The sequence below is a fragment of the Sebastes fasciatus genome, chromosome 5, assembly GCF_043250625.1.
Source record: "Sebastes fasciatus isolate fSebFas1 chromosome 5, fSebFas1.pri, whole genome shotgun sequence".
In the NCBI taxonomy this organism is placed as follows: domain Eukaryota; kingdom Metazoa; phylum Chordata; class Actinopteri; order Perciformes; family Sebastidae; genus Sebastes; species Sebastes fasciatus.
This window is the reverse complement of record NC_133799.1, coordinates 25,907,837-25,979,925: the sequence shown is the minus strand read 5'-3', so window position 1 is coordinate 25,979,925 and position 72,089 is coordinate 25,907,837. Positions and strand designations below refer to the sequence as shown.

General features: G+C 40.8%; 2 protein-coding genes across 2 annotated transcripts; both read left to right on the top strand.

The window, feature by feature from the left end:
• Nucleotides 1–33,806: 33,806 nt before the first annotated feature.
• On the top strand, nucleotides 33,807–36,577 carry gsx2 (GS homeobox 2). Its single transcript, XM_074637007.1, has 2 exons — nucleotides 33,807–34,335; nucleotides 35,849–36,577. The coding sequence occupies exons 1-2, from the start codon at nucleotides 33,975–33,977 to the stop codon at nucleotides 36,187–36,189; spliced, it is 702 nt and encodes a 233-aa protein (XP_074493108.1). The 5' UTR covers nucleotides 33,807–33,974; the 3' UTR covers nucleotides 36,190–36,577.
• An 8,412-nt stretch (nucleotides 36,578–44,989) lies between these two features.
• On the top strand, nucleotides 44,990–71,453 carry pdgfra (platelet-derived growth factor receptor, alpha polypeptide). Its single transcript, XM_074636119.1, has 30 exons — nucleotides 44,990–45,198; nucleotides 48,487–48,562; nucleotides 49,977–50,267; nucleotides 52,002–52,262; nucleotides 52,672–52,811; nucleotides 53,923–54,085; nucleotides 54,434–54,626; nucleotides 55,506–55,621; nucleotides 55,714–56,010; nucleotides 56,095–56,361; nucleotides 56,493–56,623; nucleotides 57,285–57,453; nucleotides 57,953–58,142; nucleotides 58,280–58,395; nucleotides 58,511–58,637; nucleotides 58,730–58,926; nucleotides 59,429–59,523; nucleotides 60,566–60,698; nucleotides 60,964–61,068; nucleotides 61,321–61,431; nucleotides 61,764–61,917; nucleotides 63,512–63,663; nucleotides 63,925–64,040; nucleotides 65,266–65,388; nucleotides 65,495–65,606; nucleotides 66,244–66,343; nucleotides 66,508–66,613; nucleotides 67,656–67,891; nucleotides 68,615–69,968; nucleotides 70,220–71,453. Exons 2-29 carry the CDS (start codon nucleotides 48,505–48,507, stop codon nucleotides 68,760–68,762), a joined length of 4,407 nt encoding a protein of 1,468 aa, XP_074492220.1. The 5' UTR covers nucleotides 44,990–45,198; nucleotides 48,487–48,504; the 3' UTR covers nucleotides 68,763–69,968; nucleotides 70,220–71,453.
• The last annotated feature ends 636 nt before the right edge of the window (nucleotides 71,454–72,089 follow it).

Below are 72,089 nucleotides of genomic sequence, written 5' to 3'. Positions count from 1 at the left end.
GGGTGTTCAGTGTGTGGTAGTTGTCTTCTTACAGCTGGATGTGTGTCTTTAAGGATTTCACACAGCTAACTGTATTATTATTGTATTAAAACTCCTATTATCAAGAAAACTGTGCATGTTTGCTTTTCTTCTGGGACTCGTCAGAAGTTAAAGGTTAACGATGTATTGATGTTTCGGAAGTAAAATGTCGCAATCTTATGTTGGATTTCCAAATTAAATTTGAAACAGATTTTAAACAGAAATCTGAAACCAATATATTATGAGGCTTCTGAGTGTTGGTGTCAAATCAAATGGGAATCTTCCAAATTCACGCTTTTTTTGTAAGAAATCCCCTCTTTGTGTTTCCCAGAGGAAGTTAGTAAGAAAAACAGGAATTTTGGATAATAGCTTAAACTTTTGAATATATTTTTGCACAGACAGGACTGTGTATTAAGTCTCCCATCACTTATTGAAAGAGCATTAGGAAGGAATCTTTAACTTATAAACCCTTTCAATGTTCATACTGTAGGGCCACCTCACTATTGTTTTAAGACAATTTTCTGAACTTCACTAAAACCTCACTATTTAAACAACTCAGTCGCCAGAATAACATGTAACCAGGGACACGTTGAATCTCGACGTTTCTGAACCAAAAATACGTTTCATATCAACATTTCTACGTACGTGTATATCAACGTTGTTGTGTTTTAACCGCTCGAGGCGCATTTGCCGTTTCGAAACTGCATTCTTAATTAGGTTTAGGTTTAGGCAACAAAACTACTTGGTTAGGTTTAGTAAACGATCATGGTTTGTGTTCAAATAAGTACGTTAATTTTGGTTTCACACAGGACACGGACAGCGGTCTCCCTGGTGAAACTTCCAGTTTTGACCCATCAACTCACCACAACCCCAACCTCGACCCCCTCAATACGCAGACTTGTGCGGCCTTTGATTAAAAGTATTTATGATACATCAGATTCAAACATAATCCAGGAGAAAAAAACATTCCTTCGAAACGTAATTGACATTTCGTTGTATGGCAACGTCATTTTTAGGAGAACAGGACGATTTTAAAACACTTCCGCATAAACAGTACTCGCACGAACGAGTAGTGCGCCTCTGCAAACGTGAGACTGTTCACGCGGAAGTCTTTTAAATAGTAAGGTAAGAGTTTGTAAACGTATGTTTTGATATAGTTTTACTGTTGTTAAACGCTTCCCCATTTACTTCAATCGATCAAGACCTTTCTCTGATTTTTGGATTCTCCATTCCCTGTGGAGGCATGAGAAAAGTATTCTTCAAGAATTAAAGGTAACACGGGGCGAGTAATTGATCTACAAATGGTCATTTCGGAGGTGAAGTATTCCTTTAAGCACAAAAAACAAGATGATATTCAATCTGGAACAATGTGGTAAGGTAATAAATAAAGTGATATGAATGCCATTACTCTGCTTAAAACATCATTGAATGATTATGTATAATTAATACTTCAATTCACACTTAATACTGCTTCTAGGAAGTTTGCCAGCAGCATCAACAGAGAAAAAGCTGTAACTTTTACTATGAGGGCCTTCTTCTTTTGTGTTGTTTGTTTTGTTGTTTTAAACTTGAGGCAACATAGTCATTATATCCTGGATCTAATCCCATTTGCCTCGTGGACATGTCTGTTTTGTTTCCAGAACAACTTACTGAAAAATGTTTGTTTTGCTTAGAAAAACCTCACTAATAAAACGGAGAGTGTGAGAAAGCAATGCATTGCTGACGTGCAGATCAGGCTGACAGCGTCACAATGGCTGTTTTCTTAGTGGGACTCGCTGAATGAAAAGGCCCCAGAGGTACAACACACACACCCCTCAGGTTAAAACAAAGAGACATCTCGTTGTCATTGGACTGGTTAATGAAATTCTATTGGTTCCCTCCGAGAAACAATTTATCGATTCACCGACCACACTCCTCACTGAGTCAACAAAAGCAACGTAGCTTATAAGTCTCACGGCCATAAACAAGCGAGGGAAATGACACGCAAAACTCTATTACTACAAAAATATAATATCATCCAAGGACGAATGCATAATTGCAGACCATGGGTGACGGTTGGGGTATTCATCACATTGTTTCTGAATGGTGAATCATATTCCTGTGTTTCCATGTGACGGAGATAGAGGGCAGTGTTTGTCTTTTCAAGTTGAGTTGGTATCACAGGAAGCACAGAGCAGAGATGAGCCTCTCATAGATAAACAGGGATCAGGGAGATGGAAGATGATCAATTATCTGTTTTTACAGCATTAGATGAATAAAAGAAACATTCAAAACGTGTTCACACAAGTTTTGTAAATATACAAAAAAGTGTCATGCAAAGGTTAATTAAATCCTACAACAACATAACTATAATATCATCTCTTCTATCTCCTGCACAATGCTGGGTGGAGCATCAATCTATTTTCTTATTGTGGTTTGTATCTCTACAGTACTTTGTTGATCCTGAGAATGATTACTAAGTGTAATTGGTGCTCTTAAACTTTTGTCTCCCTTGAAGAGACGCATTGAGAGCCTCATAAGAATAGTCTCCAGTGCATCTGGTTGACTAAAGAGTTAGTTCAAAGTTAGCTAAAAGTAATGGGTAAATGGTTGAAATAGTTAACTAAAGGTGATGGATAAACGGTTGAAATAGTAGCTAAAGGTTTCCATCCATGTTCTTATTGTGGTTTGCATCTCTACAGTACTTTGTTGATCCTGAGAATGATGACTAAGCGTAATTGGTGCTCTTAAACTTTTGTGTCCCTTGAAGAGACGCATTGAGAGCGTCTTAAGAATAGTCTCGAGTGCATCTGTCTCTCTCTCTCTTTCGAGGAGTTAAGAGTGGTGTGGTTTTTGTAAATGGCCTCATTTACCCTGAGAGAGTGCGTCTCCAGAAACCTCTCTGCTTGTGCTTCAACCCATCAAGAACAATAGTCGACTCTCTGGACTTTGATCCAGAACTAACAGAGGTTTGACTGAGAGAAACGATTGTTCCACTTCTTCAAATGTTGGTGAGAATGTCACTGTTGACATGTTCAGCTCTGGAGCCGGATCAGACGTGGCTTTGACTCGTTTAAACTGCTGTTTTTTATTTATTTATTTAAGTTGGACCTTTCTTCAAACAGTAACACTGATCGATGACATCATGTTTTTTTTCCGTCATTTATTTGTGAGCTACAGCGGCTGTTTTTTTTTTAGAGTTTTAAACTCAGCTTCCAAGTTCAATAAAGTGTCTCAGCTCAGTGTTGGGTCGGGCAACACACGATGGGTTTCACCTCCGAGTGACCTTAACTGACAACCAAATCCCCTTTACTGCATCCCCGCGGACAGATTAGCAATCAAATCCCCCTCTGTGGGCCACCTCGCCTCTTTCTGACAAGACAAATGTGTGACCATGACAGCCAGTGTGACATAATAGGGTTTTACATGTCTCTGAGCTCCAGTCTATGAAGTCACTGTGTGTTTCTGTAGGTGTCTTGATTGGATAGAGTTGCTGGTCTTTTGATGTGTCGGCCTGGGGCAAGTTGCATAAAAATACTCTTTGTTTTAAATATAACTTTAGGTCAGACTTGTTATAAACACTTAAATGTAACTGTTGCATAAAGCTTCCGGATGAGTGACTAATGTAAGACTGATTTAGACTGCCTGTTGCACAATGCATTATGGGTCAAATAAGACACTTTGCAGAAGAGGAAAAAATGGATAAACAGTTGAAATAGTTAGCTGAAATTAATGGGTAAATGGTTGAAACTTTTAGCTAGAAGTTAACGTTAGCAAAAAGTAATGGATAAACAGTCAAAAGCTAAAAGTTAGACAAAAATAGGCTGATGGGTAAATGGTCGAAGAGTTAGTTAAAAGTTAACGTTAGCAAAAAGTAATGGAGAAACAGGTTAAAACACACACACACACACACACACACACACCGCCTCCCTGCAGAGAGACAGGACGCTGGCCAGCCCTGTGTTGTCGGACGGTGCAGACTAAACAGTAAACAGACACCTCACTGGGCAGAGTCAAAAAGTTTACACAACTTCCCATCTGAGTTGCTTAAGACTGGAACCAAACAAACAAAATCTCACATATTTCTTCCACATGATCATCATTCATTCATATTCAAAGAAAAAAAAGAAGGGGAAATACTGCGTATTGTGAATGTAAAATGTATTCCCATTGTTATTTATAAACGCGAGTGTCTGTAATTACAGAGAAATGTGTCACACAAGGGTGATGTCGTAAAACGAATGGCACAATGACAGAATCTATAAGCTCCCATGTGTAACTGTGTTCGGTGTAATTCTGGTGTGTGATGTCTGTCAGCGGAGTCTTTGTGGTGTGGGCTGTATAATAGGAGGATCTGGCTTTATAATGGGACCCTCTCTATGGGCCCTGGCCCACTGCCAGCAACCCCAAATGCCTCTTACTGGCTGTTGGTTTAGCCGTTGATCCCTGGAAGTGGCGGTGGAGGGATCGAGGCCGTATTGGTGCTCATATAAATCACAGGATATGGTTGGTTTTTACTGTGGTTGATTTTAACATCTCTACAATGGGCTGAGGCTCTCTAACAAAGCTGAGATTGCTTTTTACCCATGCTTTAAATAGTCGTCTGTCTTCAGACGGGCACTGTAAGCCAGCAGGCCACAACACAGATCGACATCTTTAATGTTTTCTCTCGCCGCTTTAATGTTCGTTATTCTCAGGCGAGCATATAACAGTCGCCCCCAAAACAAAGTCCCCTTCAGGATCCCTCTTATCCATTCATACACTAACCTCCTACACAGTCACAGACAGGCAGACAGAGGAGCTGAGATTATAGCTGCTGGGGCTCTCGCTCTCTAATCAGAAGCACAAGTGAAGATGTTAGTTGCAGCCGAGGAAAGCTTACTGTACGTGACACTGGCTGGTACACAGAACATGGAAAATGTTTGGTGTTCATAGACTGCTTCCTTTTAGTTGAGGAGAATTTGTAGGCCTGCCACTCGCAAGTTTTGTTATTTTCGAAGTTCAAAGCTGCAGTTTTGAAGCCTTGAGTTCAGCATTTTGGCCGCTGCCATCTTGTTTTTTTGCAACCAGAAGTGACGCGAGGGGCTGGAGTACAACCGAACGCTGAATAAGACATTTTTAAGCAACCAAAAATGTGACAATTAACTTTGATGAAGTGAAAACACACTGTGAAAGGGTTAAAGTTCTAAGACGAAAACACGGACAACTCCCAGACCGGACAACGCCGTGGTAGCGACCTGTCAATCACAAGGTAGCCATGCCCTAAAGCATCCCCTGCTTTATGGTCTATTTGACTCTTAATGGAACCATAATTTACTAAATGAACATCATGCTGTATTGAAGAAGACTTGAAACTAGCGATTGAGACCATAAACTCATGTTTACAATGTTTACTGAGGTAATAAATCAAGTGAGAAGTAGGCTCATTTTCTCATAGACTTCTATACAATCAGACTTCTTTTTGCAACCAGAGGAGTCGTACCTGCTGGCTGTTAGAGAGAATGCAGGATTAAGACACTTCGGCATTGGCTTCACTTTTCAGACCCGGAGGTTGCCCACTGGCATTGATATATTGCCATTTAACAGCTAAGGAAATAACACCAGAGTTTGGTTTGACCTCTGACCTTTGACTCTTTTAAACAGTAAATGTTTAAACATCTTTGTTAAAAACAACCACGCTAGCAGCTCTGTGAGGCTGTCCTTATTATAGTCGTGTACTGGAATGATCCAACACATTCTCATCCCACCTCGTCACATACTGAGGCTTTGTCAGACCCCCTGGCGTCACAGTAAACACATGCTTTACGTTGTGAATTCAACAAAAACACTTAGTTAGGTTTAAGAAAAGACAACATGTTTGTGCCTAAAATGACTGCCTTTGTTAAGTGAAAATGAAACTGAACGTTGGGAACACGGGACACGAACGAACAGCTTATTGTAAAGTGAAATTGAAACTTATCGCACGCGACACAAACAGCGGTCTCCTGTATGAAAGCCCCGATGCCCGCCCTGGGAATGAGAACGGGCTGAATGATCGGATGAGATGAAGCTGACAAATGAGAAGAGCCTCCTGTGTGTAACCTCTTGACTTTAGTCGTTTGCTTGCTTTCATTACCTTTTCCTGCACCGATTCGTTTAAGCTGAACGGCCAATTAGAGCGATGTCTCTCAACGACGGGCTCTGCCGCCATTTCAACATGCTCAATCAGAAGAAAAGCCGCTGACATGGTGCCAACGGTGCGGGACACACCGCAAAAACTAGGCCGACAGACGCTCACCAACGGCTCGACATTGGCCGGTCGGCCGTGTCAGGGCCTGTAGACTAATACCCAATGTGAGGCATCCTTGTTAAAAAAAAAACCTATACCACTTTTTTTAAGACAAGATATTTGCGTACTCGCCGATAAGGAGTACCGATACGAGTACTTCTCTGTGCCAAAAGACCTCGTTAACAGCCATCTGTAGGGTGTGAGCGACACCCGGCAGGCTGGGGAGTCCCGCATACGAGGCGGTGCGCCGCGACCGGATCCAGGTCGGCTTTAAAGGCTCGGGGCGGAGGTGCTTCCCGGGGCCGTGGCCAAAGTGTCACCGGGCGGACTGTCCTCAGTGCGCCCCAGCCGCATCGTGCCCCCAGGGCGGGGCTCGGCCCACATAAAAGGCGCCAAGGGTCTGCGGCGATGTCTGCAATCCACCCGACCCGTCTTGAAACACGGACCAAGGAGTCTAACGCACGCGCGAGTCAGAGGGTGCAAGCAAAACCCCGTGGCGCAATGAAATTGAGGGCCAGCGCGCGCCGGCTGAGGTGGGATCCCGGCCCCGCGGGGTCGGGTGCACCGTCGGGGAGGTGGAGCGTGAGTGCGTGCGATAGGACCCGAAAGGTGGTGACAAAAGGGTAACGTCACGCTGCCGTAAAGTGGTATCGGTGCTGTTGTATCGGAGCTGTTTTGCGAGTACGAGTACAAGTATATCGTATTGTATCGGACCCGATACCCGATACTGGTATCGGTATCGGTGCATCCCTAGTTTATATCTATATATTTCTATCTGTATAGTTTAGAAAAACTTCCAAATCCACTGTATGTGGTCCACATCACATGAGCCCAAAGACAAACTTCATTTACATACTCTTAAACCTCAAACGGTCAATGGTGAAAAGTGTTTGACAGATAAAATGGGAGATTTTATCCCATCTCCTCTCATCAGGCCCACGGAGGCTTATCCCGCTGTGTGAGGGCGGCGGGTACGCCACCCTCAGCCCCATCCTCGCTGTAATGAAAAGTGTTATGAATGTATGTGCCTTAATTCTCTCCTACTAATGTCTGTGGGTGGCAAAATTAGGGTGGGCTGTGCTGGGGCCCACTTAAATAGAAAACCGTGTCCAGTTTAACCGAGCTGCTCTAAGCCGATTTTTTAAGGTCACATTGGCACCAATGGGGGATTAGTTTGGTTCAGATCAATGTCTGATTGGGATCTTTCTCTCTGCCATTGCCTCCCTCTGTCCTGAAAGAATGCAGCCAAAGTCTTGCGATTTGTACTTGGGGAGAAGAAAGGCTCTCCCCTCCCATGGAGGACAAAGACACACATTAGCTCAGTTTTGCTGTTTTTTCCTCCTGCGGGAGTAAATCTCCCGGCCAAAAGGATCAAACGTATGAAGACATGACCGGTGATGGCACCCCACTGCAGCTGCTGGAGCTACTGTTGCGCTGGATGTGTGTGTCCAATACGTGTGTGTTATGTAAAGGAAAAGAAGAAAACAGGTGGCTTTAGCAGCCAGTGCATGTTGTGAATATAAAGCTGTAAACATTTTGGTGCTCATGAATTTTGTCTCTGAACGAGTGGCGTCCACATTAGAGGAATGTTTGTCATGTTTCGCACAAAGTTTCTACAAGGAACTTTCATTTAGTGTTGATTTTAGCGGTACAAAAACGGTAGTGTTTCGGAGCACCAGACACCCTTTAGAAAACCTCTCATTTGACTGCAGCAGGGTCTGACAGTCTGCCCCGCTCAGTCCTGGTTCTGGTTCTCCCGTGCCTCCCTTCCCTCCAGCAGGCCCAGCAATACGGCCTGGGCCTCCAGCAGCGTGGTGTCGCTGTCGGCTCCCAGGGGGGACCAGCGGAGCAGCGAGGCGAAGCTCTGCTCCTGGCCTCAGGAGTGCAGAAATCTCTGCCTCCCGCCGGAGCTCCGATACCAGAGGCCCTGCTGGAGCTTCTGGTGAACCTGCATGATATTGTCTGATTTTGCGCAGAATCCAACCCGGTGGCACTGAGGACAAGCATTAAGAATCACTATATAAAAATAGCCAGTCTCCTCACTAATGGTCTTGTTTACTTATGTAGGTCATATAGAGGCATCAGGATTAAATTGAGACTGTTTCGTAACCAGTTAAACGTTACGTAACAGTAAATTTAAGATAACTTTGCATTGAATTTAAGCTTCACTACGATCAACGCCATCCCACCCATTGAAAACCTGCTTTGCTTTATACAGCTAATGATGTTAAACTAATCCAGAACATTGGGAGTAATTATTGTCTTTTGAGAAACAGATACTGCAGGATTGTGCAGTTGGCTCAAGTCAGAGGTCATTTTTTAAATCTATAGCATGGCATATATTTTCAGAAGGTAATGAAATCTTTACCAAAAAGAAGGCAATTAAAAGTATTTATGTGGTGGTACAACCACAGTCAGAGGTAGGTAGAGTAGCCAAAAAGTGTACTCAAGTAAAGGCACGAGCGCGAGCAGCCGGACTTAGGTGTGTTTTTTCCCGTGAACCAGACTGTATTTCCGATGTTTCTGACTGTGAGTAGCCGCGACTGTGTGTGTGTGTGACGCAACTATGTCAGCAGGTGTCAAGGAAGCATGTTTTGCACGGGTACTGCACTAGAATACTTGTGATTTGGCAAGTAGATCAACAAGCTAAACATTTCCTGGAACAAAAATAACATGTCAAAAGAAGTGACTGAAAATAATGTGGATAAATTATAGATAAAAAGTAAAATGTAAAAGAAACAAAGCATTTTTCTCCAACAAGTACAACTTACTCAAAGGAGTTACTTCAGTCCATGTAACATTTCTTAATTCTAATTTAAAGCTGCTTCCATAAAGACCCTTAATAGAGATTACGAGAACACAAAGGGGAATATCAGAGCTCCTTTAAGCTGTTACTGGCATCGTTTTGATCCAACAAAAGGGTCTTCCAATACTTCCAATACTTGGATGTGCACACAGCTACTCCATCCTATGAAGAGATTACGTCACACTGAACATGTTGACACTCATAACTTCACATCCGAGCGATCATCAGAGTGTTTTTCTGAGCCCCGTGTTTGTTCAGAGAAAAGGTTCATCAGCGGGCCATAAAGCACGGAGTGATAATTACTGGTGTACACGGAGAGAGAAATGTTTCTTTGTTCATCAGTATCTCTCGTTACAGCTCAGCGTATCATTATCCAATCAAAGAGGAGACCAACTAAACAAACAAGGGCAGACCATAATTGAAGCTGCACAGTAATCTGTAATTCCACTCTGTTTTCCCACCGAAACCGGCGTCGTTATTTAAATAAAAGAGCAAATCAGAAAATGTGTCAGGTGATTTGTCTTTTTTTCTTTTCTCTGTTCACACATTATGTGATTTATGCTGGCACATGAATAAACTGGTTTACACAGAGAGGTTCCCAGCAGAGACCGAAAATAAACACAGAAGGAAGAGCAAACACCACGACTGAATATGTTATTGTTTTTCTGGAAACTGAATACATTTAATTGTATTCTTCTTTACATCAAAATTATGCTCAAATGACGGCTAAATACCAATCCCGAGTTTCATTATTTTCACTTAAAAAACATTGTGAGGGTGCATTGTTGGTGAATTATTGTTATCTGCTGACACAACAGTCTCAAGTGACTTCCTACGAGTGTCCTACAAGAATCTTGAGCCTACTCCGACTGCCGCTACAGAAAAGGACTCTCCTCCCCTTCAGTTGAAGGCCATTGAGAGCCTCAGCAGCTGGGAGTGTTTGTCTCCTTGTAGTACACTGGTGAGGGTTAGTTAAATGAGGGTCACAGGTCAGAGGTCAATCCTGGCCCCGCTGGTAGAATAGCTTTAATTGACATAGAACCAACCTCCTCAGGCGGTCACCTGTGTGACACTGTGGAGCCCAGCGTACGGTAATGATGAGAGTACAAGTCTGGAGAAAACTACTTTAAATGTTCAGATATTGTTTCCCGCCAAATCCAAAGCTAACAGAGATACCATTACATGATGGTTGTTCCAAAACAGACCAGAATGACTGAGAGCTTCTGGCCAGATCAACAAGAAAAATAGTTTTTGTGCCTCAAACTGCACAAATTACAAAAGTAATGGGTGGAAATTAGGGCTGTCAAAGTTAACGTGATAATAACGCATTACCACAAATACTGTATGTTTTAACATGAGAAGATGCTGGCATCATATGAAACTAGAAAACCTAAGAAATCTATTGGAACCAACAATGTCATACTAGGTTGAAGGAGATACATTTTGTCCAAGGAAAAACTGTCATGACCATTTTCAAAGGGGTCTCTTGACCTCTGACCTCCAGATATGTGAATGAAAATGGGTTCTATGGGTACCCACGAGTCTCCCCTTTACAGACATGCCCACTTTATGATAATCACATGCAGTTTAGGGCAAGTCATAGTCAAGTCAGCACACTGACACACTGACAGCTGTTGTTGCCTGTTGGGCTGCAGTTTGCCATGTTATGATTTGAGCATATTTTTTATGCTAAATGCAGTACCTGTGATTTTTTTGAAAACTTTGACAATTACGGACGCAAAAATAGGGACTTGGTGTGCAAAGGCCTTCAGACAGGTGTGTGGTAAAGAGTTTCCAGCAAGATGGAAAGCAGATAAAAGTCAATATCATGACATTTAGGCGACGTGTTTTCTACCCCCTGCTGGTCGTGCATCCTGGATTGTTTGTACTGTAAATGGTAAATTTACACATCCAGCAGACACCGAGCAACATGAGCTTTGTGTTTGTCTTCACCTGGCAAATGTACGTCCAACTTTCACACTCCTTTTTACTCTGTTTTTGGTCTGCAGAATGATTTTTTAGCTGCCAAATGCTGCACAGTGTTTACTAGCTAGTGGCTAACTTTGTCTGTCTGCCAACTGGTGCTGGGTTGGTAACGCCCAGTTACACCCGATTTATCATAACTTTTTTTTACTGAGAACAGCTGCATGCTCCGGCCAAAGAAAAAGAAACCCTACGAGTGTGAACCAAAACAGTAAAGTTGCAGTTGCAGACCAGAAAACCAAAACAAGAGTTAAAAGATGCTATAAATCTCTGTATAGGCATCAGAGTGGTACATAAACTGTGTCTGAACAAACTAGACAGTTGATGTCAGTTATCATTATGTGTCACTTCCTTTTTTAACTGGATAAAGACAACAGACGCTGCAAACCTTCAGCAGCCCTCTATGGTTTCAGGTAACGGAGAAAGCCCACGAGGAGGGCGTATGATTGGGGTTAAGTGTTTCCTCTGGTAACTCTGTGTTTGCTTCTGTAATGTTGCCACTGAGCCTCACTAAAAGGCAACCCAAATAATATACACAGCTGTTCCTCGGAACAGCAGCCTCTGCTGGAGGCCAATCTCTGATTGCCTAATTAAGTTAAGCGCCGCCGTAGATGAAATGGTCGGAGAGGTCATTACTGGTGCTCACACAGCTACGGGGCAGGGACAGATGTGTTTGTGCTTCTGTCGGGTGGAAGTGAGAGAAAGTTACAGAGAGGGGGAGATGAGGCGGAGTAAACTAATTATAAGTGCGGTATAATGGACTGAAACTAAAAGGGAAGTTCAAATGAAAGACTGAAAACCCAAAGGTATGGTGCTGTACACAAGAGGTATTACACCCTGTCGTAGCATTCATTCAACCTGACCCGCCAGATGGTTTCACAGAACCATCTGAGAAACCGTCATTGGAAACTGTTTGAAAAAGGGCAGGCACTTTAAAAAAATACTTGGCTGGTGATTGGATGAACCATCTATCAATCAAACTCTTGCCGAAGCCAGTCGGGAGAAGAGAGAAAACATCTTTTACATCTAGAAAAGTCTTCAGTGCCGTTCTTTGTTCTTCTTTAAATGAAGAAATACTCTCCGGTTCTGATAGAACTGATGCTATTGCAGCATCTATGTTAACCCCTCTCACACCTTAGCCACGCCGATAGCTGCCAGTAACTCCTCACAAGACACCGATTGGTCTGTGGCAAGATGGATTTTCGTGTCATATGTGACATCTCATGAAATGTAAAAAATCCAGCTTCAATGAAAGGTTAGGAAAGAGTAAGAAAAAGAGTGTTTTTTTAAGTAAACTATGACGATCATCCCATATGGATATAATTCAGGGAACACAGTGTTGGGGTGGGAAAATGGCCCATGAATACTTGCCTTTACACTTAAATGAAATAAATAAATAAATGTAATTATTTAATTTTATTTACTTATTTATGTTTTTTTATTTTCCATTATTATTATTATTATTATTATTATTATTAATAATAATAATAATAATAATAAAGTATTTATTTGTATTATTATTATTTGCCTTGTTCTGCATTTGATGTACTGACTTTGACATGTCTGCAGAAAACTCACTAAAAAGATTTGGAAAAAATAATAAATGTTATCATTTCATTTATTTACTTATTTATGTTTTTTATTTATTTTTCATTATTATCTTTTATTAATTAATTAATTAATTAATTAATTTTATTTTATTTTAATTTATTTTTCTTGCGAGACCAAGACCAACAAGGGGTGGAAGGAGGGCGGGTGGTTCTTTTTCTTAGTTGTTTTTTTTCTGTGACAGAACCCTTGCCATGTTCTGCATTTGATGTACTGACTTGTCTGCAGAAAACTCAATAAAGATATTTGGAAAAAAATAAATAAATAAATGAATGTAAACTTTGGTTGTGACGCTGCATCAAAAATATACTAAACTGTGACGCCAAAATTTAGCATTTTGTTACACACCTAAAGGCTGCTGGACACAATTTTTCCCATTTTATTATTGAGGAAAATAAATGTTTGTTTTACTCATGGGTTGGTTTTTGGGTATGAAAAGCAAAGATTGACAGCGCACCTGTGGGCAGCCAATGAAGGAGTGACCCTGAAAAGGAGAGGGAGGGAAGAGGAGGAGGAGGAGGAGGAGGAGGAGGAGGAGAGGTTCCTCAGCTCTGCAAACCACTTCAGTTCTCACTTGAGTGCCTCTCTTTGGGCCTGAACCCACACGGACCCCCACCCAACCGCTTCAGATTGAAATTCCTCCACTCTGTGCTCCCCTCCTCCCCCAGCGCTCGGCACACACCGAGGGGCATTCAAAACGCATTAACACCAAATCAATGGGAAACGGTGAAAAAAGCAAAAAGAGTAAAATCTCCTTAGCAACATAATCTAGACGGCCTGACGGGAGGAGGAGGAGTGAAAAGAAAAGAAAAAGAGAGGGGCGGTGGAGCCGTTTAGGGAGGGAGGAAGAATCGGACACAAAGCCCGGGCACACAGACAGAAACAAAATTGAAAATTAACACAGAAGAAACTGTTCCTTTTTTCACGGGAGCACAATCAGCGACATTAAACCCGAGCCAGGCCCCTCCTCCTCGCCTGGCCTTCCCTCCCTGTGGACAGAAGCTCCGAAGGGACTTTGGCCTGTTTCAGAGAGCTGAGGAAGGTCCTAACCGAAGACTAATGATGGTCTCCATCAAACAGGGTTTAAATTTATCCTGATAAAACATGTTTGAAAGAGGAGAAGCTGCATTTTGTTTGTTTTTTGACATATTTATCCATCTATACCATCTTATGTGGTTTCTTCAGGGTTCCTACAGCTTAAAGCAAGTTAGATTTAAGACTTTTTAAAAACTATTTTTAACGCCACTCGGACTGAAATGTATGACCAATTTTACAATAAACAAAATTAAAGGGAAAAACATGAAGCAACATCAGTCACTTAGTGTTTGGGACAGTTTTGCCCAAATACCTATTGTAACATAAAACACTATTTTTTTATTTTTACTTTTTTTGTATCGTGGGAGAACTGGGAAATATGTGACGTTTGTTGGTGAGCTTTATTTTTTTTGCGATCAGATTTATTGGTTTTAAATATATGCATTGGAAATTAAAACATGAATTGAAAAAATAATAAATAAAATAAAAATAATAAAATGATTACTAGTAATTATAATAACCCCCCTCACCCCCTCAAATAAATGAATAAATAATAAATAATAATGGCGACTCCCACCCCTCAAACAGATCTCCATGTAACACACTAAGGTTATGATACAGTGAAGTTACATATATTATTGTATTTTACTTAAGGCTCTTATCCAGGATAAGATAGTTTTCTCTTTAGCACCATGTATCCTATAGCTACTGAGAGTTCTATACTACAACATCAACATAAATAGAAAACCACTGGGATTTTGTGAGAGTATGTGGAGGACTCCACCGCACCGTTAGGTCGGCTAGTAAGATATGTTTTTGATGTTGTGATAGATTTAGCAAGGACAAATCATTGGAGAGTTTTCTTGTCGAGTTTGTGTTTCTCACTCTGCATGTGGGATTCCACAGCCTCGATTCCCATCATGCAGAGTGTGAAAAACCTTTTTGCATGAAATACCCCCGAGCCTCGTATGCATCACCTTGTATCTGGTTTCAGCAATGCCGCGAAATCTTGGTAAAATAGCCCATTTTTGTTGAATTTGCACTTCCCCATGTCGTCCAGAGAACGGTGACAACTAGCAGACAGCGGATCCTCTGAGCATCCCGGGCGGAAACAAAATGTTGGTTCTGCTCTCCTGATCTGCGTGACGTTCATTTGAGAAGCATTGAGTAAATTATTTTTTAAAAAGTAGATTCTACCCATAGTGCTGTCACAATATCAGATTTTCACTACACGATTATCGTAGCCAAAAGAATTCACAAGAACGATATTATCTTGATTTCTATTTTTTTTTAAAAACGTATTTAAATAATAATGCTATCAGTCAAATTCATCTTTAACTTTGTTTATTGTGAGTTTTGTCTCTTTTTTGGCAAATTAATTACACTCAAAATACGAGTGTATGGAGTCTGTAACTATAACTGTATATATAAAATGACTTAAGAGGTGCTGGATTATATACCCGTATGTATTATTGACAGGATATCGATATTTCATTTTTAAATATCACAGTTATCGTCAACACCGGTATATCGCGACACCCCTATTACCAATTATTTTGAGATTTTAAATTGCGATGCCAGAAAACAAAACAATTCATAAAATCCTACCTCCCATGTCTTAACATTTCTAAGACTTTTGAAAGATTGATTTAAGACATTTAACACCAATTAAGACCTTATTTTAATTAATAAATGAATTCAATGCTTTTTAAGACTTTTTAAGGATCAGTGTTCTTAAATATGGCTGCAATTCTATTCCAAAAATTACTGCAAAAAACTATTTTTAAAACATTTCAAAGATGACAATCTTCATGTGGATGCTTTAGATGGTGTGTGTTTGCAGAGCTTATCTGTGAGTCCACAAACACTCGGGGGATTTAAGTTGTCTCGTCTAGCCTTTAGACAAACACTCAGTCCGGCTTAATGAACTCTACGTCTGAGACGAGACACAATGAGAGAGACTCAGTCTCTGTTTGCTCTGAAAGGTTGGACGATTTCATTCTGACTGAAATAACAAAACAATTAAAAAGTAACAGGTAAATAATATGAATGAATATGATGCTACGAGGAAGCTCACACACACCGTTACCGCTCACCTGCCAGAATAACTGCGTTGTGTTAATTTGTGTATATTGGAGGGCAATTAGCATGGAGCAGGAACTCTGGCCACCAGCAGCCCTGTAAATGACCTCTGACCTCCACTACATGATCAGCCCATTGAGAGGAGGGCCTGCTTTAATTAGGAGGTCATTAAGAGCCAACCTCAACCCACCATGGGACCACATAAAGCCAGCGCTCACTCCCACCTGCAATCACAAAATATGCACCGCTGAACACTCCACAAAACTACATGTCTGTCTCGTTGTATTCATTCAAATATAAGTTAATTTTATGCCTGAAATCTATTAGAAAAAGCATGCTCGGCTTTACCAAAGTAGAGTCTTATATTTGAGCAGTATAAGTAAAAATAAAAAGACAAAAATGAAGCCATCAGTTTTCCTCTTTCTACATTTCATCCTTCTCAAAAAGGATGTTACACTCCGTCCGTGCTTTATGGGATGAAATATAGAGGAAATGAAAATTTAAAAAGCCAGTGAGAGTCTAAAGAGGTGAAACAACAAAGTCAGTATAAAGGTGGAGAAAATAGATGACAAGGGAAAGAGTGATTCCAGAGCGCTTTTATTCAAGCCTCTGATTTCACACTCGCACAAAGAGCTTTGGGGACGTTTCATCCTTTTCACATTTCTTCTGCATTTAGTCGGTGTTATTCTGCCGAGCGGTGTCTCCTATATGGGGAGAGGGAGCGCTGCCCGGAGAGGAGTCAGCTCCATTCACAGCTTTATAAATCACCTCAGCATGCGCAGACCGTGGCCAATCGGCCAATTACGCCCCCCCTGACACACCGGGGCTGATAAAGAAGGCCCGGGACAATGGGATCACAGGCCAGATAAACGACCCTTTAATGAAGTCGCCCACAAAACAGGCCAAAACCGCGCGCCCCACTTACGTATTCCATCACGCCGTTGCCCTCACATTTCCTCTTGCTCGGCCGCCACGGCAGGCCCAGCTGGGGAGAGGGAGACGCAGAGAAAGAGAGGCAGAGGGAGAGAAAAATGACTCTGTGCTCTGACATTGCTAAGCCCCCCCACCCAAGGCCCCTTTCAGACTTTTGGCCGAACAAAAGCATCTGTTGCCATACTGTGCCGCTCAGACCCCCCCTTCACACACACACATACTGGAGACGGGCTGAGGAGCCTCGCAGGAGCTAAAAGAAGGCAGGCAGCACTGGGCCGTATGCAGCTGAGGCTGCTCACCTTGTGGCACAACCTATTGTGAGCCCCCATTCCAGGAGCTTCTCCATCCATCTTTGTGTCTCGGGGACAAATAGAGAAAGAGAGAGAGAGAGAGAGAGAGAGAGAGAGAAACTTTGTATGACAGAGTGAGAGAGAGAGGGGCACAAGACTGCAGCTGCAGGATGAATAGGAGGGAATGAAGGGATGAGGTGGGAGAGAGAGAGAGAGAGAGAGAGAGAGAGAGAGAGAGAGAGAGAGAGAGAGAAAAGGGGGCAGCTGCAGGGTGGTCCCACCCCTCCATCCCTCCGTCCCTCCGTCCCTCCACCTCTACAGTGTTGTTTGGCTCCTCTTAGGATTCAGAACACAAACAACTTCATGCTGCAGAGCAGACTGTTCCTGTAACAGCAGAAGACAGAGTGAGCAGCGTGGAGGGCAAAGGTGGACGTGTTAACCTGGAGGTTTCACATGGAAACCATCAGGATGGGAGGAGGAGAGATGTTCGCTTGTTACAATCCCATAACATCCAGTTTCCTCCCTTAAGACAAGACACTACAGGCACAAAACATGCACTGGTCAATTATGAGATTTTGGGCTATTTTGCTTCCATAACACGTCTTCCTTCAGACTAGTGGTAAGAAAATGTTCAAAACACACATTTTGTAGAGCTGGGAAAAAAATTTGATTCACCTATGTATTGCGTTTTTTTTTTTTTTTAGATTTTTAAATCGTTTTTTTAATGCCAGAATCTATTTGCTTCATTTGAGTCTATGTGGAGGTAGAAGGAAGTTTCCACTTTTATTGTTGTAGTCTGAGTAACATGACGTCATATCTGTTCCATATCCGTCACCAAAACAAAACGCAGCGAGGGTCCACGTGGATATGACCAGTTAAATCCAGCGTGGTTAACACTTCACATCCAGTAAAGGATGGAAACACTTTGGGTTTCACACATTGACAGGAAAAGCAGAGCTAGACATCACGGCTAAAGCTGCATGCTAACTCTGTCACGGACAGGAAACGTTATCGTATCGCGGTAACGTGGCGGTCGAGCCGGCCGTCGCTCTCATCTCTGTGGTCAAATGGGCCGACACTACAACTGTAGAGTTAAATGCATTCAAACGGCCCCGATGGAGCTGACCATGGATGGATAAAGAGAACGGAGCTGATAGGTTAGCTAGAGACCACCTTGGAGAAGTTAGAGGAAGTAGACACGTGTGACTACGTCCGGTTTTCAAAATAAGGTGCTAACAAAGGGAACTGTATATACAAAATACATCTATGGAAATAAGATTGATTTAAAGCTAGAGTGAAGATACTGGCATCATATGAAACTAGAAAAACCTAATGAATCCATCGGTACCAACCATGTCATACTAGCTTGTCGTGAAGGAGCCTAAATAACGCTCCAAACTCGCGCTAAAATTTGGCGACAGAAAACTGTCATGGCCATTTTCAAAGGGGTCCCCTTGACCTCTGACCTCCAGATGTGTGAATGTAAATGGGTTCTATGGGTACCCACGAGTCTCCCCTTTACATACATGCCCACTTTATGATAATCACATGCAGTTTGGGGCAAGTCATAGTCAAGTCAGCACACTGACACACTGACACACTGACAGCTGTTGTTGCATGTTGGGCTGCAGTTTGCATGTTATGATTTGAGCATATTGTTAATGCAATTTTGTATTCATTTAATTTTTACAAAACATCGATGTTCAATGAAAACCACGCTCACCATCTCCAAACTTGACGTGATTTTGTAATTAAAAAAAGTATTAAATGAGAATATTTTTGGGTATTATTTAGGGATAAATAAACATTTCTAAAAATCCATTAGATTACCTAAAATTACATTGTAATAAAGCTGTTCAGAGATACATGTCTTTTATCACGATAGTGATGAAAAGCTGAGAACAAAACATACAGTTATGGTAAACAACAACAATAATTAGCTTCTTCAACAAACTACAAATTAGAGCTGCAACGATGAATCAATTAGCTGTCCACTACTAAATTAACCACCAACTATTCTGATAATTGATTAATCAGTTTGAGGTCTAACTGAATATTTTCTGGTTTCTTTCCTCCTCTATGACAGTAAACTGAATATCTTTGAGTTGCGGACAAAACAAGACATTTGAGGAAACACTGATCAACATTTTTTTCTATTTTTTATAGACCAAACAACTCATCAATTAATGGAGAAAATAATCTACAATGAATATAATCCTTAGTTGCAGCCTTATAGGAGGTAACAGAGAAATCTGACAAGTTTACTACAATTCCATCTAAATTCATGTGCAGTGTTTAACATCTATTGTTAGGTAGCTCAGTTGCCAGTTTATTAGGTGCAGGTATCTAAAACTAGTGCAGATCAATACAACAAGCCTGCGATGAATTCAACCTTCATGGAGGTTACAATCAGTATGGAGAAAATACCACAATATTTTTGACCAAATACCTCGATTTCAATATTGTGACGATATTATAGGGTTGACTATTGATGCTTTTACTAAATATTTACACAATGAGATTTTTGATAAATAATCATCATGATGACTAAGTGGGTAAAAGGCAAATAATAGATCAGCTAGAATAGTCTGGTAAATTCAGAAATTGAGAAAATAATCGACAGATTAATCAACAATGTATAAATAATCGTTAGTTGCAGTTCAAATAGTGAATTAAGTGCTCAGAAGAAGCCAATAAAATGAGAGAGTTATTGCGGTTTGGTGGAAGAATAAGTGGGTGATTATCACAGCTGCAGGTGCAGAGAGACGGAGTCACCAAGTTCAAACCCCTCGGGCCGTCCCTCCCCTCGCCCTGGAGGAGAGTCACGGTCACCGACGCCACGGGCCGAACCGCCAGCCTCCTCACCCCGACCCACTTCTTCCTACTCTGTATATGTAACCCTCGCTCCTGAAGAAAACTTTCAAAAATACTCCTCTATCAACAGATACAAAGTACCTTTGTGTAAAATCCTCTCCTTTATCACCACGAGGCTTTAAAGAGAAGATCCTCCTCTGAGAGGTCTGATTTATATGTAGATCAGGTCTCGTCCAGAGATGCTCGTACTGTAGAGATATCTGCTCTCCATCCACACAAACATCTCTCACTCACACTTAAAACAAATTTACTCTCTCGGGGCATTGTCGTGCTTACAGAATGAGACTTTATAAGAGTGTGTTTAGCATTCAGGTTCGGTCATTCATTCCCTCGTCTCCGCCAAGAAATCTTTGTTTGGCCGCTCCTCTTCAAACCGTGGAGTGTCAGGAGGGGCGGGGGGGATCGATTTGATTCTAATCGGACCATGAAAAGAACATGATCTAACTACTTTCAGACCGGAGTATATTTAGGCCCACTCCTCTCTCTCCATTCCCCCCCGCCCCCTCCACCCTCCTCCACACTTTAGTGCAGGCACAATGAAGCTGGCCAATTTGAAAAGCTTTGAATGTCTTCGTCAATGACTTTGTGAATACAGAGGAGAGAGATTTGGAGAGGAGGAGAGAGAAAAGCAGGAAAAAAGAGAGAGAGAGAGGAGAGAGAGAGAGAGGGGGAAATGGAGGAGAAAAAAAAAGGCCAGGGGGCAGACATAAAAATTCCAAGAGTTGTTTAAGCGTGGGTGGGTTCATTTGCATGACAGCGCCATGTGAATACGACTGACCTCTTGGACCGCCCCAGTGCTAGGCCGAGCTGCAGCCCGACGTGCAGGCTTTGACCCAGCTCATTGACTCTGAATGGATACTCTGTCAAAGGGAGGGACCTCGCAGCTCTCAGCCAGGACAGGCATCTGCAGACCTCCTGTTTGACACCTCCATTTCCATCACCGTGCACACACACACACATACACATTTACCGAACCATTAGGCAGATTCTCCTCTTATCGCCGACCCCCAGGCCTGCAGGAGGAATCACATTCAGGGAGCACACAGAGGAGTAAACACCCATAGAAACAGTTTGAAACATTTGCCTTTCTTTATACTTCTGACGACAGGTGCAGCAGAGCTGTTGCACGTGCAGACCCATCAACACGCTTCACTTGATCGCTCTATGATTTACTGCAACAGGCAGGTGAGAGGACATAGAGTGGACCGAGGGGGGCGGCCCAGCGATGTAGTCTGCATACAAATCCCCAACTCCCCCCCTCAAACCTCCATACAAAGTTGTGACTCTGTGCAAACACAAAGCTCAGACAGCTTACAAACACTCTGTCCATTTATCTGGCTGGCAACAGAGCTGGGACGATGCAGACAGGAGCCGGCGGCCCTGACCTCCGCCGGCGAGATGAGGCGGTGAAAAGGACGCCCGCTGCACTTGGAAATGCAAACGGCGTGGAGCAAAAACACTCGTTAAATTTCTTTAAATTAACTAAAAGGAGCAGGATCCTGCAGTGAATGGATGATGATGATAAGGGAGGGGGGTGCAGATTTGTTTGTCCTTACATATAAAAGTAGGCAACTCTATATCACCCATTTCTTCATCCCAGCACATTTATATACAATTTACATTTATGCAGAAGAAACTCAACATGTATTTCACACTCAGTTGCGTATTACTTTACTACATAAAAAGGTAGAAAGGCTGCATGATGTTTATTATGGGACAGGCTGTGCAGGTGTTTGAGGTCATGAAAAAGCCCTTCAGTCATGTGGTTACAGTAACAATCTGGACTTTTATAATACTGATTATTAATCATTTTTACTTTTTGTGTTTTTATCATAGATTATAGAAGATATTATCACGTGGGGCTGGGTTTGTGGAGAGTGTAAACTTAACATCACTTTGCAGTAAATATATGGAGATATAGGAGTTACATAAAAAAGAATGAATGTAGAAATAAATAAGTCAATTAAAAAATGTGGACATATATAAAGAGAAATATATACAAATAATAAATGTGGAAATATAAAGACAAATACTAAACTATAAAAAAATAATTATAAGCATTTTCATTTATTTATTCCTGTATATTTGTTTATATATTTTACAATTTAAAAAATATATAATATATATAAATATATTTTTTTTAATGAATTTGTATTTATTATCAGGAGGCTTAAAGCCTTTTTTCAAGAAGATCCTCCACTTCTGTTTATTCATTAGAAATGCTGTAGTAATGTACATTTAATTTAAATAAAATTATTCTATTATCTTCAAAAGAAATAACCAAATCATTCATATCTCAACTAACAGACAGTAGTGACTGTATAGGACATTAAATATGTATAAATAAATAAATACAAAATACATAAATAATTCAAATAAATAAATATATTTAAAAAAATGGTCCAAAAAGAAAACTTTTAAGAGAGATTATGTGTTTGTTAACTGAAGCTTTTGAGATTTAACTGGAGCACTTTCCCTGAAGGTTTGGGACCAGAACCCAGGAGGGATGCAGTTTTGTTTTCAGACTGTGTGTGAACCCGAGTCACTTTTTAGATTTCTTTCTTAAAACACCAGTTTCATTCATTCATTTAATATTATTTATTTATTTAAATATTTATGTATGTATTTGTGTCTTTATAATAGATTTGATTTATCTTCCTTGAAGGAGAAATAGTCTATGTAAACAATGTGGTTTCACTTTCAATAATTTATTATTGATTTAAGACCGTGGTTTTCAAAGTGGGGTCCAGGGACCCCCGGGGGTCCTTAAGGAGGTTCCAGGGGGTCTCCACCAAAAAGGGAAATGATTTATTTTCACTATAATTTCATCTGTAAGTAACACAATGACAGAATGTCATGTGCAATATTACTTTTCTATTTGAGTTTACTTATTTTACTACATTTTTCTTACTATTATTGATATTCCATTAGGTGCTGATGTTAATATTACTTCTTATAACTTTGTATTTATTACTCTGTTGTGTTTTTTATTCTTATGTTCTTGTAGTGTTTTGACTAATCTTTGGCAAAATAATTTCCTTCAGTATTAATAAAGTTCCATCTCTTCCCTCTTATGACCTCGGGTTTCTGTAATAAAACATCTAAAAGGCAAAAATCCCATCAGACGGGGATCCATGGTCTAATTTGTGTCAGTTTAAGGGTCCTTGATGTGAAAAAATTTGGAAACCCATGATTTGAGACACTTAATATTACTTATTATTATCTTAATTTGACAGTACTACTGTAGCTTATTAACCAGTATGTTGTATGACTTAGCTCAAATGAGATTACAGCATTTTCTAATTAGAGTTTTGCACATTTCAACTGAATCACATGAACTATAAAATAACACCTCTCACATCTAGAACAGACCAGACCTGTAGTCGGTGTTCCTGTGTTGGGCGGCTCTGTGTTGCTGGTCGGACGCAGCTGCCCAACCAAACTCCAGCCAGTTCATGTGATGCCCCAAAAACCTGCCCGACGCACAATTAGCTGCCTGTTGTGTAATAAGCTCTGCACGGATTAAAACACTTCAGGAGTTTCTCTGCTATTAAACCTTGTGATGCCCTCCACAGATGCCTACTGGAAAAAAAATATATCTGCCAATTCACAATGGACTACTCTCACAATCTCTAAAGAAAAACTCTGGTCGGCAGTTTCACCGACTGCTATTAAATCATCATTTTTCATGAATAATTCAGCCATAATTTAAAGTGAAATACGTTATAATGATCCGCACATTCAGTTACATTTACTTTGAAATCCCCGTATACATCAGACCTGCAACACCTCATCCAGAATAGGCTCTTATGACCACGCCCCCTTTAGGGGGAAACCAATCCCGTGTCCCTCGTACACGGTAACAGAGTAAACAGAAGAAGTTTGAACATGTCTTCAAATAAGATACTGGTATCATATGAAACTAGAAAACCTAAAGAATCCATTGGTACCAACCATGTCATACTAGCTTGTCGTGAAGGAGGTTAAATAACGCTCCAAACTTACGCTAAAATGTTGGCGAGGAAAAACTGTCATGTCCATTTTCAAAGGGGTCCCTTGACCTCTGACCTCAAGATATGTGAATGTAAATGGGTTCTATGGGTACCCACGAGTCTCCCCTTTACAGACATGCCCACTTTATGATAATCACATGCAGTTTGGGGCAAGTCATAGTCAAGTCAGCACACTGACAGCTGTTGTTGCCTGTTGGGCTGCAGTTTGACATGTTATGATTTCAGCATATTTTTTGTATCCTAAATGCAGTACCTGTGAGGGTTTCTGGACAATATGGGTCATTATTTTGTGTTGTTAATTGATTTATAATAATAAATATATACATACATTTGCATAAATCAACATACTTGTCCACTCCCATGTTGATAAGAGTATTAAATACTTGACAAATCTCCCTTTAAGGTACATTTTGAACAGATAAAAAATGTGATTAATCGGGATTAACTATTTTAATCAATTGACAGCCCTAAAAATATATATATATATATATCTGCCAATTCACAAGTATTGCTATTCAATCACATCTTAATATTTTTTTATGAATTAAGTCATGATCTTGAAAGCTTTTGTCTCAGCTCTTTATCTGAGAATTAAAAAATACAGTAAATGACTGTGTGGCTGCCTGCTGCCAATTAACACATTTAAATCTGATAATCCTCTACCACATGCACTGGAACACATTCATGTAAAATACGAGGAGGATTTCAATTGCATTGCTTGTGTTTCTGCAGAACAGAGGAGTGAATATAAATGAACAGTGAAATGCCAACAGCTGTAACGACGATGAAGACACAAACAGAGGAAAAATCACATCGATGCGTTCATCATTGTCCAAATGAGCAGAACAAGTCTCAGAGTCTCACTCTCTACCTCCCTTCAAACTTCTGCCATATCTTCCAATAAATCACACTATATTCACAATAATAGACGGGAAAATGTGTCCGTCACCTCAATTAAGAAACGTGAAAGCTTTCCCATTTGTTTGAAAGCCTCGATTTGACCTCAAACGCAGGATGAGCGACGAGCTGCCTGAGAGACGCTAACTGGCAACAACCAAAATCACCATAATGACAAACTCTACTCAACATGACATGTTTACAAATCAATATTAAATCTGAAGAGAGGACTCATAAAATAAATCAGAAATATTATTTATCTGGGAATAAAGTCCCTCTGATTGTCTAAATTTAGCATGGATTATGGGGAACAAAGAGGAAGTTCAAACATCCCTCAGAGGAGGATAAAGAAGTGTGATTGACAGGTATAAGGTGGCGATGAAACATTTTGGTTTGTTTGCTTCTTCACAGTCTGATAAACAGAGGACAGAGCGATGGCGGCCCACGTCTATTCACAGCGCCGGCCGACGACAAAAGACGCGGCCCGGACACACATTCCTGCCTGCTTCCGCTCCAGCACACAAGCTCAATCCAGGGATTTCCCCTTTCAAACGGGGAGAAAAAGAGCTACAATATCACCTCCTTTAGACGGAGGGAGAGGCGGGTCGGGGTGACCGGCGGCGGGCGGAGGGACTGCTGTCATTCACCGCTTTCAAACATTTCCTGATTTAGGTTCCAGGGGAAGTCAGAGGAGGGTGAGATCCTGTCAGGGACGACGTGATTGGTCTCCATCTTTATCTTTAATTTGTGTACATGGCAAGGTTCAGTTAGTTTTTTATTTTAATTTTGACTTTTCGATTAAATTTTAGTTTAGTTTTAGTCTGTTTTCAGAGTGCGTTTGCTATTTAAGTTTTTCAAAAAGGTTTAGTTTTAGTTTTTTTATATCCAATAGGGCTGTCAATTGATACAAATATTTAATCGTGACTAATCGCAAATTAATAGAGATTATTGGATGATTGGTCAATTAAGGCGTTCTACGGTCTATTATTTCTTTATAGCGGATCATTGCATTGGACGTAGTTCTGATGTCGGACTCTGGCGGACCGTTTTTGTGTCAAATTATTGATTTCTTAAGTAAGTAGCCATGTAATAAGCAGGATAATGTACAGCTAGTGGGTCATTGTTGTGAAATAAACCCCTTCAGGGTGATGCAAGACGCCCTGTCGGGGTTAAATTTGCAACAATGACCGGCTCGCTGTACATTATCCCTTACTAGTTTCTGCTGTAAAGTTGGGCATTTTAACAAGGAGGTCTGAGGGGATTGACTCGCTTTTGGAGCCTCAAGTGGCCATTTGAGGAACTGCAGTTTTTGGCACTTCCGTGTTGTAAGTTGGAAGTACATGATAATAACGTAATTAGCGAAAATAAATAACGATCGCCCTTACTGGACTTTCTTACGTAACGTTACGTAACAAGGGTAAAGTGAGTGTTTAGTTTTTACAGAAGACATGAACAGTGGTCTCCTGGGTGAAAGTCCTGTGCTTGTTTGACCCACCGCCCTAGTGGTGAGTGAGAGTGGTGTGAAAATGGTCGACAAACACTGCTTTGTTTCATGTACGTATCATAACAACGGCTTGTATATCCGCCGTCCTAGGTCTTCCTGTATCCCTTTTCTGAATGATGAAAACAGACTACCGCCTCCTGCTGGTGTGGAGAGTTATTTCCTCTCACGCAGGCGCAGAACGTACGTGCTAACTGGTCGTCGGCTGTAGTCATTGCGGCGTGTTCAAATGCAACTCGTCGGCCAAGACAAAGGCGACGTGAGGCGACGCAACAGTTGGTCTTCATCACCGCTAGTTCTCTTATGTTGGCTTGGTGTGTGAGGGCCTTTAGTCGACTAAGAGAGGGTAGCTCTAAACGTATCCCTGATTTGCAGAAACGTACAACGGCAACATGTTTCCCTGGCGTTTGTTCTGTTTGTGTAGATGAACATGTTTTCAGATAAAGGCTAAAGGCTTCATTCTGAAAGCAAATAATTTAGGTAAAAAGCCGATCATCAACGAAGATAAAACAGCATCTTGATCTTCAAGGAAACCAGCGAGGAGCTCAATAATGAGTCCTTATAACTGCTGCAGAGAGAACAAACACTACAAAGTGACCAACAATGGAGGAGCTTCCTATTAGGGAGAAGAGGATGGAAGAGAATATCAGGACTATTTGACAACTGAAGCAAGCAAAGATTGAGATAAGGGCTGCTCTGTGCCGCTGCCTCTGTAATGGCATCTGCTTAGTCTGTTGGAAACAACAGAGGAGGCAGAGGGACACGTCAAACAATGAGCTTTAATAAAGACGTTTCTCTGGGAACTTAACCGTGACCGGCGTCACTATCAGTCGGTGTTTATCTCATTTTCGAGGCTCGTTAATTGCGTGCGCCATAAAGCGCAGACGCGTACACATGCGGCGTCGAGTGTGGACATCCAGACGCACTCGTTGGCTCGGGGGGCACACTTCAGTCTGGAGTGTCTGGTCTGAGCGGCTCTGTGAGACTGAGAAGCGTCGCCCTAATTAGAGGGAGCCCGGTGCAGGACATCTCTATAGGCCATCCACACGGGCTTTGTTCAGCAGCCTCTTCTTACACTGAAGCTGTCACTTTACTTTTCTATAGGAGAGAGGGCCGTCCGAACAGCGTTCACCATCACAGAAAACGCTTTTCAAGCATATAGCTACAAAACAACAATCCTATATTAAAAGAGAAGCTTCCTGATGAAGTTTGAAATTGATTTTTTAAAGGCAGAATCGATATATTTGCTTCATTTGAGTCTACGTGGAGGTAGAAGGAAGTTACTTTTATTGTTGTAGTCTGAGTAACGTGACGTCATATCCGTTCCGTATCCGTCAACCAAAACAAACCTCAGCGAGGCCGAAACAAGAGAGTAGAAAACGGCGGAGGGTCAGCGTGGATACGACCTGCACCCTCACATGTTAAATCCAGCGTGGTAAACACTACACATCCAGTAAAGGATGGAAACACTTTGGGTTTCACACATTGACAGGAAAAGCAGAGCTAGACATCACGGCTAACGGCACGAGGCAAATGTCTTCTTGCTGGAAAAACTTAATAAATAATTCCTGACAATGACTGATATATTTGACTTCAGGACATCTCTGACTACATACACGCTGAAAATCAAACATTTTTACTGGATTAATTTAGAGATTTTTCACAGTAAAGTCCCTGAAAGGGTATGATTCAACTTTTTCCCATGGTCTGGTGTTAAAAAAGTTAACAAAAATCACAATAAAATCACAATACATATTGAATCGGTACTTAAGTATGGTGATAGTATGGAATCAGGAGATAGGTGTAACGTCCCAGCTCTAAAGTTTAAGCTTATTGATCTTGACAAACTCCCGCTGTGAGACATTAAAAGATTTCCTTTGTTTATCCGGCCGAGCTGTCACGCTGTTTTAAAACTTAATTATTTCCAACTCATTTTTGCATAGAAACCTAATTATTCACCGAGATATAAATTAGATTCCACATTCAGCTCCTGCAGGATGCTTTTCACACGGCACATAGCTTTTCTTTCTCTCTGCAAAAAACCCACGAGATGGAGAGCAGCCACTGACTGCAGCTGCTATTCACACCGACCAGATAATTGTTAATGAAAAGTCATTGCGTGGCATTATGTTGTCCGCGGCATCATTGTTCATTTTCTCCCCCTGCGATCGCCACCATTGAGAATCTATACGGAGGAGAGCGGAGTGTTTCCCCCTTTTCAGTTTTGGTATTCAGGATCTGTTGCCCTGGTAACTAATAAAAAGGGGGCAAATCATCCAACTGTATTGGCCAAGATGGGCCGCAGACTGGCCCCGGCGCAACAATGCGCGGTTTGTAAAAAGGCGTTGAAACAAGTTAATGACGCTTGTTCAACAAAACGTTAATGGACTTCTTCACGCTATAATATGGCATGGGATGCGACGTGAATGAGAGGGGGGGGAACTTTAGCTGTGCACTTTTACAAGTTTGTGTGTTTTTACTACTGGGAGGAGTTGCACACACACACACACACACACACACACACACACACGCACACCTTTTCCCACTCTTTGATGCACTTGCACACACTCATACTCATAGAAATGTTGTTTTCCACCGAGTAGAATAGACAAAAAACTCTAAACTTGTTTTAAATCCCCCTATTTAAGTTTAATTTTGCTGTTATTGAATGGGCCGGTGATTAATTGCCCATCACGGGGGGTGAATAGTGGAGGGTAACCGCTGCACTATAAAGTCTAAAACGTTGGAGAGAAAGAAGTGAGAGGTGGGGCCCTGAGAGCTTTACCACATTTCTGAAATTCTTCTTTCTCTCTATAATCTAACGTTTAAACAGTGAGTGATATAGCACCGGCCCCATTTGTTGCACCGGCTTTCTTAACCGAAGCGGACAAAAAAACTGCAGCCCTGTCACCCCGAGCAGAATAAAAGGGAATCAAAAGGATTTTTTTTCCCTTAAATGGACTAATTTTCTCCTTGAATTATGAAAGTAATGGCTAGGTAACAGCCTGTGCTCAGTACCCGACCGGCTTAATGCTTCCTAAATCCTTCCACGTGGCTCCACTAGTCCTGGCAATTAGGCCTCATTATAGCCTCATAAAGGATCTCATTTGTGGGATTACTTAATAGACAATGAAATTTTATCGTGCAGAATTATGGAAAAATAATATTAGAGCTCGCATGGTGTGTTGAGGGCGCGCGCCACGCATCATTCCGCCTGGTTTACTCTCTCTCTCTCTGTCTCTCTCTCTGGTTTCACATATCTGCACCATAACAACTCTGCGTCGTCTTCGTCCTCGTCCTCGTCGAGCGCCGGATTCACTTTATTAGAGCAATTACTGTCTGTGTGACAGACATGTTTGTTTTTTATCGTTACTACGGTTGGATTTTAAAGACTTTCTAATTCTTTCACAGGCTGCGTTTTAACTCACACTCCAATAAGTGCTTCAGTTTGCTCCATAACGAGGAGGTTATTTAAAGACAAAGAGAAACAAAAAGCGACTTATGACTTAGGGATGTCAAAGTTAACGAGATAATAACGTGATTTTTAGGTCGTAGCGGGCTCAGTTTTAAAGCTAGAGTGAAGATACTGGCATCATATGAAACTAGAAAACTTGATGAATCCATTGGCACCAACCATGTCATACTAGCTTATTGCGAAGGAAGCTATATAACGCTCCAAACTTACGCTAAATTTCGGCGAGGAAAAACTGGCATGATCATTATCAAAGGGGTCCCTTGACCTCTGACCTCCAGATATGTGAATGTAAATGGGTTCTTTGGGTACCCACGAGTCTCCCCTTCACAGACATGCCCACTTTATGATAATCACAAGCAGTTTTGAGTTTGCCATGTTATGATTTGAGCATGTTTTTATGCTAAATGCAGTACCTGTGAGGGTTTCTGGACAATATTTGTCATTGTTTTGTGTTGTTAATTGATTTACAATATTAAATATATACATACATTTGCATAAAGCAGCATATTTGTTTACTCACGTTTATAAGAGTATTAAATACTTGACATATCTCCCTTTAAGGTACATTTTGAACAGATAAAAAGTGTGCGATTAATAGCAATCAACTATAGAAATAGCAATCAACTATGGAAAATCATGCAGTGAATCGTGGATAAATATTTGAATCGATTGACAGCCCTAGTTTTTATACTTCTGTCAACTTTCACTTTTACTCCACTACATTTCCTGAATAAAATGTATGCTGTTTTTGCTTCAAGTATAATGTAGGTGGTGTAAATGTTAAGAGGAATAAACTTCATAAATCTAGAAATTCTGACTTGCTTGCTTCTTTTTGAACAGCATTTACGTGTACTTTTACTTTCAAAACTTAAGCACATCTAATATCAGAAAATGATTTTTAAGTACAGTAAATATCAGACACTTTGAGACTTTTCTAATAGGTGACTTTAACTTCTACTAAAGTCATTTTCTGGTCAGATATCTGTATTTTTACTCAGGTAATACTTTAATAGGACACTTTAACCTCTAATAAAGTAACTTTCCGGTTAGATATCTGTACTTTTACTCAAGTAATACTCTAATAGGTGACTTTAACCTTTTCTAAACTCATTTTCTGGTAAGATATGTGTACTTTTACTTAAGTGTGGCTCTCAGGTACTTCATCCACCACTGAAACTAACACATGTTGTGTTGGATGTGGACCGTCTGCTGCCGGCTCGCCTCCGTCTGAAGGTCCGAGGCGTTACTTGGCAGATGAAAGCAGAAGCTAAACCTACCGGTGACCCGTCCGGGGGATCAAACTCACTAATTATCGTCACAAGATGAGGGATTAACTGCATTTCTGAAATAGCTGCCTGTTTACCCCCGCACAGACCCACCATTATAAACACTTTCTAATTGAATCCTAATCGCCATCGAATGACCGCAGCCCAGACTCGCCATCAGGTCATAATTCTTTAATTTGCTGGAAGTGAGACCTGGACCAAAGTATGATTAGGCTGCAGGGCAATTAGTGCACGATTCATTAAAGCGCATTTAGGGGGAAATCAATCTAAAAGTAGGTCTGGATAGAGTCCACCACATAGATTTACTTTACATGCCAGACTTATTACACAGTTTTGTAAAGAATAATCACACTTTAATTGATCTTTAGATTCAATTTGGGAAAAAAATTAATAATTAAACAGTGATTATTCATTTATAACAGATACAGGCAGTATCTTATTTCACTTTCTTTAGCAGACTCAGACTATCCAATAACTGAACTATCATTTTGAAATGATGTAACATAAAATAAAGCTTCAAAAATCATTTCAAAGATGCTGCTTACATTTGTATTTATGGTTTGCAACTTGAATTTTTAGGACTTTTAGATATAAATCTGATATTGCAAAATGTAATTTGGAAATATCTCCTATATTTTAAATTGTATTACTTAAAAAAAATATTAAACATGCATTAAATACATGAGATAAACTAAAAGCAGGTGAAAGAGGAGCCTGTTGGAACATATATAAATGGGTTTTTTTAAGTTGGTTATAGATTTTTGTAAATTGGGGGATAAAAAGGAGTAAATCTGCAAGTTGTGATTGGAGGCCATCACTGTTAAGAATTTCCCAGTAAAATAACAGTAAAGAACTGGCAGCAGGGTTGCCTTTATGTTACTGTAAAATTAACATTGTTATACTGTCGCTGAAATTTACAGCTTTGTACTGTTAATGAAAAATACTGTTTGAACTTTATTAATTTCACAGTATTTTACAGTTAATTTACTGTTTAAAGATACATTATATAGCTGTTTTTCACCTTTCTTTTACATTATCTTACTGATTTGTTTTAATGCATTATTTAGGTTGTATTTTTAGATACATTTTAATAAACATTATTTTTTGCCTAGATGAATAGACTTAGCAGGTTACAGACATAGGAATAGTCACACTAAATACAATTAAAGGCACTTGTTTGGAAAAAAGCTATAATAGACTTGACTATAGCTGGCTACAAGCACAGAATGCAAACCATAACAACATGTGAGTGAAGAACAATAAAGCTAATTCACTGATTTTACAATCATGTACCATGTACAAGCCTCACATGAGCAGATCAGGTCCCAGAATTAAACAAATACTGCATGAAACTGTTACTGATGATACTTTAGACAGTTGATCAGCAGTAAAGTGCTGTTTTTTAAGAATGCATTATAGTTCAGTTAAAAAACGGCCGATGAGCGTAATTTAACAGGTTTTCTATTGTATTAACAGTAAAGCACTGTTTTTAGCAATAACATTGTTGAAATCTTGCTGTAAATTAACAGCAATTGTTTACAGTGTATAAATATTTTGTTTAATGTTGGTTATAGAGTTTTGTAAATTGGGGGATAAAAAGGAGTAAATGTGCAAGTTGTGATTGGAGGCTATGGGAGCCATCACGTGGATTTGGTCTCTGACAGTATAAACCCTTGGAACTGTTTAATTATAAATAATTAAACAGTGATTTTCCAGTATCTTATTTCACTTTCTTCAGCAGACTCAGACAATCCAATAACTGAACCATCATTTTGAAATGATGTAACATAAAATAAAGCTTCAAAAATAATCTTCAACATTTGTATTTATGATGTGGAACTTGAATTTTTAGGACTTTTAGATATAAATCTGATATTGCAAAATGTAATTTGGAAATATTTCCTATATTTTAAACTTTGATTGCATTAAATACATGAGATAAACTAAAAGCAGGTGAAAGAGGAGCCTGTTGGAGCAGCTGCAGTGACATGAGAACATATATAAATGTTTGTTTTAATGTTGGTTATAGAGTTTTGTAAATTTCGGGATAAAAAGGAGTAAATCTGCAAGTTGTGATTGGAGGCCATGTTCTCATGTCACTGCAGCTGCTCCAACAGGCTCCTCTTTCACCTGCTTTTTAGTTTATCTCATGTATTTAATGCATGTTTAATTTTTTTTTTAAGTGATCAAAGTTTAAAATATAGGAGATATTTCCAAAATACATTTTGCAATTTCAGATTTATATCTAAAAGTCCTATAAATCTTTAGGTTCCAAACCATAAATATAAATGTTAGCAGCATGTTTGAAATGATTTTTGAAGCTTTATTTTATGTTACATCATTTCAAAATGATGGTTCAGTTATTGTATTGTCTGAGTCTGCTGAAGAAAGTGAAATAACCTACTGCCTGTATCAGTTATAAAAGATAATCACTGTTTAATTATTATTTTTTTTCCAAATTGAATCTAAAGATCAATTAAACTGTTCTTATTCTTTACATAAGTGGTAAAATTACTGAACATGGGGTTGCACATTTAGCCTTGAGAGTTTAAACTTGGATTACTTAAAAAAAATATTAAACATGTTGGAGCAGCTGCAGTGACATGAGAACATATATAAATATTTTGTGTTTCATGTTGGTTATAGAGTTTTGTAAATTGGGGTATAAAAAGGAGTAAATGTGCAGTTTGTGATTGGAGGCCAGAGGAGGCATCACGTGGTTTTGGGTCTCTGACAGTATAAACCCTTTGCAGCCTGGTGTGCACGTGGCTGACGCTGCAGGTCCAACCCTCTTCGGGGTCTCTTTTGTTGCACCATCAAACATAAGCACCTTTGGAGATCCCGAGGGGCTCAGATAGAGAAACAGCTTTCATCATCTTGTGCAACACACAGATCAGATCAGTGCTCAGCAGCTGCAGCAGAAGCCATGTCGAGGTCTTTCTACGTCGATTCTTTAATAATCAAGGACACGGTGCGACCCGGACCGGTGGAGCATCATGCACCAGGACCAGACTTCCTCATCCCCATCAGCATGCACCATCCTCCGGGCGTGATGACTCCGGTGTGTCCGTCCAGGAAGACCGGGACTTTCTGCGTGTGTCCGCTGTGCGTCTCGTCCCACATCCCCACCATGCTGAAGAGCCAGTTTCATCCAGCAGCCGAGGCGCAGTACTGTCAGAGGATCACCGCGCATCATCACCACCAGTCACCTGTACACACACCTGTCTCCGTCTGCACGCCCACCTTCAGCGTCACAGATCCCAGGAGGTACCACTGCCTCTCCATCGGTAAGACACCTGTTCCATAGTCTGGTTACGAGTCATGATTCAGGCTGTTAGATAAGCGCACTGGGCTTTTACGCACGATGGTTTGTGCCATAACTATTCTAATAGGAGACTTTAACCTCTAATAAAGTAATTTTCAAGTTAGATATCTGTACTTTTACTCAAGTAATACTTTAAAAGGTGACTTTAATACTCTAAAAGGTGACTTTAACCTCTTCTAAAGTCATTTTCTGGTTAAATATCTGTACCTTTACTCAAGTAATACTCTAATAGGTGACTTTAACTTCTACTAAAGTCATTTTCTGGTTAGATATCTGTACTTTTACTCAAGTAAAGATCCCAGGAGATACCGCTGTCTCTCCATCGATAAGACACCTGTTCGATAGTCTGGTTACGCGTCATGATTACAGGCAGTTGGATAAGCGCACTGGGCTTTTTACGCACAGCATTTTACGCGCGATGGTTTGTGCCATTACTTTTCTAATAGGAGACTTTAACTTCTAATAAAGTCATTTTCTGGTTACATATCTGTACTTTTGAAAAGAAGGTCAAGACAGTTGTTCAAGCCTGTTTTTTCTACAATTACGAACAATCTCCAAAATAAAATCTTTTCTGTCATCAGTGATATGGAGAAAGTTATACATGCTTTCATTTTTTCCAGACTGGATTTTACTGTAACTCCTTGTGTTCCTGCCTCAGTCAGAAGCAACTTTCACAACTACAACTGGGTCAGAACTCTGCTGCCAGGCTTCTAATGGGCATTAATAAAAGGGAGCACATTACACCAGTCCTGGCATCATTGCACTGACTTCCACTACAATTTAGAATACATTTTAAAATTGTATTAAAGCAAAACTTGGTCTGACCCCAGAGTACATATTGGATCTCTTAACATCCTATACGCCTGTGCGTGGTCTGAGATCATCTGATCAACTACTTCTTGCTGTTCCCAGGTCCAATTTTGTGACAAGAGGCAAAACTCCCAAACTCTGGAGTGCACTTCCTATAGAGATATGATCATCTAACTCTGTATCCACTTCTAAAAAACTTTTGAAAACACATTTTTTTAGGATAGCATTCCTATAAGTAGAAGACTGGGTATAAATATATGTATGTACACATCTGTTTCTGGATGCATGTGTACATTTATACACATTTATGTATATACTGTATATTTGTTTTATGAACTTGTCCTAACATTTTTCTATTATTATTGATATGTTCTGTGATGTTCTGTTTTAGCAGTTACCATATCTTTTACTTTATTTATCTGCTTTTATTGTCTTGTGAAGCACTTTGTAACATCTGTTTTGAGAAGTGCTATATAAATAAATGTATTATTATTATTACTTTTACTCAAGTAATACTCTAATAGGTGACTTTAACTTCTACTAAAGTCATTTTCTGGTTACATATCTGTACTTTTACTCAAGTATGGCTCTCTTGCATCTGTGATTGACTTGTAGTAACTATAAAAGCTAAACGTCTAACATCATATATAATTTTCATCCAACAGGTGCCACTGAGAGCAGCCACATACAGAATGGCAAGAGGATGCGCACGGCGTTCACCAGCACGCAACTCCTGGAACTTGAACGGGAGTTTTCCACGAACATGTATCTCTCGAGACTCAGAAGAATCGAAATCGCCACGTATCTGAACCTGTCGGAGAAGCAGGTGAAGATCTGGTTCCAGAACCGCCGGGTGAAGCACAAGAAGGAGGGCAAAGCCACCCAGAGGAGCACGCACAGCGGGTGCAAGTGCACGACCGGCCACACGGACTACTCGAGGTCAGAGGACGAGGAGTCTCTGTCTCCGGCCTCTGCGTCGGAGGAGAAAGAGGTGTCACCCATCTGACACCCATCTGACACCCATCTCACTCCTTTATCACCCTGCTGCAGTTATTCTGGGTCACTAACGCGACCTCTCTGGGCCAAAACTCTCCTGCATGAAGTCTGAGAAGAAGTGTTGAAAATTCACTTCATTATCCTGCTTTTAAATTAAAAAGGAAAAAGTGTGAATAAATGTTTTAACGCTGTCGTGAAATATTGGGAAACATGACCTCCTGTGTGACCTCCTGTAATGACGATGTATATTTCTCACCTTAACTCTCCCCAGTAAATGTTTTATCAACTACTCCTCAGGTGAGGTGAATAGAGAGATTATAGGGAGGCCGAACCTGTGTGGAACCTGAACGCACCTACTTGTAAACTATGTAAATGTGTATTTATTGTAATAAACAAGAGTTGACCTGAGAAGTTGTCAGTGTATTGATTTGAACCACGATGTGTTCAGTTATAAAACTTAAGGTATTTTTTTATCTGAAAAAAATAATTAAAAATATGTATTTTTGTATCAATGCAAGTTGAGAAAATTTAATTAAAATAGGTCACAGAAATAAATATTTTTCATTATTGCATTTCAAAATGTATATAAATACTCTGCATAGACTATTAGGCATTATTTTTTTATAATTTTCTATCAATTAATAATGACACATTTATTACCAGGAAGCACGTCTCATATACTTGTATTGATATATTTATAGAACGAAAGTACTTTATCAGAACTTTATATTTTACATACATTAGATATGAGTGGACAAAATACTTGAAGCACCTTTCAATATAATGCAGGTTCAGGCTACTTTATTTGTACCCATAGGTAGATTAGGTTTGCATTGCACAGACAATAGACAAACATTATATAACTACTCAAGGCTACATAACTAAAACCAATAAAATACAATGAATAAATATGAATAAATTCATAAATAAGCAAGCGTTGCTTCTGCTGCAATCCAGTAAAACACAACTCCATCTTTAAAAAGTCAGACAGTTGGATCAATTCCTCAAAAAAAATCTTAATTTCGCTGCAGATTCAGTACTTCTCTATGGATTTCAATACATTACACGGCTTCTACTTTTCTGGCCACTCGTCTTGACAGTAAGAATTATACAAATAATCATTCATTTGTGAACAATATAACAACATTATACGTCCTATTTCGTCACCACCCTCAAGTTGGCAAGCACATACTCCAAAACATACTTTTAGTGAGGTCAAATTGGAGTATTGAGAGAGGAAGATAAACACAAGAGAGATCTTGAGAAGATTTCTCTTAGTGAGGTCAGATTGGAGAACTACGAGGGGAAGATAAACACTAAAGTATGTTTTGGAGTTTTTTCTTGCTAACTTGATTGTAGTGTCGAAACAGTGAGAATTATACAAATAATCATTCATTTGTTAACAATATCACAAAATTAAACTTCCTGTTTTGACACCACCCTCAGGTTTAACAAGCAAGAACTGCAAAACATACATTTAGTGAGGGAAAACTGGAGGATAAAGACAAGAGAGACCTTCTTCATGCATAAAAGCACAGGAGTTTTACAACCTCTCCAACCTTTTCTATATCAATCGCCAGCTATTATTATTAAAGTGTCATTTCTATGTTTAATAGGCTGGTGGCCTACATTAACTGTGCGTTTTTTATATTATTTTAAAACATCATGTAGCACCGCTCCATGAAAAAGAACATAGATTGTGTTTTTAAAGAAACTTTCTCATGTCAATTTGTCCTAGAAATTTTTCTAAAAAAAAGATGTGTGCAACTTATGTAAAAAAGAAAAGAAAAGAAAACCACTCCTAATACATTTAATATGCTCCAAAAATCTAAATGGTGCATCAAAATGTCAAAGAGAGTTCCTAGAGAGAGTTGTATTTGTGTAAAAGTCTTCTGCGCCACGATGATATAAGCTTTTTAATTCAAACTGGATATGAAAGTGTAGCTGTAATTTCTCCTTAGATGTGACCACAAAAGGGTGCAGCCAATAGTCCATTAATGTTCACTTCTGAAAAGATTCTGCTCGTCCAAAGCGAGTTTAATTGCGTTTTTCGGTCCCACGTCGGTTGATTATGCTGCTATTGCTTGAAACCACAGAACGGGGGATATATAGAAGTGGGCAAAGGCTTTGACAGGTTAGATTGTCCTGCCTTGGGACTCGCATTTAGCCGGAGACCCCCAACCGGCTGTGTGCTCAGAGCTCTTTGAGAGACAGCGACAGGGTTCCTCCGAGCGACAGAGAACCGATTTAGTCACTGTTTCATTATAGGCACTATTTGAACCTTTCAACTTATGGAGAATTAAAAGGGGGCACGCTCAAATGGAGAGAGGGATTAGGTGGGAGGGGCTGCTGGAAATTAGCTGACGCCTAATTTAACTGGTTTCTGTCAGAGTTTGGGATACATTCCTAATTGAGAGGGGAAGCAGGTGAAGTCTTGGTCCCACGCGGACCCATTCAGAGCCCGAATAAATGGTCCCCTTTCACATCCCGCTGCTGATCATATATTATTTTGGGAAAGCCACCTAATGAATATATATTGAAGGTCCTATTAATCGAATTAGAGTTCCCCTTGCAGGTGTGAAAGACCAATGCTAAAAGTAGGTCTGGATGGAGTCCATCACATAGATTTACTTCACATGCCAGACTTATTACACACACTGTAAACAATTGCTGTTAATTTACAGCAGGATTTCAACACTGTTATTGCTAAAAAACAGTGCTTTACTGTTAATACAATAGAAAACTGGTTAAATTACGCTCATAGGCCGTTTTTTAACTGAACTATAATGCATTCTTAAAAAACAGCACTTTACTGCTGATCAACTGTCTAAAGTATCATCAGTAACAGTTTCATGCAGTATTTGTTGAATTCTGGGACCTGATCTGCACATGTGAGGCTTGTACATTGTACATGATTGTAAAATCAGTGAATTAGCTTTATTGTTCTTCACTCACATGTTGTTCTGGTTTGCATTCTGTGCTTGTAGCTAGAGACAGACATTTTGGGAAAAGTGTCAACAAGTCTATTATAGCCTTTTTCCTAACAAGTGCCTTTAATTGTATTTAGGTTGACTATTCCTATGTCTGTAACCTGCTAAGTCTATTCATCTAGGCAACAACTAATGTTTATTAAAATGTATGTAAAAAATAAATAGTGCATTAAAACAAATCAGTAAGATAATGTAAAAGAAAGGTGAAAAACAGCTATATAATGTATCTTTAAACAGTAAATTAACTGTAAAATAATGTGAAATTAATAAAAAAAAACAGTATTTTTTATTAACAATACAAAGCTGTAAATTTCAGCGACGGTATAATAATGTTAATTTTACAGTAACATAAAGGCAACCCTGCTGCCAGTTCTTTACTGTTATTTTACTGGGAAATTCTTAACAGTGTATGTTCTCATGTCACTGCAGCTGCTCCAACAGGTTCCTCTTTCACCTGCTTTTAGTTTATCTCATGTATTTAATGCATGTTTAATATTTTTATATTTTTATTATATTTAAATAATTTTTTTTTTAAGTAATCAAAGTTTAAAATATAGGAGATATTTCCAAATTATATTTTACAATATCAGATTTATATCTAAAAGTCCTATAAATCTTTAAGTTCCACACCATAAATACAAATGTTAGCAGCATGTGTGAAATGATTTTTTAAGTGGGACACCTAAACTCCAGTGGGTGTAGGTCTTCCTAAAACAATTAAAAGTCAATAAAACTATTGATATTTAATGTCTTTCTAATATGCCTAAATGCTTCAAAACTAGTATCTTTATTCTTTATTTATTTATCATTATTAATAGTCTTGTTTGTTTGATGTTGTTTGATTCTCGATGTAACATCCACACATAGGTTTTGTAACAGCAATAACATTGGAAGTGGTAAAATTACTGAACATGGGGTTGCACATTTAGCCGTGAGTGTTTCCTACATTCATTAAGGTGATTTTTAGGCCTTTTAACAGACTTTTCAGTGTCCCACATTTCGGACATGACTGTCCCACAACTTGGTTATTAGAGTACTAATATGTCTACTATTTCTTCTATGGGTGTGATATCTGCATTTTCCTTTTTTTGGTTTGATTATAGGACACATCCTGGGTTTGGATTGAATGTATTGGCTTCATATCACAATATATGTTCCAGAAATCGGAAATGCAAAAAAATGTCCACCAGTGGGCTAATTCACCCCATTTAGATCATATTCCAAATATGTCAAGGCTCTTTGTTTCTAAGATAAAAACCCTATATCCTATATAATGAAGTTCATTTGTCCAGGTCTGTGCACCCCAAACTGTCCTCTAAAACTTCTTATCAAACAAAATGTTTAAAATAAAAGCAAAGCAGAGAGTGCAGAGTGTACATTTCAGATGAAAGAGACTCTACCTTCCACTGCACAGAGAAACGAGACCACTCCAGAGACGTCAGGGCCTCGGCCACCATTGAAAATGTGGCAATTACGCATGACAAAAGACAATTAATAAGAGCGCCTTTCAGCCGGCTGCAGCTGCTGTCTCATGCGGAGAGATGGAGGCTGGAAGAAGCTGAAGTGCCGGTGTGGAAAAGAGAAGAGACGTCCACTTTACTAATGAACCAGCAGAGCAACATCAATATTATCCACCCTACATGTGGCCTCTGCGTCCCAGCTGAAGGTGACAACATCAGAGAGTGTGGAGAGATCTGGAAAAGTCTGAACTGTAGAAATCATCACAGCTGTAGAATTAACTGATTTACAAATTTGTGCACTTAAACGATGATGGTGACCTGTTGTTAGCAAGACACTGATTTCGCCTTTCTGGACCAAACTACGTTGGAAAATTTCACATTTTTGGCTGTTAGATCTGGTGTTTTGTAAATAATTGGGGGCTAATTTGCAATCATAATCCTGTCACGGTGGTGAAGTGTTAATATATCTCTGTATGTAAGTTGTTAGAGACAGTTTAGAAGTAAAAGTCAAGTGTATAAATCTATCTTTGGATAAACAAGGTCACAGGACGAGGCAGCGCCAGAGGAATTCATTTTAACAAAAGTTAAACAGCCTTTAATCAGATTTCTTCTTCATGAAGAAGGCTGTTTGTGCCGATACGCACAGTGTTTTAACCCATCTCATAATGTGCCAACATTGTCTGTTTTTAGTGTCTCACAATTAAATCTGATTAAAGGCTTTTATTTTTACTTTTTGCTGGAACAGTGCCATATTGGACCTTCATTCTTTTGTTAACTTTTGTACCAAAGCGCACCTTCATTACACTAGTTTGAACTCCAGACCTTTTCTCTTTTTTGAGGACTATTCATTTTAATTTATTTAACCTATTTTTGTTTGGCTAATTGTTTTCCTTTTCTTTGTTCTGTATAAGATTGGCCAAGAAATGTGCTTTTAGTGGATAGGTCATTTTTGATCTGTTCAGTGTGCACACCGAAGTCTAAATCTGTTAAGACTGGTCCAAAATTAAAATATATATCTATACATTACACATCAATTACTCTGTTTTTGTTCGCATTAATCTACTAATTTGACAAGTAAGATTGTGTTGTTTTTCTTTTGATTTATAAAAACTCACCATTTTCTGTATTGAGAGCTCTCCACGAGGCCTTAAGAGTTTCTCTCCAGTCCAGCTGCTTCAGGGAGGTCGAGACTCCTGAAAAATACATTTAAAATAATATTAATTCTTGATAGATAAATCAATATAGAGTCAGAGTACTTTGGCTGAGAGGCCCAGACAGCTAGACACATTTCAGCACGCTGGACAGCTCCCACAGGGACCACCAGACAGACAGACAGACACACACAGACAGAAGGACAGACAGACAGACAGACAGACAGACAGACAGACAGACAGACAGACAGACGGTCTGTCGAGTCGTCTCACATGTAGCCTATGACCTCTGTGTTTGCATGTGGACCTGTACTCAAACCTGTGTGTGTTGTATGAACTCTTAATCACAGATTTGCAAGTCGTTGAGTGACAGAAACTAATTGATCATAGTTTATATTTGACCTGACTAACAACCTGAGACAACAAAGAGGACTAACCAGGAACAGACTGAACTCCAAATGCTTAAAACTATTTACAACTAAAGTTTTTAAACGGTATACAGGCGCGTCAGGGTGTTACTCTCGGATTTTAGGCCTAATGGACGAAGCATGAGCTGCAATATATGCTCAATTTCTTTGCTTTTAAAGGGAATTTGTGATCATTCATGTTTGATATGTCCACTTTGAGCGTATATTTAGATAATTCTACTTATTTAGACACAGATTGGCATTTTCCCAAAGCCCCCTGGTGGACAGATGGAGGCAGGTCACCATAAAGAAGCTGTTGGTTTAAAGCCTCCATCCAGCTCCATCTTTCATTTAACTCAAGTGTCCAACCTCCACATACAGCTGATGGTATTATATCTAGGAAAGGATATTTTCTTTAAAAATGCCTCATCATCTTATGTAGACAAGAACACTTGTTTATGAATTATTATGTTCAAGAGTAACTCTGGTGGCAACGTTTTAGTTAAAGGGGACATATTATAAAAAAGTGAGATTTTCATGTTTTTTTATTATTATAAAGCAGGCTTAAGTCCTATATAAATACTGTGAAAGTATCGAAACGCTCAATCCACAGGGAAATACACACAGCCCGTATTCACAAACTCTGCATTTGAAACAAGCTGTCAGGAATTCTGACCATTCGTGATGTCACGAATATACAACATTTAGACCCTTTACACAGCTTTAAGCATAAACATTCTAAATGTGTCCCAGTTTATTACTGGTTGCAGTGTATGTGAATGACATCAACTGACAGGAAGTACACATGGACCCAAGCTGTTGCCTAGCAATGCAATCCTGTTGCAATTCCGTTGAAATGCGCTAAAACGGAGCGTTTCAGATAGAGGGTAAAAATACAGGCATATTCAGGCCGACAGTAAGAGGAAAATAAAGTTTTTTTTAACATTACAGCATGTAAACATGTTCTAGTAGAAACACAAAATACAAGTATGAACCTGAAAATGAGCATGATATGGGACCTTTAAGGCAGATATTTGCCTTTTATCCTGCCGAATTTATACACATATATTGTATATTTTAGTAAATTTTGGCCTCAAATATGCCTCTAGAGTTTGATTTACCTGAATGTAATTTAGAAGAGTTAAAAGAACATCCCTAAAAGTGAGAACCTCAGACCGGTTTGAGTTGAGATCCTTTGTTTGGAGAACAAGGACACTGTTCTTTTCGGCAACATGTGGAAATAATTGCACCAAACGGCTGCTTGGAGCTGCATGGAGAGGAGGAGAGGAGGAGGAGGAGGAGGAGAGTAGGATGGGGGTTGATGCCCCAGGGCAGAGACACCACACCGGTCTGATGCCCCTCTACTGCGCCTACAGATAGGTGATTCATAGCGGGTCATTATCCTCCAGGAGAGGAGAGCTTCAGGGTAAAATAAAATAAAACAATAATAATGGCTGTGCTTCAGGAGGACTCGGTTACCAGCTGACGCATGTGTGTGTGCCAGTAAACAGGAGTTATATTTCTGTGGAAAAGAGGAACTGATGGTGTTTCTCAATAGAATTCACAACAATAAAAGAGAGAAGTGTGTGTGTGAATGAGTGCATGAGAGAGAAACAGAGCAGAGAGTGTCTGGTGGGATATGATGGTGTTAGAGCGCCCTCTAGGAGCCCAGAGCTCCACTGTTCCCAGTTTGTGATGCGAAACAAGAACAAGAACCGAGTACATTCACTGACTGTAGCAGTCATGCATCTTGCAGAAAAAGGAGTAAAAAAAGTGCACATTTTGTATTGCACAAAGCGCCTGGGTCAGTCCTTCATGCTGGTAGCCTTCAGGCTCCACAACCATGACCTGACCCCCATATGACAACTATTAGGACTGTAAGAACTTTAAACATGCACTATCTGCCTTTAAACATGCACTATCTGCAACCATCTTGTTCACCCATTCACTCTGTATCTTTTATATCTCTTTTTATTGTTTTTATCATTTTTGTATACCGTTACCTCTCCTGTGTTTCATTCTGTTTGCTGATGTTGCTGCTTTGACACCTGAATTTCCCTCCGGGGATAAATAAAGGTTCATTTTATCTTATCTTATTGTAATCTGGTGATAACACACTGCTAACAATTAACACTCACAAAACAAGTGAAATAGAAATCAGATGCAACATGAGACCTACTTTCTGTGCTCCAAAAAAAAAGTTGTAGCATCAAAATCTAAAAAACCTCATGAAAATTCCTCCCCTTCTGCATTTCCCCCTAAAAACAGACTCTTACTTTGAAAAGGGGTCCAAGGGAGGAGAGAGAAGAGAAGAGAGAGAGAAGAGAGAGAGAGGGGGTGTCATTTCCTGAGAGTTATTTACTTTGAGCCAGATGATTACTGTTTTTTCGGGGGGAGGAAGAGGAGGAAAAGGAGGAGGAAGAGGAGGAGGAGGAATAGGTGACTTTAACTTCTACTAAAGTCATTTTTGGTTAGATATCTGTACTTTTACTCAAGTAATACTCTAATAGGTGACTTTAACTTCTACTAAAGTCATTTTCTGGTTAGATGGGAGGAGGAGGAGGAGAAAGAGGAGGAGGAGGAATAGGTGACTTTAACTTCTAATAAAGTAATTTTCTGGTTAAATATCTGTACTTTTACTCAAGTAATACTCTAATAGGTGACTTTAACTTTTACTAAAGTAATTTTCTAGTTAGATAGGAGGAGGAGGAGGAGGGAGGAGGAAGAGGAGGAGGAGGAGGAGGAAGAGGAAGAGGGAGGAAGAGGAGGAGGAGGGAGTTGTGAGGACTGTAACATTGAATCAGTTACAGGTCGCTTAGCTGGAGCTCAGTTGTGTGGACGGTCTCGGATGCGGACAGAGGAGCGCATATGGTTTCACAGCATCAGGATCTGTGAGGATCTGTGAGGATTACAGCCGCAGAAAGAGGAATCCTTACTGCGCCTTTTTGGAGCCGCCAATTCACTGTGGATATACTGACATCAACGGAATATAAAGAGGGGATTACTGAAAGGTAATTGAAAGGTTGCTGGGATCCAAAAAAAGATGATTTAAACAAGTCTTTAAAAAAGAAAAGTAAGATATAGAACAACAATCTCTAGGTCTAATATGAGTTTAATTGCAGGCTTAATTAGTCCAATTATGAGATTATCTGGAAAACTTTCTTAAAAAGTTTAAAAAGGGGATGCATTGTCGCCCTGCAAGTTGCACACAACTTTTAGCAGAGTATATATTCTTTTAGATGAGATTTCTGCTCCACCTCCACCATATGGTGTCACCGCTGGACGCCGAGCGGGGAGATGTCGCTGCCTCTGCGGGAGAAGAGCGCTCGGTTTCGGCCTCACAGCTGGAGGTGTCACCTCACCTCGCAGACTGAAGGCTCCATTGTGTCGCTGGGACGCAGCAGCCTGGCATGTAATTGGAAACACATTTTGGAAATTGTACATCACATTGTTTTCTCGTCTGGTCGAGGAATGTGAGGAATTAAAAAAAGTGGAAAACTGGGAATGAAAAGCTTCAGAGCTGCAGCTCAATGGATTCAAGAAAAGACGTTTTGGAGCGACGCATTCTTCATTAACCACCTAACCCTGCTGGGTCACCAAGGAATACTGCTTGTGGTCCAAAAATATGCACCAATATATAGATAAAGAGATATGCAAACGTTTTTTTTTCATGCTTATTGCGCAAACAGATTCTCTTTTTTAAATAATTTCCATGGAAATCAAACTTTTGGAGGCAGGATTGAACTCAAATATGACAGAAAGTTGAGTTTTATCAGCTGTTGCTCCACTGCAGACCGATGCATCTGCTATCTGAACATTTGCTGCTGCTGTTGCTGGTGGTGGGGGGTCACCAAGGAATACTGATTGTGGTCAAAAAATTTAGACATATTTAGATAAAGAGATATGCAAACGTTTTTCTTTCATGCTTTTTACGCACGAAGATTCTCTTTTCAAGTTAATCTCCATGGAAATCAAACTTTTAAACGCAGGATTGAACTCAAATATGACAGAAAGTTGAGTCTTATCAGCTGTTGCTCCACTGCAGACCGATGCATCTGCTATCTGAGCATTTGCTGCTGCTGGACATGCAGGAGTCTGACTGCCACTCCAGGCTTTTGAGTCTAGATTTACGCACAGAGGATCCTCGCCAAACCCAATCCAAAAAAAAACAAAAAACGTATTTAAATTGTTTGAGACAAGGCCTGTGCACAAACAAGTCAATATACATCAGCTGATTCCCACAAATATATAGATAAAGAGATATGCAAAACTTTTTTTTTTCCATGCTTATTGCGCAAACAGATTCTCTTTTCAAAATAATCTCCAACTTTTTGATGCAGGATTGAACTCAAATATGACAGAAAGTTGAGTCTTATCAGCTGTTGCTCCACTGCAAAGCGATGCATCTGCTATCTGACCATTTGCTGCTGCTGGTGGTTGTGGTGGTGGGATAAAAGAAGAGCAGGACATGCAGGAGTCTGACGGCCACTCCAGGCTTTTTAGTCTACATTTACGCAGAGGATCCTCGCCAAACCCAATGCAAAAACAAAAAATCCCCTTATTTAAATTGTTTGAGACAAGGCGTGTGCACAAACACGTCAAAATGCATTAGGCTTTTTCAGCTGATTCCCATGCATATCTGCTTTTGTGCAAATTATAGAGTTAAAGAAAAAAAACAAGTTGGCCACAGGAAGCTATGCAAAGGGGGGGGGGGGGCAAAAGTTTTTATTGTCTGGGGACAGGATGGAAGATACAGAATATAATGCACAGTGGCTTATAGGAGGTCAAATATAAAACTAGTTTAAGTTAAATAACTCCTGAAGCAGAGATGGTTTGTGTGGTTTTCTTTTATAATGCACGCCTCTCAAACTGTGTGGTCCACAATGAACACCCTGATCCAACATCTGACAGACAGACAGACCAGAGGAATGTGGAGGACAAAACCTGACAGCATCTGTGAGATGAGTTGAGAGCAGCCATGGTCTTAACTTGTCTTAATTAGGGGTCCCTTTAGACATTTTGTTTACAAATATGGTTGGATTAAACAAGAAAAAAGGGGTAATTTTAAGGCTTGGCAATAAGAGTTGTAAGTCAAAGCAATGAAAAGTGGATATTTTTCTTCAATCAGGCAAGAAAGAAAAACTTTACGACTTGGTAAACTGGAGATGATGAGACTCAACGTGCCCTCAAAGCCTGGACTGTGTCGCCCTCTACCGGCCGTCCTTATGCTCACATGTCCTGCCTCTCCTCTCCATCCTGTTTCCTCCATCCTCCTTTATGCACTGTAATTTAAACGTCTTAGAATAGAAGAGAATAGAATAGAAAGCTTTATTGTCATTGTATTAAATACAACGAGATTCACAGTTGCCACTTCTGGTCAGTGCTTTAAAACAAATACTTGACAAGACTAAACGAGGCAGATAAAACATATAAAATGTAAAACACACAGTTATAAAGCAAATAAAATAGGTAAAGTACATGTAATAAATAAATATAAACAGAAGTGTTACACTAGAAGTATAAAATATAAAAATAGATGTAATGTAAACAGAGGTAATTGCACTTGTAAAACAGGTAAAGTAGATGTAATATATAAATAAATGTAAACAAAGGTAGTTGCACGTAAGGTGTATATTGCATCAACGATATTGCACAGACAAATGTATTGTTCACCCTCATCCTTTGAAGAATAATCCTTGTAATATTGTGAATTTGACTTTTTTAGTGATGTGGGAGACCACGAGTGTTGCTGCCAAGTTCCCCAAATCGCTCTATAAATCTGTCTGGGTTTATAACAGCAAGAGTCAGTGTAACTGCACATAAGGATTGTGCTTTAAGAAGTCAATAAGACACTGATTTATTGATATTGTTATCATATGTGGAAACAGTGGCACTCTATCATATCTTTTATTGGGAAGGACCAAATAATAATAATAATTAAAAAGTGTATTCTTCTTTACGCACTGGAATTTAAACGTCTTCATATCTTCACCCTCATCCTATGAAGAATAATCCTTGTAATATTGTGAATTTTACTTTTTTAGTGATGTGGGAGACCACAAGTGTTACTGCCAAGTTCCCTCTATAAATCTGTGTGGGTTTATAACAGCAAGAGTCAGTGTAACTGCACATAAGGATTGTGCTTTAAGAAGTCAATAAGAGACTGATTTATTGATTACATTTTATTGTTATCATATGTGGAGACAGTGGCATTCTATCATATCTTTTATCAGGAAGGACCAAATTATAATAATAAAAAAAAGTGTATTTGTTGACTAAATAACTTTTTGTCTTTACAGGTCAGAACATCCATAGTCATGGATGGGGTGAAGACATGGGTCGTCTTTGGGGGCATCATGGTGGTGCTGGTTTCAGGTAGGAATGCTACTCTGGTTATTTTATTTTTATTTTCTGTATAAATGTTTTATGTCAAATTTGATATCTGCTCTGTTTTGAGGATAACTTTGTAATTGTAATGATTGCCTCAATATTTGTGAATTAATCTTTTGAATTAAAAAAAACACACACGTTGCAACAGGAAATACAACCAATTTAGGATGTTTATGTTGTAATGTTTAAAAATGTCTATAGTAATATGCATAATATTGATGTTTTAAAGGTCTCATATTGTAAAAAGTGAGATTTCCATGTCTTTTATATTATAAAGCAGGTTTAAGTGCTTTATAAATACTGTTAAACTATCAAAACGCTCAATATACGGAGAAATACACACACAGCCCGTATTCAGAAATTGTGCGTTTGAAACAAGCCGTTAGGATGTCTGTACATTTGTGATGTCACAAATATACAATATATAGATCAGTGGTTCTCAAACTATGGTACGTGTACCACTGATGGTACGCGTGCTCCCTCTAGTGGTATGCGGAGGAATCTCTGAAATATTTTTAAAAAATGAAATAAAATGAATTTATAAACATATAATACTATCAAAATACTACTACATATGAAAATACCTTAATCATGAGATCATTGAAATGGGATTTAAAATCAGTTTTGGCTTTGCTGTAATATTTTTTATTTTGAAACAAAAAAAAGTATATGCAAGCGCTGCTACCCCGTCAGGTAACATCCACAATTAGTTACAAGCTAAACTGTGATGACAGTTTAGCTTGTAACTGAGCTAAAATGATGAAGGGTTCATAAGCACTGCAAACGGGAACTATTATGGTTTTATGGAAGAGTTTAAGTGCCAGTTCTAGTGCTACCCCTTTGTACAGCGTGGCTGTGGCTGACAAAAGTCAACAATAAGTAATATTCTTATTAGGAATAAATTTGCCTCCTGCGTGAACTGTGCATTGCTGAATAGGGTAGGCCTACGCTACTGTATTTTAACATCGGTCATAATGGTGGTACTTGGAGACACAAATATTTCCTGAGGTGGTACTTGATGTAAAAAGTTTGAGAACCACTGATAAAGATCATTACACAGTTTTAAACGTAAACATTCTAAATGTGTCCCAGTTTATTTCCTGTTGCAGTGTATGTGAATAACATCAGCTGACAGGAAGTAAACATGGACCCAAGGTGTTGCCTAGCAACGCAATTCTGTTGCAATTCCACTGAAATGCACTAAAACGGAGCGTTTCAGACAGAGCATGAATACAGGTATATTCAGGCAGACAGTACGAGGAAAATAAAGTTTTTTTTAACATTAAAGCATGTAAACATGTTCTAGTAGAAACACAAAATACAAATATGAACCTGAAAATGAGCACGATATGGGACCTTTAACATTTTCTCTAATGTTTTTTTAAAACTACATTTTCAGTTACTTCCGGTCTGTCGCCTCCTACCATTGTGTCCAACGAAGAAGAGTTCACCCTCCAGCCGAACTCCGTGTTCAACATCAGCTGCACCGGGAAGAGAAACGTGGTCTGGGACGAACCGCTACCGAGAAACACCTTCGTTTACCCGGGATACTACACCGCCACGCTGTTCATCTACAACGCTACCGTGGAGAACACCGGCTACTACATGTGTTCCTACGAGACACCTGAAGGAGACCTGGAGGACGAACCGGAAGACGACAACGAGGCGGGAATATATGTCTTTGTCCCAGGTGAATGAGGTTGTTTTTTTTCTGAATGGATGACGTAATGTTGTAGCTAGTAGTGATGGGTGGGAATCACGGGTCTTTTTAGTGAGCCGGGTCATTTGGCTCAGCTCACCAAGAAGAGCCGGCTCTTTCGACTCCCAAACGGCTCTTCGTTTTACCACTTCAGCCTTTTTATAATTCAACCAAATTTAAAGCTGTTTTGACCTATGATTAGTATGTGTGCACATATATCACTTAAATTATTCAATATTATTATACTAAACCTTATAATTTCCAGAATACCATAATTTTATATGCTGATTCGTTTCCAACTGTCGCATCGCAATGCAACGCAACGCATCGCAACGCAACGCATCGCAACGCATCGCATCGCAACGCATCGCAATGCAACGCATCGCAATGCAACGCATCGCAATGCAACGCATCGCAACGTATCGCAAAGCAACGCATCGCAAAGCAACGCATCGCAACGCAACGCAACGCAACGCAACGCAACGCATCGCATCGCAACGCATCGCAACGCAACGCATCGCAACGCATCGTATATATATACATATATATTTTTTTTTATTCAACAAATTCAAATTTACAAACAACATGGCTCATAGATCATTGCATTAGAGTAAAAGGACAAGGTGCATACTGAACAAGAACAGATAAAATATGTAAAATTATACATGAACATAATAATGAATTAAATTAAGGGCTAGGGCTGTTAAACAATAACATATTGTATTATATAATAAGCGTTTTCCAATGGCAGCCGCAGATGTTGTCAACAAAAACACCGGAGTTCATCTCTTTGCTTCTATATACTCTTTGGTTAGACTGTTAACGAACATGACTGGGGACCAATGTAATATTAAGCGTGATGGCGTTTACGTAAATCTCCTTGACAACTGCTGGAGCCTCATTTAGCCACTTGTTAGCGACCGCCTTTTTTAAGACACATAAAGGCTTCAAAATTCCCGATTGGGGTATTTATAGGCGTATTTTATGTTGTAGAACAAAACGTTAAAATCTCTTACGCTTGTTTTAACCGCAGATCTTATTTTAGGATTCTAAACTAACTAAAAACCTATTAAAAAAAAAACATTGACTTCAAGATGAGGGAACCGGAAGTGCAAAAATGCTAACTAATTACCAGGTTTTAAGTGTTTTAAGTGTTTTAAGTGACGTAAAAGCTTCAAAATTCACAAGTAGGATATTTACTGATGTATTTTATGTTGTAGAGCAAAACGTGAAAATGTCACTTATGTTAACCTTAAACCACAGACCTTATTTCAGGCATCTAACCAAAAACCCATTAAAAAAAACCGTTGACTTCGAGATGAGGGAACCGGAAGTGCCAAAATGCTAACTAATTTCCAGGTTTTAGGACTCATTTCTGACTAATTCATGGATTTACTGTGTATTGCCATTTAAAGTGAGACTGGGTAATAGTTCACAAGTAAAAATTATTGGTATAATATGGATAATATTAAGTTATATTGTTAACTATATATTGAGATAACATGGTAATACCAGACTTAGTAAGGCTGTAGCAGCAAAACCCCTGAGGAATAATGTGTTATTTCTTCTTTCAAAAGTTACACAGTCTCATTTTAAAGAAATGTAGAATAAAAATTAAACTACTTATTATGAAATTAAGTATGAAAAAGAAGTATGGATCAACAATGATGCCTTTCAATCAAACCAAATCCCATCATGACCTCATTCCTCTGCTTGCACACCCAGATCCCCTGGCTCCATTTGTCCCCGAGACCCCTGAAAACTTGGTCGTCCCCATGCAGACACTTGGGTCCCCCATCTCCTGCCGCGTGTCGGACCCCAACACCCACGTCATCCTGAGGAGCGTCTCCAGCGGAGAGGAGATGCCTGCCTACTACGACAACAAGATGGGCTTCTTTGGAAGCCTCTTGCCCGGACAGTACCAGTGTGAAACCACAGTGAACGGACAGACTTTCAGAAGTGTCATTTATACCGTGGAGACTGAGGGTAAGCCAAGAATGTGCATATAGAGACCATGTTGATGATTCTAGTTTTAATTCTATTTTTCTATGAAATAACAAGCTTAGAATGAGCAGGAGTGAAGTTATTATAGTGTAATGCACTTCAGTAATAGGATAAGGATTAAAAAATCTGCACAGCTGGAATCACTCCCCACGTCTGTTTACCATGAGAGGGCTGCAGGGTGATGTCACCACATGAGAGCCATGACATTACGTCATTATCACAGAGGGAGATGACTTAACACGTCTGTTTTCACTCTGTGTGTGTGTGTGTGAGGGAGTAATGACGACCTACTGAGCCACCACGTGGTGATAAATGAGCTCATGCTAATCAAGTTGTCCCTATCTTGGGAGACGTGTGATGCTGATATCTGCTCTCTGGTGGTCCCCTCTAGCCCCCACGGAGCTGGAGGATTTCGAAGTTGAAGTGAAAGCCAGTGGGGAGACGGTGAGGGCCGGGCAGCCGTTTAACATCACGTGTGTCTCGCCCGCTGGACTCAACTTCCATCAGCAGTGGCTCCATCCTAAAAAACAGGCAAGCCCTTTTCCTGTCTGTCTGTGTGTGTTTTTTTTATTTCAATTTAGCCTCCTCTCCGCCTTCTCTTCGCCCCTATTTCCTTCAACCCCTTGTCATATTTCCATGTCATTTCCTCCCCAGCAGCACTGAGCCTTAAATTAGCGAATAATGGTTTTGGACCTGAACCTACTGCAGCAGCGGCAAGTGGAATATAGCTCTTAGTGGTTGCAAAGTATGTGTTAGGAAAGCAGCGACCCAATGTTGCGTCTTCATTATGAGGACGGAAGCCAAGCCAGCTCCTGCTGCTGTTAACCCCATATACGCAAAAGGGACAGGAAGTTCAGGACAAATGGCTCGAGGCTTGAGCAGGCGGTTCAAAAGAAGTGAAAACAGTAAATCCTTTGACCCCGGTGACCTTAAGACTTGTAGGACAGATGCTGTCTGCAAATGACAGCCAGCTAAACATGTAATGCTTTTGAAGTGTTTAGCTGAAAGGATCCAAAAGCAATTTACGTTTGTTTGTGTTTATATTCAGATTCTTAATCTATGCAGCACGCCGTCTGTTTCTCTGCATGGGATTCCACTAAGTCCTTTTCCAGAGACGGCTGAGGGGTAGGAACGCTGGAGTCTTTTTGACTCCTGGTTTTGGTCTCAGTTGCAATTAGGGGCTTTTAAAAAGCTCTGTGATCCTGATTTATCTCCTGTGTCCCAGCAAGTGTTTTAACCATTAGCCTTCAGCAGCACGACGCGCCGCTTCTCATACATCCTACCTGTAAAAACACTGAGAGTTAAAGGACCAGTGTGTAACAATTAGGGGAATCTATTGGCATAAATGGAATATAATTTTTTTTTAGTGTATAATCACCTGGAAATAAGAATTGTTGTGTTTTCGTTACCTTAGAATGAGCCGTTTATATCTCCATAGGGAGTGGGTCCTCTTATTGGAGGAAGTAGTCCAGAACGGACAAACCAAACTCTGTTAACTTTTCCTGCTTGGGCCGGAGTCGATAACGTTACTCGCCCTCTTCGCTGCCGTTCTCTCTCTCTCTCTCTCTCTCTCTCTTGCTTCACCACTCACTTCCCACGTACACATTATTCTCAAACCCATGTTGTTCTTCTGTTCTTACAGGCTGTAGATGCAGTTCAGAGGAAACAGACTTTTCCCGACCGGGTCGTCTACACCCTCAGTATCCCAAAAGCCACCTCTCAGGACAGCGGCTCCTACGAGTGCTCCGTCACGCAGGAATCCAGCGGCGAGGTCAGAGTCAGCAGCGTGGCGGTCACCGTCTTCGGTAGGTCTTCCTTCGTTTCCTGGATACCTTTTTAATGACTGACTTAATGACACCCACTTAATCCAAATATCCTCATCATCATCGTTCGGTTGAATTTGTGGTGGTTTCACATATGTGCACAAGGTGCTCTTTAGTGGTGTGTGTGGAAGTCATTTTCTACCAGCCGACTGTAAAGCTTCACCTCTGCTTTCAACATCAGCTACTGTGTTTTATGGGATGGCTCCAGCAGATGTGTGTCAGGCCTTCATTTCACCTCTCTTTCTCTCCGCCTTCGTCTCAGCCCTCGCTCACTGAATCCATCTCTTCACCCATTAACATCCACTTGTTATTTTCTGTTTCTCTCTTCAGAGGAGAACTCCTTCGTGGCTCTGGACCACAGTGGGATTCTGGCGACGGAGTTCGTCGGCCTTTTAGAGGAGACCGAGTTCACCATCCTCATTGACGCCTACCCGGCCCCCAAAGTGTCTTGGCTGAAAGACGGCAAAGCGATGCCTCAGACCTACTACGTCCTCACCAAAACGAGCCACCTCGGAGGGAACCGGTGAGAATAAAGTTTATGATTTGTTAATAGATTAATGGATGAGGCTTTTCAGTTGACAGCAGTTCATAAGTTTAAAAGGAACAGTTTGACATTTTGGACACTCTCACGTCTGCATGGTAAATATGAAGCTGGAGCCAGGAGATGGTTAGCTTGGCATAAAGACTGGAAATCATTTGTTGAATCTGTGTCAAAACCAAAGTGTTAAAACAACAATCCGCCGTTTTACGGGCAGTTATGTGTCAGACTACTTCTTGGCTAGAAGCAGAAACTTCCTGAAGGGATAGTCCGGCCCATAGCCTCCTGTAAAACCACAATGTGTCAGTGTAAAGGTTCAGTGTGTAGGATTTGTCGTCATCTAGTGGTGAGGTTGCAGATTGCAACCAACTGAAACTTCTTCCGTGTGCCAAGCGTGCAGGAGAACGTACGTGAAAACACGAATGTCCCTCTCAGCCAGTGTTTGATTTGTCCGTTCTGAGCTACTGTAGAAACATGGCGGCCGGCTCCGTGAAGAGGACCCGCTCCCTATGTAGATAAAAACGTCTCATTCTAAGGGAACGAAAACACAACTATTTTCAGGTGATTATACACAAAAGAAAACATAGTTATTAATATTACATTCCATTTCTGTCAATAGTTACATACTGTTCCTTTAATCGGTGCTGGTAGATGTTTTTGTAAGAGAGCCAGGCTAGCTGTTTCCCCCTGTTTCCAGTCTTTACGCTAAGGTAAGCTAACCAGCCGCTGGCTCCATATTCATATTTACCGTACAGGTGTGAAAGTGGCATCAAACCTCTCGTCTAATTCTCGGAAAGAAAGCAAAGGACAACTCAACAATTCCTTTAAATGACAAAAATGTTTGCTAATGCTTTTTCCTCACAGGTATCAAAGCATTCTGACATTACGGCAGACTCTGGTGAAAGACAACGGGACTTATACCATCACAGCCCTCAGCGGCTCTCGCACCGCTCACTTCTCCTTCACCCTCAAAGTGAAAGGTAAGAAGGATGGATGGATGGATGGATGGATAGATGGATGGATAGATAGATTTGCGATCTATGAATGAGTGCTATCCGTGTCTTTCTTTCAGCCCCCACCACCATGATGTTCCCACCGTCCTACGCCCCGGTGTTGCTGCCCCCGTTAGAGGAGATGGTGGTACCCCTCCACACTCCGTTCACCTTGACCTGTCAGGCAGAGGGTAAACTAGCCTGGGAGATGCCGTTCGACGTTCACGAGCAAACAAAGGAGGACAACAGCGGGATGTTCGTCACCACCGTCACCGTGGACAACGCCACCGCAATGCACACCGGCTACTACACCTGCTTCTACAGAAACAACACCAGCGAGGACATGGAGGACAGCAGCATCTACATCTACGTGCCAGGTATGCAGCAGCTCTGAGCTTGTCTTTTTTTTTTTATGATTTTACTTTCTGGGGTCTGAGAAACTTATTTGACTCCAACTCCAGATCCAGATGTTCCCTTTGTGCCATCGCCGGTGCCTTTTGGCAACCACGTCCTGTCCGACCACGAGGAGATGGAGATCCAGTGTCGAGTGTCCGATCCCAGCGCTAACGTGACGCTGGTTAACGTCGACACCCAGCAGCCCGTGTCTAGTGTTTATGACAGCAAGAGGGGCGCTTTGGGAGTGTTCACCGCTGGAACCTACGTCTGTATGGCGCTCATTAACGGAGAGGAGCACTACAGCGGGGAGTACATCGTCCACGGCTGGACAGGTGCGTGTAAAATCTGCGATAGATGTGTGACGTCACTTGAAAAAGAGGCGTCTTACCTTTCAAATCAGCTCCATGCTTTCTTTCTTTTTCACATTTTGACCCCTTGACCCTTGAAAATTGTTGTATCTCAGGTGGTGCTGCGCTGCATGTTGAGCTGACGGCCAAACGGACCGCTCTGCTGGTGGGAGACACCATCACCGTCACCTGTGTGGCTCGGGGGTCTGAGATACTGGAAGACCACTGGAAATACCCTGGCAAACTGGTGAGGGAACACGTCATCCTGTGCAGCACAAAAACCCATTTTCATTCACATATCTGGAGGTCAGAGGTCAAGGGACCCCTTTGAAAATGGCCATGCCAGTTTAGTATGACATGCTAGTATGACATGGTTGGTACCAATGGATTCCTTAGGTTTTTTAGTTTCATATCAGTATCTTCACTCTAGCTTAATTTATAACCTCAGAAATATCAATTGCGTTAATGCGTTAAATAAATGAGTGGCGTTAAAACAAATTTGCGTTAACAAAAAACAATGAATACAAGATGTCTCTGCTTGTAAAAAGTAAAAAAAATCTGCCAGTGGAACAAGTTAAAATTCCTTTGCTAAGATTTCTTGAAATAAGATGTGATATTTAGGCCTTTAAAGATAAAAAGAGATCTTGAAATTAGCTGATAAAACTCATTTAGAGCTACATTTTACTAGTATTAGGAAGTGTTGTGTGTCATAATGAGCCTGTAATGCTCAAAAGTTAGGTTTGTCTTACATTAAGGGTTATGAGATATTTTGCCTAGTATTAAAGTGCTTTGAGTGGTCGGAAGACTAGAAAAGCGCTATATAAGTCCAAGTCCATTTACCATTTATTAGACAAATATACTTGTTAAGATTTTGCAGTGAAACATAAAGTTTCTTTTTGTTTTTATAGGCAAATCGTGCTGTGAAAACCGTGCATGAGAATAAGAGAAATCAGGAGATCCTCTACACCCTGACGATCTCGCAGGCCTCAACCAAAGACAGCGGCATCTACTCGTGCTCCATCACCGATATCATCAGCGACGAGAGCCAGACGAAGGAATTAGTCGTCAGAGTTTATGGTATGAAAACTGTATTTCGTTTAATTGTGATTGTCAGTTGGCCTCTCCTCTCTTCTTCTTTTTATTGGTATTTTTTCATTATACAAATTATAGTCCTCTTGACATATATATATATATATCTCAAATTCACACATACAGAACAAGTAATTACACAAATAAAAATAGTGATAGTAATAGTAGGTAATTAGGAAAAAAATAAAAGATAAATAAAAAAAGTAATGATAAATAAAAAAATAATGATACATGAATAAAAAAAATAATAATACAAATAAATAAGGAAAATAAAAAAAGATAAATAAAAAACAATAGATAAATAAAAAAATATGAACGACAATATATAAATAATATAGATACAAATAAATAAATGAAAATAAAAAGTAAATAAAAATAGATAAATATTAAAAAATAATAGATAAATAAAAAAATCTTAATAATAGATAAATAATAATTATTCAAATAAATAAATACAAATAATGAAGCCTTTCCTCTTTTCCAACAGCGAGAGAGTTCATGTCCGTCTATCCGGAGTTTGGAGAATATGAATCGGCAGAGCTGGATGAAGTCCGGGAGTTCAGGGCTGAAATCAGCTCCTTCCCCGGCGCTCATGTCACGTGGCTCAAAGACGGCGTCCCGCTCAGCGACGTGACAGCGGAGATCTCCACCAGCCTCCAGCAGGTCAGCGAGACCAGGTGAGTCTCCGTCGTACGAGGTCGATTAATGACAAGCTCAGCGTTGACATTCCCACACATCAGCCAGGCCTGTCATTACTGACATTGTGGACTTTTATGACTTTGTATTTATTGCTGGTTTTGTTGCTCTGTTTCAGCTACATGAGTGTTCTCACCCTGATCCGGGCCAAAGAGGAGGACAGTGGGAACTACACCATGCGAGCGGAGAACGGAGACCAAAGTCGTGACGTCAGTTTAATCCTGGAGGTCAAAGGTCAGAGAGAGGAATGCCTCGAGCCCTTCATTACCTTTCTGTCTTTAGATACTGCTCTCACAACCTTTTGGCCCTTCTCGACCAATGCTTACCTTCTTTCTGTCGGATGTTACAGTGCCTGCATTCATCGTGGACCTGATGGACATCCACCACGGCTCGGCCACGGGCCAGTCGGTGGTGTGTATCACCAGAGGGCAGCCCACTCCGGTGGTGGAGTGGTTCGTCTGCAAGAACATCAAACAGTGAGTTCTGTCTTATTTTAGTGCAACAGACATCAGAGATGCTTCCAGACTTTAACTGATTATTTATACCGTTATCTCTTCTTTTGTTCAAGTTGTGCCAACGACTCGTCTGCCTGGGTGCCGCTCCCCGCCAACTCCACGGAGATCACGATGGACTCGCACATGGATGAGGAGAGCAACCTGGAGAGCCAGGTTATGTTTGGCCACCTGGAGAGCACGCTGGCGGTGCGCTGCCTGGCCAGGAACGAGATGGCCGTCGTCAGCAGGGAGGTCAAACTGGTGTCCAACGGTACGAACACACACACACAAACACACGCGTTTCTTCCATGTTTGTTTCCTTCTGAAGTCACCTCTTCTCCTCTTTAACCAGCTTTTGAAGTGACATGTGATGTTGTTGTTTCCTCTGTCTGACACTCAGAGTGTGACAGGCGTTGTATTCAGGGCTGTCAGTGTTACAGCAGCTGTCAGATGATGAGTTTGTGGTCAGACAGCTGATAGGGAGGCTCTTATTCTGACAGCTAATGCAGGGAAGCAAGACATCGTTCGGCCATTTGGTCCTCCCAGATGAGCTTTACACCCCCATCCTCCTCACTCCCTTTAAACCTCCCCCACTTCCATGTTATCTTCCCAGCATACCTTTTGGTCCTGGTAATCTGGACACCATATGGATTTCATTGTTTCGTAGGCCTGACAGACGGCATTTGTTACGCAACACGTATTTCATTGCAAGCATTTCATTAATTTGTTGCATCCATCTAACGTGTGTGACCGCTGGCTCTCGTCCTGAACAGGCCCTCACCCAGAGCTGACTGTAGCTGCTGCTGTGCTGGTGCTCCTCGTCATTGTCATCATCTCACTCATTGTCTTGGTTATTATCTGGAAACAGGTAATGTTGCCACCATTCTGCATTCATTCTCCACACATATTCATCTATTCGTCTGCTGTCTTTATGTGTTTGAAAAAACTTATTTTGGAGCAAAGTAGCCTGCTAAAAATCAACATCCTGAATCATGTTTTCAGATTAAGATTGCAGTTTTAACATCTTACACCGAATTCAAACCAGGCAGCGGTGAAGTGCGGCACGCCACAATAACCACATTTTTCTGCAGCCAGGAGGCGTGCTCATGTGTTTAAGGCGGGAAGAAATCATTTGTAACGTAGTTCAACATGTCACAGGATCTGTTTACTGATTGGCTTCGGGTCCACTCTTGTCTCACTTCACTGCTAAGAGTTAAACTTTTCCCAACTTTTAGTTTACCCACACTTCGCCGCAGAATTAAACGGCCGCAGCTAGTTGACCTCAGCAGCGGCCGTTGCAGCTTTTCATAGACATTGCAGGCCGCACTTCGCCTGCTGCTCTGGTGTGAATCCGGCATTAAACCCCACTTGCCTGCCCGCGGCGACCTGCTCAGGCTAGTTCTAAGCGGCTTAGCATCACGCATAAACATATAAATGTTTAAACTTGTGCCAATATGGACATGTTATACATGGTTAGATCAGTTAGATTCTTCACAAAAGCTAAACAAGCATATTTTCAGGAACTAGAAGATGTTACCTTTCAAATGAAGCCTCATACATTCATTTTGTTATAAGCTTTTCCATTTGGGTATGCCAAATAGGTGATAATTCCAAAAAAGGGGTGGGACTTATGAGGTTAAAATGAATGATATTAGTGGTTTATGACAACTAACGAGCACTAATGTATTTTGAATTTCAGTTGTGAACTGTGCCAAATTATTTTGGGTATCCGCCAACGCTCCGACCCAAAGCAAAAGTCTACTGAGCTAATAAATTACAAATTTGTGGGCCGACTTTGCAAGTCGAGGAGAAACCTGCTGTTAAAACTGTCCCAAAAGCCAAATATGAAACCCAGCAGCACATCCAACTATCTTTATTAATCAGCTCTTGTGTGTGTTTTTGTCTTCCAGAAACCGCGGTACGAGATCCGCTGGAGGGTCATAGAGTCTGTGAGCCCGGACGGCCATGAGTACATCTACGTGGATCCCATGCAGCTTCCCTACGACTCCAGATGGGAGTTCCCCCGGGACAGACTGGTGCTCGGTGAGCTGATGTGATAAAGATGTAGTCGTGTATCGGTGGCTCCCTGCAGGGACCATCCGGTCAGGAAGCCTCACTCGGTCTTTGAAGTCATGAGCTTATCTTGCTGGGCAGAAGGGGTTCGGTTTGACTCAGTGATCAAGGGGATGTTCAGCCACTGAACGAGTCACAGATGAGAGAGCAGAGGCATCCAGAGAGCCCGGCTGTGTTTGTATGTCTGTGCAGGTTCTTTGTTGATAACGGTGTTCTGTGTGGTGTTTCGTCTCAGGTCGTATCCTGGGCTCTGGAGCCTTCGGGAAGGTGGTCGAGGGCACCGCTTACGGACTCAGCCGCTCCCAACCTGTGATGAAGGTGGCAGTGAAGATGCTGAAACGTGAGTTTAACAGTGAAAACACTGAAAGATGTTTGTGTAGCAACACCTCATCATCCTGACAGCTGATTTTATTCAACTGCTGCAGAACTAGAAAGATACTAAAGAATCTGCAGGATAATAAATCCTGATTTTTACAGCAAGATAAAGCGATTAATTAATAGGATTCAGATGAAAGAATGTGGCTGTTTGGCTTGTTTGATTATGTGCGATGATGATGATGATGTTCACACTGGTTGCTGTTCCTTCTTTCAGCCACAGCCCGCTCCAGTGAGAAACAGGCCCTGATGTCTGAACTGAAGATCATGACTCATCTCGGACCGCATCTCAACATTGTTAACCTCCTGGGAGCGTGCACCAAGTCAGGTGACTAAATCACATACACACACTCGCCTTCATAGACAAACACATAGTGTATCATAACAGCTCAGTTTAACCAAAAGACACACAATAACGCCCACGTTCATGCTGCAAAAAAACCTGCACACGTACACACTCATTCAGATCATTTAACAGCCCAAACAGACTGACAGCCCGGTCTCAGCTCTGGGTTGGTGTGGTATTTTAATAGGCTTTTTATGGGAAAGTGGAGGCTTGCCCTCTTGACTGTGCTTTTAGCCTTTTACGAGGCTCTGATAAGATTAGCCTGCAGACTGACGCCCATGCACGACTTTATCTGCCGTGTTGTTCCCTCCCAGGCCCCATCTACATTATCACTGAGTACTGCTTCTACGGGGACCTGGTCAACTACCTGCACAAGAACAGGGAGACCTTCCTCAGCCTGAACCCAGAGAAGACCAAGAAAGAGATGGATATCTTTGGGATCAACCCTGCGGACGAGAGCAGCAGAAGGTATTACATATATATGTCTCTAAGCATACAATGCATTTACATTTATTTTATTTGTGTAGCAAATGTAGGAGAGCAAGCACACCAGACAGAGCTGAGGTCCACAATATATTCTGCACAGAAACGGGACAATAGGACGCATCAGGCCCAGTTCACAGACACAGATTTGTCCTTCCGAATATGAGAAAATACTAATTAACAACTCGACCAAAATAACAAAAGTCTACATTCGCTCCCCCAACACACAACTACCAAACAACTCTGCTTTCCTGTGACATAAAAAAATGAAATATTACCGTCAAGAGCATCCACAGAGCTTTGATGTAACCCAACATGTGTCTTAAAATTGTGCGTCTCTTAATTATGTCCCACCTGCAACAGGTTAGTGGAACTGTATATAGTAGATCGAAATAAAATGATATACCGGTACATACTTTCAATAAAAGTTTCGAACAGTTCACAAACAATTAAATTAAATATTAAACCATAATGAAATAATGATTGAGCTACATTTGCGCATGACTTCATGAAATCCAGATAATGAAACAGTGAGAAATGTGACAGGAGACCTCCCCTCAACATATGCAGAAAAACAAACAATGACAAAAAAGAAAGTCAAGCTCACATAATTAAGAAAAATACAACAAAAAAAATAAATGACAACAAAAAGCACACAAAATAATCTGAAAAACTAACCGATCAGTAGACAAAAACGGTACCGACGGTTGGAGTTGTCCATGTTTGCGTCTTAGAACTTTAACCCTTTCGCCTAAAAAATGTTTTATTCAGTGTTCGGTTGCACTCAGCTCCACCCTCTCATGTCACATCTGGTTCCAAAAAACCAAGCGACAAAAACACTAAGAGCACACACGGCCAGCTGGCTATGTCAACAAAATACAGAGAGAAGCTCTGATTCTAACACACACAGAGGGAGAGTGACTTCACTCTCTGTTCAGGTAGACATTACTCCTCTATATCTTTACATAGTATATAGTTTGATGTTATATTAATGCTCTGGATATCATATAGAGAACCTTTAATGAAAGGACAAAAACACAAACATTTAAATACATCTATTACATCCATCCACTTCCTCTTTGCCACTCCCAAGTATTACTTTGCCATTGTCACAACAATTTGCACAATTGTCTCACACACACACTCAACATTCTCCCCGACCCTTAATCGGTAACTCTATCGCCATTTTCTCCCCGGTTGAAGAGATCGTCTGGCGTCTTCACCTAATCAGATCGCAGTCTGAAGTGGTCTCAGCTTTCAGCCTAATCTCATTGTGTTGGAGGTACCTGTTAATTCTGTCTGCGTGGTGAAACAGCAGCCCTCTCTCCCTCCCTCTCCCTCCCTCTCCCTCTCTAAAGCTCGCCTGTGTTGATGGATGACTCACACTGACCACACCTCGAATTGACCATAACATGATTTAATCCTGCCGGCTACCATGTTAGGGCTCGACCACATCTTCCTCTAAGCCCGGCCACAGGGAGGGGAGAGGATTTAAGGGCACTGACGTACACAGAATACGATGTATACTTCTTATTATATTCCCACATGTCCATCATTCTCTGTGTCTCTTTGCACACAGTTATGTGATCCTGTCCTTCGAGAGCAAAGGGGACTACATGGATATGAAGTCGTCCGACAACACTCAGTATGTTCCCATGCTGGAGATGAACAACGGCTCCAAGTACTCAGACATCCAGCAGTCTGAATACGACCACCCGCCCTCTCAGAAAGGTACAAACTCCTCTCTGTCCTCCTCTTCACTCTCTCCTCTGAGTTATTACTCGCTGTGTTTGAGTCAGTGTTGGTCGAGGGGTACACCCTTGTCAGAATTTAGTTCTCGGTACGGCCCTGTAATTACATGGAGAGGATAATTGTAGCACACACATAATAATGCCCGGTTTCTCCCTGCCATTAGTAAAAGCCAGGTCGGAGCAGCCAGTGCTATATTTACAGTACATGATGGCATTTTCTGTGTGTGTTTTCTAAAACCAGAGGACGAGCTGGACGACCTGCTGTCAGACGACATGAACGAAGGCCTCTCCACCACCGACCTGCTCAGTTTCACCTACCAGGTGGCCAAAGGCATGGAGTTCCTGTCCTCCAAGAATGTAAGTTGTGTCCACAGAGGGACAATGAATGAAAATGTTATTTATTATTGAACATTTTCATTTTGCAAACTCATGTAGGGAACAGTAGCTTGCATATTACACAACAACACAAGCCATAAGATATTCATATATACATCAGTGGGTGACCTCCGGGTCTGAAAAGTCAAGCCAAAAACCCAAGACGGCGACGGCCAATAAAAAAAATGGCAGCGGCCAATAAAAAGATGGTGACGGCCAAAATGCCTAATTTGAGGCTTCAAAACCGTAGTCCACAAACAAATGAGTGACGTCATGGTGACTACGCCCACTTGTTATATACAGATGTGTTCTGGCATCATGACATGAAACTGCTTTTTCAACTGAGAAACCGCCATCGATCCGATGAGCGTCGTTGGACTAACACTGTTGGCAAACATCATAGTCTTTACGCTTTTGGGGCGTGGCTACCTTGTGATTGACAGTTTGCTGTCTCGGCGTTCTATAACTACCGGTCTGGGAGTTATCCGCGGTTTCGTCCGGTATGTCCGTCGCCTAAAACCGGCAGTCCACAAACCAATGGGTGACGTCTGTTATTAACAGACTGACTACTCTTAGATAATAGCTTTATGGATGATAAATAGCGTTACCATATCTGACACCTTCCTTGAGAGACCATCCATATGAATCAAAACTTTCATAAATCAAATGAAGGATTGTAAGCTGTGAAGAGCTGTAAAGATCCTGCTGAAACTATTTCTTCCACATTTGTGCAGCTTTTATGGTTTTAGGCCCTGCAGCCTCACATTCCTCTGGATTTTTGCACCGTGTCCTATATGGTGACAGCGGTGCCGGCCAAACGGGGCCGGCTGAGGCCGTTGTGTGATAAGCAGTGTTGTGGAGGCTGCTGAGAGGCCAGGGGCTGAATATAGCAGCAGCACCGCCAGGCCTAGAATTACCGCTGCAGCCAGAAGCTATTCATTCAGCTTCATAGTTATTATCCCTAAATATCCAGTGGTCACGGCCATCCCTCCAACTGGCATGTTTACACAAAGGCTTTATAAAGCAATATGAAGCGGCATTAAAAATGAACCGGGCTGAAATGAAACACATACAGAAATAGAAGCTGTGGGAGCGAGATGTGTCGGTTTGGGCACGGATGGAGCTGAGGGTTGAAAACAGTCCTTTATGACGCAATGAGCTGCTGATCATAATGCTTACTCTACTTGTTTTTTTGTTTTCTTTGCAGTGTGTGCATCGGGACCTCGCCGCCAGGAACGTCCTCCTCTCTCAGGGAAAGATAGTGAAGATCTGTGACTTCGGACTGGCCCGGGACATCATGCACGACAACAACTACGTCTCCAAAGGGAGCGTAAGTCTCCGTTCATTCTTCACTTCATGCTTAAAAACGCAGCTTTATTAGTTTTTTTCCATTTTACAAGTGTGATTGAACATTTCCCCTCTCCGTCATCCTGCAGACTTTCCTCCCAGTGAAGTGGATGGCTCCAGAGAGTATTTTTGACAACATGTACACCACTCTGAGTGATGTTTGGTCCTACGGCATCCTGCTCTGGGAGATATTCTCCTTAGGTGAGCCCCTGCAAGTGTCTACTAGGGCACTTTCACAAGCCAACATTTAGTCCGTTTTAATAGTACTCTGGTACAGTTTGTTTGGGCAGTTGTGAACGCTGTAATCGTACTCTGGTGCAAACCAAAACAACCGGTCCGAGACGGGCATTTGTTGAGATGGACACAGGTAAACGACAGGTTAACATGAGTGGGAGAGGACTGACTGATGTTTGCTTGACATCTGGGCCGAACAGAACATACAGAATATGCTCAATAAAGTCCACAAAATAGTGATATTTATAAAGTCATTGGAGATAATTGGAGCAGAAGGGATTCATGCTCACAGTAGATCAGTACCAAAAAAAGAAAAGAAAAAACTTCAACAGCAATAAAGTCCACAATTTCCTGCATAGAAGAAGTAGCTCTCAAGAATAAAAAGATACATTTTGCTCCTTTATACACGCCCCTTAGCTAATTATTATTTTTTAATTTGGTCTGCTTTAATTTGTGCACCGTGAAGCCGAACCAGTCTAAATAGAAAACAACGGATTTGGACTAGCCAAAAGGACTATGTCTTGTGAAAGCGCCGTGAGAGAAAATAAATCCATGAGACTGGAGGTGGACGATGAAACTCATGAGAATGTGTTCTGGTCCGCAGGTGGAACCCCGTACCCTGGGATGGTCGTGGATTCAAGCTTCTACAACAAGATCAAGAGTGGATACAGGATGTCCAAACCGGAGCACGCACCTCAGGACGTGTACGTGATCATTCACTGTTATTCACTGACATGAGATGAGGAATGCTGTAAACTTTGTAAACTGTGATATACGGTGGCTGACATGAGTCATGGCGAGATTACAAGGTAGAGGACAGGTCAAACACTTCTCTGAGGTGTAACATCACCTGTTTTGTTTTTTTCAGGTATGAGATGATGATGAAGTGCTGGAACAGCGAGCAGGAGAAGAGGCCGACTTTCCTGGGTCTGAGTGACACCATATCGTCTTTGCTGCCCTCCAGCTACAAGAGGGTGAGTATCCTCGTGAACTCGCGGGTCACCAGACCTCTTTGGATTCTTAACACCTGCTTTCTAGTTTACCGCCTCTCATTCTTGACCCCGCGGTTGGACCTGCACATTACGTTCCTCTCTTTTCTTTATGCTGTTTTCTGGCTGAAAGTGTCCTCTCTCGCGCTTTACTTTTGCAGAGCAAAGTAAAATGATTTAAACACACTCTTAACGTAGCAGGCTGCTCATTTAAAACCTCCTTCCACTTCCTCTGAGAGTGTTTCTGTGGGCTCTCTGCGTTTCAACCTAACAAGTGATTAGAGTGTAAATGCAGCAGCTGGATGTCGGAGCGGCCGGCCTCAGACTGGCTAACGACGCTGCCCCAGTTCTCGCCTCCACCACCCAACCTTAATTACCCCATTAAACTCCACGCTACACATGGCACATCAAAACAGCTTCACCTCGGGCTCCTTCACAGCGTTTTAATGGCCGGGGGGGGGGGGGCAGAGGAGGAACCGGGCTCTTGCTTTAGCACCTCGGGCTGGACGGGATGTGTGATTTTCAGTTTGGATCGCACCGTCCAGCTGGCAACACAACCAGAGATCACACTCGTACTGCAGTTCTCCTCAGACGTTATTATGAGCTTCAATAATTCTGTGCTTACACTTCTACACTGTATTGTACAACGGCGTATTAAGACCATTATAGGTAAAAGTATAATAATGGAGCCGGGGGAGGGGGGTAATATTCCAGGAAAAACTCCCAAAAATGTTTTTTTCCAAGATTGAGGTTGTAAATATACAAGAAGAAAAACTTGGATATTCTTTGGGATTAAAGTGGAAAATTTAGGAGAAAAAAACACAAAGTTGCGAGATTATAAAGTTATAAATTCACGAGAAAAACACTCACACATTCTCTGAATTTTGAGTAGAAAATTTCCGAGAACACTCAGGTATTCTCTGAAATACAAGTGGCAATAAGGAACCACATTGCTTCCCTAATACACCGTCGTAGTATTGTATTGTATTAAGCATCTAACCCCAATGTATCTGTCTATCTTGTGCAGCATTACGAGCGGGTGAACCACGAGTTCCTGAAAAGCGACCACCCCGCCGTGACCCGGATGTGCGTGGAGAACGACGACGCCTACATCGGCATCACCTACAAGAACCAGGGCAAACTGAAGGACCGGGAGAGCGGCTTCGACGAGCAGCGGCTGAGCTCCGACAGCGGCTACATCATCCCCCTCCCCGACCTGGACCCCATATCTGATGACGAATACGGAAAGAGGAACAGACACGGGTAAACATTTACCTCCACTACTCTATATATTGTCTATAGCAGTCATTCCCGAAGACTGAGGAGATTTTATTCGGGTCGCCAAATAAATTAGCAGAATTTCTTCCATAGTCTTGTATTTAACATTTATATCTGCAGTTCACCTCTGAGCCACATGAGGGAGCCTGAATGTTCGTATAGAGCGCTGCAGGGAACAAACTCTGTGGCAAACAAACGTTTATGATTCTTACACGTTTTGTTCAGTAAGATAATCTCCACAAATGAAAACCACTTTTATGATTTTTGTAGCGTGAATGCAATCACCAGACGTAAAAAGCTAACGTTAGGCTATAAACAAACTACACCACGGTCGCATGAATGCGAGTAACGTGGCTGTGAAGGAGGACGAGTCGGCGTTTAGTAGTCTCATTAAGCCACTTGTTAGCAACCGCCTTTTTTAAGACTCATAAAAGCTTCAAAATTCACGAGTGGAGTATTTATTGATGTATTTTATGTCGTAAAACAAAAAGTTAAAATCTTAAACTTGTGTTAACCCATTGATTTCCAGACGAGGGAACAGGAAGTGCTAACATGCTAACTCATGGACTCATTCCTGTAGCGCTCTATTCAAGATAATATAAGGTGATACGGAAATGGCGGTAGAAATAGTCAGGAACGTTCATTTAAGCACAAAAACTGTCATTTTTATTTTTCGTCTAATTTTCATTCCTCCGTGTCGCCCTGCAGCTCTCAGACGTCCGAGGAGAGCGCCATTGAGACGGGCTCCAGCAGCTCCACTTTCGCCAAGCGCGAGGGCGAGACTCTGGAGGACATCACGCTGCTGGATGAGATGTGTCTGGACTGTAGCGACCTCGGGGAGGACAGCTTCCTGTGACGACTACCTGGCCTGTAGAGCAGAAGCAGCGAGGAAACGGGGTCGGAGACAGAGAAAAACTTGTAAAATCAACCAAAGACTCTCGGCTGTGGACCCTCCTCCGTTCCTCCTTCCTTCCTTCACCGCCCCATTCAGAGGACAGAACAATCAAAACCACTTCCCCTGTCTGGATGAGTCTGTGGTGACGGTACGGTACGCCCTTCACTCCTCCACTGGACGCCGCCCCCTGTCGGGCCGGAGGAGCGAGCGAGCATTGATGACAACGTGACATCAAGGGACTCAAAGAACCACCGAGGCCTGCGTGTCGGATTATCTTTTTTAATTTGCAGAGCTTTATTCTATCGGGCATTTTTCTAACAGCAATATAAGCAAAGAAGGGACGAACTATACACGTTGGTCAAAGTATATATTTAACCACTACGGATGCACTAAACTAAAGGAGTCCAATACTAGCAACAGCACCGGCAGGTAAACACTCACCCGCTGCAAGAGAAGCACCTGATGCTGGCACAATCAGTAGCAATAAGCACAAAATCTGGACTATGTTTGTGTTTATGACCATATCCTGTATTCAATGGGGGAAATACGTGCGGTTATTTCAAATTTATTTTTTTACTTCATCATTATGTCAAACATGTATTATTTGTGAATACCGAGTAGATGTTGCTGTTTGAGTGGTGATGAGAATAGAGCTTTTTCTCAACGTGATGTCGTCCCCTGAAGACCTCAGTCAGATGTGTGTCGTTTATGGGCTTTGAAAAACAAAACCAAGTGTGATTGTATTGTAAATAGCTCCAGAGTTGTTTTTTTTATAAGAGAGACTTATTGGGATGACAGTATTTTATGTAAGCACATATTAAAGGGATAGTTGGGGTGTTTTTGAAGTGGGGTTGTATGAGGTACTTCTCCATAGTCAGTGTATATTACCTACAGTAGATGGAGTTAGTAGAACCAGATTTTAGAAACTTAAAAAGATCAATATCAGTTCAAGAGTACGCTATATTTAGAGTATTTTCACCACTTTACCTCGCCGTCAGACAGATCTTTTTAACAGGGAATTGAAGACGTTATCTATGCTCTCTTCAGAGCCACCAGACTCCATTGAAAGAGACAACAGAAAAACATAAATCTAGCAAAATCTCTCGTGATCAAACGTGACTTTAGTGTAAACAAACATCCAGACGACGGACAGGAAGAATTCATGATGTTAGTTTTTACATTGTACCGAAAATTCACGAAGGATGGATGAAGTCATGGAGACGCATTAAATAAACACTTGTGTTGTTACCACAAATCAACGTGCTTCACATCAATGCTTCACGTTTTAGCATTAGCTCATGCATTAGCCGCGGCCGCCATGACGGTGGTGGTTGTCCTTCCTTCTTCAGTCAGCTTGGTTCTCTATTGTGTATCGTTGTTTCCCACGTGACTGCGTCACCGGCTGTCCTCGGGGACAGTGCGACCAGGATGGGGGGGGGTGTAAAAAACACTCTTAACGTTCCTCACACCACAGGAACATCTGGAAAGATCATCTTTAGAACCATCAAACAATCAGGGCTTTGCTGACGATTGTTGGGAGGAATCAGACCCAAAATCGTCTTGATTCTCGTGTAGTGTGTACCGGGCATTACTTTTTTTGTGTTATCGTGTGACTTTGGTAAATTCAAACTTACCAAAGTCACACATTAACACAAACTAACCAATCGAGGGAGCGGTAGACCAGCAACGCCCCTGTTCTGTGAGGTAAAAGTACTGTTTTTTCAAAGGAGTCTGGTGGCTTTGAAGAGAGCATAGATAACGGCTTCAGTTCCCCGTAGGAAACATAGACTATATAGCTCAGAGTCACGGCGAGGTAAAGCGGTGGAAATATTCTAAATATAGCGTACACTTAAACTGATATTGAATTTTTTTAGGTGTTAAGCTGCTGCCTCCGTCCACAGCAGGACATCGCTTTGCTCCCGTGCTGTTTCTACAACCCCACTTCAAAACAACCCAAACTGTCCCTTTAAGCTACTGCACCAAGGCTTTTGATGAATCTATTACAGCAATATCAATAATCTTCCTCCCATAGGAATCACATGGAAACATCTGCCGTCATATAGAGGACAACATATAGTCTTTGACAATATTTGTGGATTAGAAATATTCATATTTTGTCTTATTTTTAATGTACGATACGGATAGTAATCAATTTAGCTACTACAAAATAAAAGGTATACAAGAGAAACCCAGTTCATCATGTCAGTAAACGTGGTAGTTATACTAAGACACTAGACGGACTATAGAGATTCATGTCGACCTGATGTTAAACATCTGTGTAATCCTCCCAGCTACTGTACCAGCTGTGCCACTGCCTCTTCCTCTTCCTGTTGACTGTGATTATATAATCTGCTGCTGCACTTTTCCTCTTTTCTCCATTTCGTTTTGCAGAAAGAAAAAAGAAAGAAAAAAGAATAAGGTACCACAGAGAGAGATCTTGATCTAGCTTTGGCTTTTAGACGAGTAATAAACCCGTGTGGATGTGAATGTTTGTGCCGCAGGTGAGCTGATGTGTTGGCGACGGTACAGTTATCTGTAATTATAGGTAATCACACACCCAGTATGATGATTTAATACCATGTTTCCGTATGTTACATCATGTACATTCAGATGATTTATATTTCAATAAATGATTTATAATGTAAACAAAAAGACTCGCTCTCTGTGATGTTAAAGTGTTAAAACAGAAATAATATTAGGAATATAAAAAGGATTTATGGGGGGGGGTTGTATTGTATTATTATTGTTTGTCCACAAGGATATTAGATGCAATAGAAGATCCTGGACAAGAATAATGAGACTCATTTTATATATTTGGCAACATAACATATTGGTAAATAACATCAGTATGAATAATACAAGACTGGAAAAAGGAAAACGGCTTCTATATGTCGGGACCTTCTCATACACCAGTGGTGGAAGAAATACACAGATCATTAAAAGAACCAATACAACAGAGTAAAAATACTCTATTACAAGTAGAAGTCCTGCATTCAAAATGCAGAACAGAAGTATTAACAGTACAATGTTCCCTGTAATTGTTGTATTACTGATTACACTGATTATTAGTGTCACAAAAGAAAGTGTGCAAGCAACAGAAATTAGTATTTTTTTCTTTATGAGAGTAAATATGATCTCTGGTTTAATCTTTCACAATGTAGTGTATTTTATATGCTTATTGTTAGTTTGTTTTGTGTAAAATCTTAATCTGAAAAGTAACTACAGCTGCCAGATACTGATGTACTGAAGTAGAAGTATAAAGTCGCTTAAAATGGAAATATTCAAGTA

Bases quoted from the DNA above. Each gene is read 5' to 3' on its own strand.
- gsx2 (XM_074637007.1), top strand. From the start codon at position 33,975: ATGTCGAGGTCTTTCTACGTCGATTCTTTAATAATCAAGGACACGGTG. The intron at 34,336-35,848 runs GTAAGACACCTG...TTCATCCAACAG, and splicing joins GTACCACTGCCTCTCCATCG to GTGCCACTGAGAGCAGCCAC.
- pdgfra (XM_074636119.1), top strand. From the start codon at position 48,505: ATGGATGGGGTGAAGACATGGGTCGTCTTTGGGGGCATCATGGTGGTG. The intron at 56,011-56,094 runs GTATGCAGCAGC...CTCCAACTCCAG, and splicing joins CATCTACATCTACGTGCCAG to ATCCAGATGTTCCCTTTGTG. The intron at 65,389-65,494 runs GTAAGTCTCCGT...GTCATCCTGCAG, and splicing joins ACTACGTCTCCAAAGGGAGC to ACTTTCCTCCCAGTGAAGTG.